This window comes from Aethalodelphis obliquidens, unplaced genomic scaffold (genome assembly GCF_003676395.1).
Source record: "Aethalodelphis obliquidens isolate GAN/ISIS:26980383/991018 unplaced genomic scaffold, ASM367639v1 scaffold19, whole genome shotgun sequence".
Lineage (NCBI taxonomy): Eukaryota > Metazoa > Chordata > Mammalia > Artiodactyla > Delphinidae > Aethalodelphis > Aethalodelphis obliquidens.
The window spans coordinates 3,055,552-3,126,285 of record NW_020837963.1 but is presented as its reverse complement, the minus strand read 5'-3'; the positions used below and the strand labels follow the sequence as shown (position 1 = coordinate 3,126,285).

At 50.8% G+C, this 70,734-nt stretch overlaps 2 protein-coding genes across 4 annotated transcripts in view; one reads left to right on the top strand and one right to left on the bottom strand.

Annotated features, from left to right (window-relative positions):
• The window catches only part of LOXHD1 (lipoxygenase homology PLAT domains 1), a 202,399-nt gene extending 193,031 nt beyond the window's left edge, over positions 1 to 9,368 (top strand). The window contains exons 19-22 of one of the 3 annotated variants that reach the window (XM_027118421.1): positions 1,122 to 1,254; positions 2,603 to 2,761; positions 8,373 to 8,671; positions 9,124 to 9,368. In XM_027118421.1, coding sequence (XP_026974222.1) covers positions 1,122 to 1,254; positions 2,603 to 2,761; positions 8,373 to 8,671; positions 9,124 to 9,188 — 656 coding nt within the window. In that variant the 3' untranslated portion in view covers positions 9,189 to 9,368. Of the gene's footprint in view, positions 1 to 1,121; positions 1,255 to 2,602; positions 2,762 to 8,372; positions 8,990 to 9,123 lie in introns of those variants that run through there. The other 2 variants (XM_027118422.1, XM_027118420.1) reach the window with 2 other exon arrangements.
• Positions 9,369 to 21,702: 12,334 nt separating this feature from the next.
• On the bottom strand, positions 21,703 to 69,469 carry ARK2C (arkadia (RNF111) C-terminal like ring finger ubiquitin ligase 2C). Its single transcript, XM_027118418.1, has 8 exons — positions 69,186 to 69,469; positions 36,903 to 37,218; positions 35,130 to 35,240; positions 30,215 to 30,344; positions 28,457 to 28,561; positions 28,052 to 28,147; positions 22,956 to 23,062; positions 21,703 to 22,447 (listed from the first exon to the last, which is right to left on the bottom strand). The coding sequence occupies exons 2-8, from the start codon at positions 37,076 to 37,078 to the stop codon at positions 22,330 to 22,332; spliced, it is 843 nt and encodes a 280-aa protein (XP_026974219.1). The 5' UTR covers positions 37,079 to 37,218; positions 69,186 to 69,469; the 3' UTR covers positions 21,703 to 22,329.
• Positions 69,470 to 70,734: the final 1,265 nt, after the last annotated feature.

Here is a 70,734-nt window from a genome sequence, read left to right as displayed (position 1 = left end):
TGGGCTCTTGGGATCTATAAGTGAGCAAAACGAAGACCCCTGCCCTCATGGAGCTTACATTCAAGTGGGAGGGGGGAATACAATAAATGGTAAAATAATCAGTAAACTCCTTAGCATGTTAGAAGGTACTAGGTGATAAGGGAAGATAATAGAGCTCAGTAGGGCAGGCGCTGGGGAAATCAGGCAGGAAGTGTGGTTTGGGTGGTCTGACAGACTCTGTGAGAAGGTGACATCTGAGTAGGGAGGAAGGAGGGGTGGGAGTGAGTCAAGCCAACATGGGTGGGGGTGGGGAGAGAAAGGGGACATGCTCAAGGCAGAGCTCTGAGGCCGGAGTGTGCCTCCTGTTCTGGAACGGCACGGAGGCTGAGCAGAGCGAGCAAGGGAGAAAGTACTGGAAGATGAGGTTTGAGAGGTAATGGGAGCCTGCTTTACCCTCCCTCCCATGCTATTTTGGTCCTTCGTTTAAGGTTATTCTGTCCTGTGGTGCAGTCGGTGTTTCTGTCTGGGGCTAGAGATGAGTTCTAGTGTCGCCCAGAGTCTAGTCCAGTCCTGACACTTGGCAAATGCTGACATGCTTGTGGGAACTGCGGGGGAGGGAGGTCGTGATGCTGAGCACGACACCAGAGTGAGAGCTGAGACAAGACAGGGAATGAGACTGCTTGCTACAGAAAGTTCGAGGCAACTGGATCTTCCCCTCCCCTTTCTGTAGCTGGGCCCCGCCTCTCCTCCCTTCTCTTTACACACCAGCTCCACTTTGCATCTCACAGAATCTTCCATCCCTGAGAACCAGGCCCCAGCGTCTCTCCGAAAACTCATCCTAATCTCATGGATCCTGGAGGCAGAGGCATTTGGCCCTTCACTCCCAGTGGCTCCCATGCTTGCCAGGCAAAGAGATTGCTACTGTAGATAAAATGAGGACACCACTCTAGACCCCAAATTGAGGCAGGTTCTATTTATAGTGCCTCAGTTGTAGCGATTTTAACCTGCGCCCCACCCCAACCCCCTTAAGGCTGTGATCTAAGACCAGATGTAGGACCTGCAAGGAGTGGCCAGTTTGCTCCTGCTCTGATGGTGGATGCTGCTTCCCCTCTGCTGACTCTCTCCCGCCTTTTCCACCACAGCCTATGAGATCATCATAGAAACCGGCAACGGAGGCGAAACCAGGGAGAACGTCTGGCTCATCCTGGAGGGCAGGAAGAACCGATCCAAAGAGTTTCTCGTGGAAAATTCTTCTAGACAGCGGGCGTTTAGGAAGTAGGAAGAGGGGTGCCCACAGGGGAATGCGGATGGGTGGGGTGGGTAAGAGAGGGACCCCAAGAACCAACCCTTTTAGTGGGGGCCATAAATATACAAATGGGCCTAACCAGCAAGAATTTATTGAGTGCCTACTGTGTGCCAACCCCATTCGAGCTCCAAGGGATGAAACAAGGAGATTTAGAAGAGGGAAGAGAGGGGACTGTCATTTAAAGAGAGCCCCCTCTAAGAGACTAGAATCTATATTATTCCAACTACTAGAAAGAAGGGATAATTTTGCAATATGATAGAAGTGCTAATTATGGCTACAATGGCAATCACAGTACAATATATAAATGTTTCCAAGTAACATGTTGTACACCTTAAATTTACACAATAGTATATGTCAAATGTATTTCAATTTTTAAAAAGTTAATGGAAAACTACAACAAAAATCAGTTAATTAATTAAAGCAAGCCCACTCTGCGGCAGGACCGGGAATCACACAGATATCATCCTGTGTCCCTACAGATGAGGAGCTCACAGTCTAGTTGAAAAGGGAGACATTCACCCATAAGAATGTAGAAGGATCATATAAGACAGCGTAGACTTTTAGGAGGGAGGGAGGGGAGAGCCTCTAAGATGCTTTATAGGAAAATCAAAATTGGGTCTCGTGTAACAGGTGCCTCTGCTCAGCACTCCCCGCTGCCTGCCACACGCCGGAGACTCTCACCGCCTCCTGCACGTCTGAGCCACCTCTGAACTGCTCAGAAGCCCCCTTCATCTCCCCGCTCTGTCCAGAATTGCCTACATAAAGTCTCCCCCTGCCATAACCCCACTGTACCTTCTATTCAAACCCCTCTGAGTGGGGATGGTCAGAGCTGACCCCCCCCCCCCCCACTGCCCCCCCCCCTTCTTTTCCACTGCACTTTCCCTCAATGAACCCAGCCAAGTCATCCCTCCCCCGAGAAATGTCTGCACCTCCAATCCCGCTGTTCCCATCCCTTGACTTTGCCAAGTCAGATCGACATCAGAGGACTCTTCCCTTCCCCCGCCTCTGCTCTCTGAATCTCATCACCCTCTTCAACCCAATGTCCAAGGCCCAGGACCTCACCCACCTCCAACACCATTCGGTATTACCAATCATTGATTGGACGAAGTAGCCGGAAGGGCTTTTTAATGGTTATGATTGTCTTGTTCCGAAACTAGACTGAACCCTTAAGCAGTGGAGACCTGACATCAGGTCTTGCTTGCTATTCTATCTCTGTTCTTCAGACCAGTGCTTAGGATACAGTTGGCACTCAGTAAATGCTTACTTCCTTCAGTGGGCATGGGCAGTTCTCACTGGCCATATCTTTGCATCCTGCAGGGGGACCACGGACATATTTGAGTTTGACAGCGTCTATCTGGGAGACATTGCCTCACTCTGCGTGGGCCACCTCGCCAGGGAGGACCGGTTCATCCCCAAGAGAGAGCTGGTCTGGCACGTCAAGACCATCACCATCACCGAGATGGAGTACGGCAACGTGTATGTCCTGGGCCTCTGCCCTCTTCTCCAGGAAGGGCCACGCCCTCAGCGGGGAGGGCCTGTGGCCAGACCAGATGGCAGGGTGTGAGGTGTCCCCTTTGAGGCTGAGGTCACCTCACTCAGGAGGCGTATGAGGCAGGAAGGGAAGAGGCAGCTACACTGGTTCTGGAGCTTTCTGAACCAGAGGCTTACCCCAGAGGCAGGGGACTAGACTGGATGACCTTGGGTGCTCCAGTGATGCTTCTTTGGAAGGAAAGAAGAGCCAGTCAGACAGGGCCAGACGGCTGAGTCTCTCCTTCCCTTCCCCCATGATCACTGTATAATGATAAAGAGATACAGCTTTGAAGCCTGCTGCTCCACAGTCAGAGTGAAAGCCCATCATTCCTGTGGGCAGAGTAGAGACCAGCTGGAGTAATCCCATGGCCCACGGGCCCTGAGGACCCCAGATAAGGAGATTTACATTTCCCCCACCAAGGCCTTCTGGGAAGTCAGGCATTTCTGCAGGATTAAGGGTCTTAGTTACCTGGGTAACAGTTCACAGCCATCAGTTTTTCTAATTAATACCACTTGGTAACCACGTTGGAAGACAGAAAGAGCCCTGAGGCTCTGGGAGGCAGGAAAGACACTAAGAAGGAACCGGGAGATGAGCAAGGGGAGGCCAAGGGCAGTGCATGCCTCGGGGCGGGTAGGCCCAGAGAGCAGCTAAGGCAGCTGGACATCCCCCCAGAACCACTGCCGGCCCCCCCCCACCCGAGCTCCCCTCGTGCCCCTCCCGGCCTGGCCCTGCTCCTGGCAACGCCTTTCACAAGAAGCGCATGGGACAGAAGCAGCAGCCCTGCCTGACCAGGCGGGTCCCAGCTTCAGGCTCCAGTCTTCAGGAGCCCAGCGTCTCAGAGAAATGTCTGTCCACATTAGACCTGCCACCTGCAGGCTCCCTGGACTTGGCTGCCTCTGACCAAGCTTCCAGTTTGGGAATTAAGCAGGAAAGGGTCTCACATTTGAACTTCCGTCTTAGCCATCCCAGGCTGCCATAACTGAATCTACAGACTGGGTGGCGCAAACAACAGGCATTCTTTTCTCACAGTTCTGGAGTCTGGAAGTCAGAAATCAGGGTGCCAGCAGGGTTGGGTTCTTATGAGGCCTCTCTTCCTAGCTCACTGTGTACTCGCATGGCAGAGAAAGGGAGAGGGAGATCTGGCATCTCTTCCTCTTCATATAAGGGCACTAATCCCATCATGAGTCCCCACCCTCAGGACCTCATCAAAACCTGATTACCTCCCAAAGCCCCCATCTCCAAATACCATCACTTTGGGGGTTAGGGGCCTCAACATGTGAATTTGGGAGGAGAGAACTCAGCTCATAGCAGCTTCCCTCTCAGGCTGCAATGTTATTTATTGCAATGTTATTTATTGCTCTTTTTGAGAAAAGAGCAATTAATTTACAACAGTAAATCCTGTAAGAGCAATACTGACAAGGACTTGAGAGGTGGGATACAGGGGTCTGGAAGAGTTCCAGCTCACCCGGCGAGCCAGGGCCCGGTCAAAGCCCCTTCTGCAACTTGAACTGTCTCCCTATGGAAAGGAGCGTGGCTGCTGATACTGCGCCTCTGCAAATGCCCCAAATAAACAAAACAATACAATACAATAGTAAGTCACCACCTGAGTTAGCTTTAAATCCACAGTGTTGGCTGTGAGAGAGAGAGCCAAGGATCTCAGCACCACTCGGCACCTTCTAGCGTCAGGAGGAAGGGGGTGAAGAACTTCCCATCCCACAGTCCTGGGGCCGTTATAGGATTTTTCATCCAGTGGAAAGAATCTGCCACTCCCAGTGAAGCATCTTTTCCTACATTCTCAAGAGTGTGGCCTTTTGTCAGCATGGTGCTTGGGCTGGTAGGGGAGGGAGGGATGTCCATGGGGTGGGGATCTTCCCAAAGGGAAGTGGGTGCAGGGAGTGCAGACACCCAGATGCTAGAGCTGTCACGGATCAGCCGTGTAGCCTCAGGCCATAACCCAGCACCTCTCAGGGAAGAGAGCTGGATGCCCTCTAGAGTCTGGTGGGAGGGGAAGGATGGCAGGGGTTCCAGCCTGGAGGGCTCTCAGAAGTCATACTCCAGCCTACCTACCTGCGCTGGTCTCAAGCCTGTGATTCCTGGTGTATGAGAACCTCCCCCCAACAAAATATCACCTCTATACAGAGAGGGGACAGTACAGGGGTGTTCCATCATTGTGGCTATTTTCGTGTCACCATTCTAGAACACATTTAAATTCTACTGTGTAAAGACCACTTAACTAGCACTGTATATGGATCCACATTTCCTTTCTAACCAGCATGTTGGACCATAATATTTGGATTTCCATGAAATACAAATAATTTAATCTCATAAACACAACAATCTCAAATTTTTATGTTCCAACCGATTCCAGTCCTGACTCTTCTTCTTCAGCGTTTCTGACCAGCTCTGTTTCGTCACTAATATCCTCAGGACCTCGGTGGAAGGACACACAGAGAGGCTTTTGTTCCTTTTTGTAAAACCCAAAGTGGAATCGTTGTTTTATCCCATTATCATATATAATACATAATCATTTTAAAATTCAAATAAGGCAAAAAAAGTGAGTAAAACAAAGTAAAAATTCTCTAAAGCCCCACCCATCAGAGATGGCCATCTTGAGCATTTGGTGACCCTGTTCTCTCTGGCATATTTCTAATGTCTCACACACACACACTGTTCACAGAAGTGTGATCATATTCTACTTGGTTTTTTTAGCATGTTCATGTTTTTGTTTGTTATTTTCTGCCTTGCCTTTATTGTCGCCCATGACCCTACCCCCATTGCCAGTGGGAACAGCCTGGCATGTTCTTCTGCAGCTGGAGTCTTAACTCCACAAAGCCCTGAGGTCCCACATTTTGGTGATCTTATAATTACGTCTATTAGGAAACATTTCCTTATAACTACACCAGTGAATATTTTTCAGCCATTAAAAACAACAAATTAGGTTTCCCTGGTGGTGCAGTGGTTAAGAATCTGCCTGCTGGGCTTCCCTGGTGGCGCAGTGGTTGAGAGTCCGCCTGCCGATGCAGGTGACACGGGTTCGTGCCCCGGTCTGGGAAGATCCCACATGCCGCAGAGCAGCTGGGCCCGTGAGCCATGGCCGCTGAGCCTGCGCGTTCGGAGCCTGTGCTCCGCAATGGGAGAGGCCACAACAGTGAGAGGCCCACATACAGCAAAAAAAAAAAAAAAAAAAAAAGAATCTGCTTGCCAATGCAGGGAACACAGGTTCGAGCCCTGGTCCGGGAAGATCCCACATGCCGTGGAGCAACAAAGCCTGTGCACCACAACTACTGAGCCTGCGCTCTGGAGCCCGTGAGACACAACTGCCAAAGCCCACGTGCCTAGAGCTTGTGCTTCTCAACGAGAAGTCACTGCAGTGAGAAGCCCACGCACTGCGATGAGGCATAGCCCCCACTCGCTGCAACTAGAGAAAGCCCGAGTGCAGCAACGAAGACCCAATGCAGCCAAAAATAAAAAAATAAATTTATTAAAAAAAAAGAGAACGATTTAAATATGTACCAGAAGACTTGGATCAATTCCCAGGAAGTATTGTTGAGTGAGAAAAGTAAGATATGGGAAAGAATGCATTATATGCTGCCATTTTGTAAAGGGAACACTGATGTCCCGAATGTGTCTGTGTCTATGTGGGTCTGTGCAGGGTTGGGTGAAATGGAGGGAAATTTGGCAAGATACATCTACAGCTGGTACATGGGTTATCTGAGGTGAAGACGAGATGCAGGAGGGGTACGGAAAGAGAAAAAGGAGATAGAGCCAAGCAAAAAGGAAAAGAAAAAGAATGCATTTAGAAGAACACCCATATGATCACAGGATTTTTGCATTTATATAGAATTATGTATATTAGTGGGCATTTGCATAAAGAAATACATTTTAAGTGAATGTTTAAGCAAAGAATGCGATTATATCTCCCTCTTAGAAAGTATGGTATGTAACAACAATCTAGATTTATCAAGTGACGAGTTGGGGGCAGAGAGATCTCGAGACAGAGTAATGATTTCTTGTGAAGTGTCTTTAAATGGCTGGCTCGTCAGGTGGCCAGGCAGGCTGTCTCTGGGCCCCAGCTCTGTGTCAACTTGTGCAGTGACTTCTCTTCTCCAAGCCTTCATTTCCTTTCTGTGAAATGGGAAGACGAAGTCTACGTATGACTCAGGGTTGTTGTGGGAGTTGATGAGATGCACGAATGCAAAGTCCAGGCATTTAGTGAGCAAGCAGAAAACCAAGTTCTTTTTGCTGTTATGTATTTTCATCTAAAAATTGATTTTGCACCACTGGGCACGCCCTTTCAGGGCTGTGTTCCTGAAATCATTAGCCAGTGACAGGATTGCTTATTTCCAAAACTGTTACTTCCAAAGCGATTTGGATGGGAAAAAAACCATGGCAGTTGTTCAGTCCAAACCTCTAGCACTGCCGATGGGAAACTCAAAGTCACATAGGTAGTAGGTGGCAGGGCTGGGGCAGACCCCAGGCCCCCTTACACCCTATGCAGTGTTTTCTCACTGTGCCCTCTGACTTCTTTCTTGGTAATTATTGGACTCACTGTCATTACCCAGAGGCTAACATTGTGGCGGGGGGAGGGTGTAAAGAAGGGACTTTTTGGTCCAAGACCATTTCTCTTGGCCCTGGACTTGCTTCTGTTTGTGGTAGCTTCTTCAATACTTTGTACTGAAGTACTGTGCACCCCTTTGTACTATGTTGTCCATGAGCACATGCGTGTATGTGTATGCACATGCAACACACACACACACTCATAGTTCAACTCAGCCAAGTGCGAGGGATTTGGGAGCACACATTTCATAGCTACTTTTCCACTTGGCTTTGCCTGAGATCGTTGTTCTGGATCCCATAGCACCTCTGAAGGTGACAACGCTGGGTAAAATCATTCATCGGTCCCTTTGAAGGGGCAAGGGGATCAGCCTGGTTGGCGTGGAGTGAGCTTAGAGAAAGGCAGACAGCAAGTCAGAAAGGTAAACGCTGGGAGGAGGGTCGGATCATGTAAGGTCTTGCAGGCCTTTGTAAGGTGGTGATTTTTATTTATTCTGGGAAGCCGGTGGAGGGCTCTGAACAGAAGGACGACATTCTTGGGCTTACATCTCCACAGGATCACTTGGAGGCTGTGGAGAGGAGTCACGATAAGTAGCGAGAAGCAGGCAGACCAGTTAGGAAGCCGACACGTTCCAGGTCAAAGGTGGTGGTGACGTGGATGAGGGGGCAGCAGGGCGGAGAGTGAGATAGCGCATACTTTTTCAAGTGGGCTGATTCTGGGCCTATCGTGAAGATGGGGTCAATGGGAATTGCTGGTGGATCGGATGTGGAGTGTGAGGGGAAAAGGAAAAGGAAAATCAAGGAGCAGCTAAAATTATGAAGATGTCACTCCCTGTCAACTTTCAGATAAACGAGACCCATCTTCACATTTTAATGCAGACACTTCCCGCCCTAAGATCCTGTCACCTGGGGAAGGAACCACTTGTGGATGCCCAGGGTCCTGGGGGAGCGCGTGAGCCTTGGCTGGTGTGCACTAACCTCCCCGACTCCCCCCGCTTCCAGGTACTTCTTCAACTGCGACTGCCTCATCCCCCTCAAGAGGAAGAGGAAGTACTTCAAGGTTTTCGAGGTCACCAAGACCACGGAGAGCTTCGCCAGCAAGGTCCAGAGCCTGGTGCTGGTCAAGTACGAGGTCATCGTGACGACGGGCTATGAGCCAGGGGCGGGCACTGATGCCAACGTCTTCGTGACCATCTTTGGGGCCAACGGCGACACGGGCAAGCGGGAGCTGAAGCAGAAGATGCGCAACCTGTTCGAGAGGGGCAGCACCGACCACTTCTTCCTGGAGACGCTGGAGCTGGGCGAGCTGCGCAAGGTGCGGCTGGAGCACGACAGCAGTGGCTACAGCTCCGGCTGGCTGGTGGAGAAGGTGGAGGTCACCAACACCAGCACCGGCGTGGCCACCATCTTCACCTGCGGCAGGTGGCTGGACCAGAAGCGGGGCGACGGGCTCACCTGGAGAGACCTCTTCCCTTCCGTATGAGGGCTAGAGGCCCTCGCTCCCCCTTCCCACCAACTTGTCCCAACCACACCCACTACCCCCCACCTTGGCGTTCAGCAGTCCTTTCCCGAAAGCCTCCTGGAGCTGGGACTGGGGGCCAGAGCTCCATGGTCCTTCAGAGGCCATTGTGGGCAACGGCTTGTGGGGTCCTACACCCTCTCAGGTATCCTGGATCCAGATGAACCCATCAACCTGTGTCATAATCTGTTGCTGCACAAAAATAACTTTTTGCATTTTCTTTTTCAATAATAGCAGTGACCAGGCTGAAGCTGGCTGCCACGTGTGGATGGGAAATTGGGGCTTCACCCAGGGGATAGAAGTGGGGAAGAAGAGGCCATCAAGATGATGTATTTTAAGCAAAAACTAATTAACACTTTTTTCCCAGAAAAGCTGGGCTAATTAAATTATTACCAACCACACCCTGCAAAGGACTCATCTGGGCATCTGCTCACTTAGATATGCATCCTTTTTCCCAGTTTCAATAAATCCAGGGGCAAACAGAGAAAAACATCAGGAGGAAGAATTTTAGCTGGAAGGATTTATGACCCTGTGAACAGGTACATGAGTCTTTCTGTCACTTTACAAAGGACGCATTGCCAAGTGCCGGCTGGCTGCCCCAGCCAGTGATAACACAGTTGAGACCCGGAGACCTGAGCAGGTGATAGGGTGCGGGGAAGAGGGGGAAGAAGGTGCCTGGAACAGTGCCTGGAACTGCCTGGTCCCTGCTGCACCCGGGCTTGGAGGGGAGGAGGGCATCGGTGGTGTTTAGAACTATGGCTCGCTGTGGGCAATGTGGACTGAAAGCTGAGAAGGGATTGGAACAAAATAAAGATGTGGTCTCTGCTCTCAAGGGGGATGTGACCCTGATGGAGAGGCAGCAAGAAAACCATATATTCATGTGCATGCACAGATGTGCACGTACACACACACACACACACACACACACACATCCTGATCAACAATCACAGCTGGGGTGCAGTACAACTCAGCCCCTGACTTCTGATTTTCCTGCGGAGGCAGGGGTGGGACTGAGCAGAAAGGTGCATCAGGCCAGGAAGTCTTCCTGTAGGAGGTACCCAGTACCAGGATTTCTGCTGTGTCACCGTGGACCCTCTAGCCCAGACGGGTGTAAACTTGGTGAGGCTTCATGGCTCTGAGCTCTCGGAGACCCTTGGAGAGAGGCTGTGGCAGTAAGCACAGGCCCAGAGGCAGCAAGAAGCAGTCTTGAGTCCCAGCTCTTCCTTTTCCCTGCTGGGAGAGCTTGAGCACATTGCCTCATCTCTCAGGCCTCAGTTTCCTCATCTGTCAAATAGGAAGAATGATAATACCAACCTTGTAGGCTACTATGAGGACTACGTGAGTTAAAATGCAGATAGTTAATTCAGCGCCTGCACTGAAGGGTTTGTCCATCATGTTAAACAAGCAGGACTTAAGGGGGCTGGGGTGGGGCGGGAGAGAAGTAATCATTAAATAGCTTTATTTGTATCTTTTTCTGGAGCCGGTTCTTCCCTTGTCCCTGGATGAAAATTAAGGCAAGCCTCATAACTCTTCTGGACTCTCATAGGTAATAAAACGTCCAACAACCACTTTAAAGTCACAAAGTCCATCTCAGTTCTGTAATTTAAATGTGTGGCTCCAATACAAAGGCCAAAACATTCCACTCAGAGTTGAGCCTCCTCCCGTCCCCCAGTTCGGTCCTATCACAAGTGGTAACGAGAGTGAGTGAAGAGCGAGCGTGTGGGTGTGTCGATGTGCACACAGGTGTGTATGTGTGTATGAGTGTGGGGTCAGCCTCACCTCTCGTCCCCACCTTGCCCTTTTACCCCTGCTCCCTGCTCTAGCCGACCCCGGTTTCCCACCCCTGGGGGGCAGGGAAGAGAGGTGACGAGGACAGCTTCCTCTTGGGGGCGCTACTGTGGTCAGTGTCCTTTCTGGACTGGCAGCTGTTTGGAGCCTTCCTCCCATGAGCACTTGTGTGGGTTCTATCTCAGGCCCTTCACCACCCCCACCACCCCCACCCTGTCTTGCTTAGGATCTAAGACACCCAATAGGATGTCGTCTGGCATCCTTTGCTCTGACAAACTCTGGGCATTCAGACCACTTGTCTCTGCCGTCAGTGGCCGGTCAGCCCATCCCTCATCCCCACGATTTCTCTGGACACATCCCTTTCTCCAAATAGCCCCACTGAAACCCCAGTCACTAGCCTTGGGCAAAGGGCAGCCAAATGGAAGGAAGGAAGGGAGGAAGGAAGAAAGGAAGGGAGGGAGGGAGGAAGGGAGGGATACTCCCAGCCCACCCTCAGCTCTTTCTGAAAATCCTGCCCTCGTATCCATGGCCCCTTTCTCAGGCTCTCCATCCTCTGTCATACCTGGAGGACGAGGCTCAGCTCAAAGTTAAAATTGCATTCTGCCATGTCCTCTGGCAAGTGCCACTCAGTCTCACTATGGAATGCATCATCTATTGTCTTGTGGAACCAGCCAAGATTGGATGGGAAAAGCCCCTTGTTTCGTCAGTTGCTGATGTGCTCAATAAATGTTGGCTCACTCTTACTGGGATAGGGCGGGTCTAGTTTGGGGACATACCCCATGACCTGAGTCAACTTTCTTTCCATCCCTTACCTTCCCTGTCTCCTCTGCTTCCCCTCAGGGGACTTGTTAAGATCAGATGAAACTACTGCTGTGAAAGCCCCTTCGAAACTGTTATGCCTTCCGTTCATCCAGGTGCACTTCATCTCACACAGGGCACCCCTCCACCTGCCTCGTTCCCCAAGTTCTCGGGACCTGGGCCGGTTGCCCACAGATCTGCATCCAGCATGTTACCCTCCAGCAAGGCCACACCCACCATACCCTCTGCTGTGCCTCCTCTGCGGCTGTTCCTGTGCTCTTAAGTCTCCTCACCACCGTCCACCCCTCCCTCCCACCCTGTTCTGAGGCCCCAGGCTTGGAGGGTATAATGGTCAGGAAAAAAAGGCAGACAGAGCAAACAAATATGGTATATCATCACTTAGGTGTGGACACTGAAGCCAACAAACAAACAACAACGACAAAAAACAGACCAGACCAGTCTAGCCTCCCTGCTTTGTAGGGGCGGGAACTGAGGACCAGAGCAGGCCTCTGACTGACCAAGGGTCCCACAGGGGCAAAGCTGCACTTGCACTCAGCTGTTTGACACCCTTCACACTCTGCGGAGGTGGGGGAGACATGCACATCGGTGGAGCGGGGGGTCTTGCAGAATCCACGTGTGTCAGGTCCCATCCCCACAGCCCTGCGTCTCTGCGCTGGCATTGCCTTCCCTTGGGGCCCTACACTTCTCCTTCCTCCACCCAGGCTGCAGGCAAAGGTCGAGGGAGACCCACTTACCAGGGTGTTGGGGAGAAGGGTAGAGAAAGGAGGAGTCCCTGCTGCCCTCTGCTCCCACCTGTTGCTGCCCCCGAGCCTGCCCTCTGCCCTGAGGAAGGGGTTCCAGACACCCGTGAGAAGCCCCCAGGGGAGGGCTCGCTCAAAATCTCACCCCGTCTGCCTCTGGGCTGGGCTTTACCTCTCAATTCCTGCCTCTTCCTTGCAAGCCGGCACAGGAATCCCCCTTTTGGCAGGGCAGAAAGGAAAGCTGGGATCGGGAGGAACAAGCAGGGCGCCCAGGGTGCAAACTTGAGGGAGGCGCTAGACCTCAGGCTTGTGCAAAGCCAGGGCTGGCACCCGAAGCTGGGGCTTCCTTAAACATTGCACCCAGGGCATCTCTCTTGCCTCACCCTCAGCCCTGGCCCTAGAAGAAAGACAATCTTCTACCCAAAGCCCCCACAAAGCTCTGTACCCCAACAGTCCGAATTTCAAGGCTGAGACCCAGCAACCAGCCATGGGGAAGATGATGACATACCCTTCTCTTGGGAAGGTCCCTCCTGAACCCCTCTCACCCTAAGGCTCCTGCTGCCGACATGGCCCCTGGTCATCACTGGGGTGGTCAACCATGGCAGGTGGCCCTGGATGCCACCTCTCCTCCAGCCAAGACCAACCCCCTCACCAGGGCTCTGGGTGAAGAAAACAAAAGATTTTTTAAAAGGATGGCTTCTTGAGTGCCAAGGTTTTATATCAGTGTGATCTTTCCTCCCTTGATTTAGAGATAAGTCAGCATTAAAGAACATTTGGAGAGAACCTTAAATGTAATGCTACAAATACAAACAAAGTACTTCCAAATAAGTATCCCGGGGGTCCACATTAAAGAAAAGAGACTCATTCGCAGTTAGCACAAGCTACTTACACAGGAGCTGTTGCACCGGTGTCTAAGAAGCACTTGCTCTTACGCAGGTTACACAAAAGCCTTCCACCTTATTTTCTCAGCTCGTTGGCTGAACAACGCTTTTCTTCCAAGATTTTGATATAAGTACACTCAGCCCAGTTCAGATACACCCCTTCTTGAATTCTGATTATGTGGGCTCCAATGGCATGAGGTCAGAAGTCCTATGGGGCCCCACTTCCTGAGGACCCTTGGTGGTGTGTGTCTGTCCTGAACAGGTGCCCCCATTAGTCCCGGCCCCTTGACAGAGCGCAGCACCAAGCATCACTCACCCACAGACACCCAAATGCCCTGAGTGAGGCAAGATAAAGCTTCCAGGGACAGGTGGGGGACCTCAGCCCTGGACAAAGGGAGTAGTGGAGCCTAGAGGAGAGGAGATTTGACGTGATGGGCCTGAGTGAATGACTTTTAAGGGAGGAAAGAACATTTTACCCTAAATTTAAAAGGGGAACTTTGGGCCCTGGGATGGTGGAGGGGGTGGGAGGCAGTGTTGCTAATGAGCTGGAGGGAAGATGCTTCCAGCCTTGAGGACTCAATGTGGCTTTTCTTCTAGAATCTCCAGCTGAACGTGGAAAAGACTTTTAATGAAGCAGCGATTCCTGGTGTCTTGGTGTTGAGGCCTCAGCCACCAGCCCTCCTACTGGATAAACAACTACCAGTGGCTGACCATGGCGTGGAATGGCCAGAGGGGAAGAGCAGACATTGATGGGGCCTGGGAAACTCTCCAGGAAAAGGAGACGGAGAGAAGGACAAGAGGAGAAATACTATGGAAGGCAGGGATTTAACAAAAAACAAAACATCACCATCATCTTCTACATGGCTAATATTTATAGAGTGCTGACTATATTCCAGACAGTGCCTTACACACGTGATCTCAATAAATCCTCAGAAAGACCTATGAGGCAGGTGCTATTGTTATCCCCACTTCATAGATGAAGAAACAGAAGCACAGAGAGTGTAAGTAACTTGCCCAAAGTCACACAGCTAACAGGTGCCACAGGAAGTCCAAGGGCAGGGGTTCTCCTCAAATGAAATGTTAGCTGGAAGCTCGAGGTATGTAAAGGTGGAAGAACTTCAGCTGTGGCTGGTTGGGGGCAGGGAGGGTTCTGGGACAGAAAGTGCTCAAGAAGTGCAGGCCCCGCGGGAAGGAACCCTGCTTGCAGGTGAGGCTACGTGCAGGGCAAAGGGGAGTGCGGAAAGGACAGTGCCTGGCGGGGAAGGCTCTGGTTTTCTGCCTCCAGGTAATGGAGAGTATGGGGGAGAAGAAAGGGCCAGAGGCCAGGTGTCATCTTGGGGCCACTCAGTGTCTGCTGGGGTGCAGCAGCTGGGGAGGCCTGGGAGTGAGGCGAGGACAAGGTGCAGGTTAACTTGCTGGGTCACCTTGACTGGCCACGGGGCGCCCAGATTAAACATGATTTCTGGGTGTGTCTTTGAGGGTGTTTCAGGTGAGATGAGCATTTGAACTGGTGGACTCAGTAAAGTAACCAGCCCTTCCCTGTGTGCGTGGGCCTCGTCCAATACCTGGAGGGTCTGGATAGAGCCAAAAGCAGAGGAATGGAGAATGTATCCCCTTCCTGCCTGTCTGCTTGAGCTGGACATGGGTCTCCTCCTACCAGTGGGACTGGGATTTTCCCCACCGTTCCCTAGCTCTCAGGCCTTCTGGACTCAGACTGAATTACACTGTTTGCTGTACTGGGTCTCCAGCTTACAGAGGGCAGATCATGGGACAGCTCAGCCTCCAGAATCATGTGAGCCCATTCTTCCTCAAAATAAATCTCCACATATATAACATACATATGATATATACTATATATCATATCTATCCCATTGGTTCTGGTTCCCTGGAGAGCCCTGACAATCACAGCTGGACTCTGTCCTCCTCGACCTCCTGAGGGTTATGGAGACTACGAGTCACGGGCAGAGCTTGGGTGATTTCTGAGAAGTCTGTCCTCCTGGGCACTGAGATAGGAGGTGGGAGAGGGGTGGAGACTCGCAAGGCTGCCTGTTGGCCCACGTGTTGGATAGGCAAAAAATCCGAGGAAAGAGAGCCACTCCCCCAGCCCCAGAAGGCCAGGACCCAACAGAGATTAAGTAGACAAGGACAACAGAGGTAGTCCGAGGAGATGTTAGGGGAAGGAGCCTGGTCTGCCATCCTCATGCTTACATTTGGCAAACTGGGGACGGGGAGTGTCCACATGGCTGGCTAGTGGCGGGGCAAGGACTAAGAAGCTATGGTTCCCGAAGGAAGAGACACAGGTGGAACTGGGTGGAAAACAACAGACAGCATTTTGGATCATCTCACTCGAAGGAGAACTGGGGATTCTGAACATTCATTAACCTAACGAAAACCATGGACTTTAGTTAATAATAATGTATCAATATCGGCCCCTCCACTCTAGCAAATGCATCTAACCAAGGCAAGATGTTAATTACAGGGGAAACTGGGTGGCCATGAGAGAACATATGGGAACTCTCTTTATTTTCAATTTTCTGTACACCTAAAACTGTTCTGAAAAATAAAGTCTCTGACTTAAAAAAAAAAAAGTTCATTAATATGGGTTCTGCTTGCAGTTTATGAGAGAAAGCCATCTTCCAGTCCACTGACCCACACTTTTCTGAGAATAGACTCTAGACACCACAAAGAGTGTCTGACTTTGGGCTCTTAGGAAGGAATAAAAAATCCACTCCAACTTTCAAAAGTCAAATCCCTTCTCTCCTATGGAGAAACTGAGGAGCCTCCAGTTCAAAACACGAGCGGTTACATTTGAAACTGATCAAAAATGGGAACTTTCCGCTTTAAGATCCATAAAGTTCAGGAAACAGGTTAATGAGATGATTCTTCACAGAATAGAACAGGTTCTTTGAGAGATAAAGAGGTAAAAGAAAATAATAGATAAGAGAGGAGGAGGAGGGAGAGGAAGGGAGTTGGGAGGGGGAGAAGTGGGGAGGCTGAAGGGGCGGGGAGGGAGAAGGGAAACAGGTGAAGCACAGGGAGAGGATGAGGAGACAACAGACACTGCCCCGTGTCCTGGATGAACACAGGTCTGGGAGCGGCTTTCTCTGGACGTTTCCTGGGTGTGCACAGAAATAAGCACCCTCCACGAGTGAGGTGTAGTTAGCAATGCAGTTCATTTTTATTAGTTATAAATAAAGTACAAAAAATCCACCAAAAGTGAATCTAAGCATTTACACAATTCCTAATGTCTCCGCCTTTTCATTGATGCACTATTGCTTTAATATTCATAATAAATATTCTTCTAGCTTTCTGCTATAAAATAGTCTATGTAGCAAAATGTTGCACAGCACAACAGAACAGAACAGCAGGAGGATTACAAAAAAGGACAATCAACACTGAGGATAATCCTTTCACTTACCAGGGGCAACCAAATTACCCCCTCGAGGGCCTGGTGTCGCTGGCTCCAGAGCTGAGACATGAGCCACTACCAAGGCCAGGGGTGGGGCTGGGGAAGGGGAAGGCTGGGGTGAGGAAGGACGGGGGACAGGCCAGCCAGGGCAAAGGGCACTTCCCACCCCGACCCCACAGAGCAGCATAAGGCATGTCTGTCCAGGAGCCCTGCCAAGGGGCAGCGTCAGCCAGACCCGGCAGTGTGGTGGTTATGCACCAGTGGGCAACTCCACAGGCTGCCTTCACAGAAAGCAGGTAAGCACGGCTCCAGGGTGGAGGCAGAGGGGAAGCTGGGCAGGCAGCAGGCCGGAGGCCCAGGGAAAGGGACCCACAGTCCAGCCAGAGCAAAGTTGGGGCTTAGGCACCCTGCACGGCCCAGCCACTCTTACAAGCCTGGCCTGGCAGCGTGGTGAATCTGGGCCTCCGCTCCCTTCCCAATCAGCACCGTCCCAGGGGCCTCACGTGGAGGGTGGATTTCTCCACCACGCAAAGGCAGTGATGTCAAGAGGCAAGAGGGAAGGATGAGCTGGAAAGAAACGGGAGGCGGCGAGGCGGGACGAGGTTGACATGCAGAGTCAGAGCAGCTCAGAGGCTGCCCCTGGGGACAGGGACCTCCGCTTTCCTTTTGGCTCAAAAACTGCTGGGCTCACCGCTGTGCCAGGCTTTGAAGCTACTGCTTCCTCAAACTCTCCCCTCCCACTCCTCCTGGGGGGCAGTGAGATTGGAGGCCCACACCCGTTCTCCACAGCACTCCCTCCTGCCCACAGGCCCCTTGGAGCAATGGCAGAGGGTGAAGGAGATGCTGGGAGGAGAGACCATGGGTCCAAAATCCGTGCCCCAATCTGCTGTCAAGGGCAATGCCTCAGCAACAAAGCCTCCTGGAGAGGGTAGGATGGGGGTGCCAATCCCAAATGCCATAGTCTGGGGCTTATAGTCTGCCAACCCCGTCCCCGTATCTAACAAGACACGGACTTTGGCTCACTCTCCAAATGACCACTAAACCTGTGAAAGCACATGTCCAGGGATGTGTCCACCCACCTCGCTGCATGTAAAAGGACAGGCATCCTTCCAGGTTTCTCCTTTGAGCAAATCCGCTGGATAAATTCTCAGTCCACTCTCTTCCTCTCCTCACCTCTCCTTCCCTGTACCCTCCCTTTCTTCTCTCCTAAGAGGATGAGGGAGCACAGCGTGGTGGGCTCCCCCCGGCTCTGTGTCATATTCTATCCAAGTCTGAGGGACCCTAGAGAAACCCTCCAGTTCACCTTCCTCACCCCAGCCCAGAAAACTGAGACTCAGGGAGGCCGAGGGACTTGCTCAAGGTCACGGGGAAGTTTGCAGAAGAGCTGCTGAAAACCCAAGCCTCCTGACCCCCGGTTCAGAGCTCGTTCTAATAAATCAGGCTTTTGGCTCTCAGATGCTCCTGCTGGTAATGTCCAAAGGACCCAGTTCTGGAACCAGAGAGATTTGCAGCGCAGGTGGAGAGAGTGCCCCCGGACCTTCCTCAGAGGATGGGGGCAGGGTGGCCTGAGGTGTGGAAACAGGGAGAAGGAGAAAAGAAACAGGCTAATGATGGGGGGTTGAGGAGAACGGGCAAGGATAGCAAGTGAAAGGCTTACCCCAGTCTGCTGACGAGTGCAAATTATATTTATATATGTGCTAAATACAGTCACTATATTGGAGTTTTTCACTAGGATCACAGCATACAGAATCAAAGGTTTGCATTTCGTATGGAATGTATCCAAAGAGGCCAGCACCACAGTAGGACAGCTTGCAATCACACACCCTGATAGTCTGGACGAAATAAAGTTCGCGGAATTTTATTTAAGTTTTTTTTTTTTTTGTATTCGTAGTTGTTTGTCATCGTACCAATGCATGCAAAGCATTCCACTCCCAGAAACAACGCCAAAATGAGGTAATAGGAGTAATAAAAAAAATTAGTATCCTTTCTAAATAAATAAATTATAATTAAAAATGCAAAACAACTATAAAAATAATTAAATAAGAACCCACGATATCTACAAGTTAGTCATAAATTATGATTGTTAAATATAAGGCATTTAAACTCACAAAACCCTGTAAACTAGCAACGTGCCATGTTTTTTGTTTTTTGTGTTTTTTTTTTTTTTCATTTTTGTTTTTCTATCAGCTGAAATCGCTCTAGCATTTGCTCTACGCGCGCGCAGGAGATGAAACACGAGGGGGGGACCTGACAGACGTTGCTACAGCCCCACGCGGGGAGTGTCTGTCCCGCCGGTAGGCGGGGGCTTGGGGGATTTCTTCAGGAAAAAAAAATCTGGTGCTTTTTCTTCACCGTTGAAAAAACTGTGCTTGTTCATTAGGCGTAAAGAGTTAAGAATACTTGCACGGAGGCTGGAAACATTTGCAGAAGAGGAGCTTGAGTCCCGCCACGGGTAGGGGGCGAGGGCTGGGCCCGGGGCCCAGCTGGAGGAGGAGCCCAGGCTCCGCCCCCGCCGCGCCAGGTGGCCTGGGTTTGTGGGTTTCGAAGATTGGCGTCCTTGGCGACCCGCTGCGGCCAGGGCTGCAATGCGGCAGGAGGCCCAACTGGAATCCTGGGGCAGCTCTCGCCCCAGAAGGCACTCATGCGTCTCAGTCAAGAAGGGGCCGAAGGACGACAGCGGGCTGAAGCCAAAGCCTGCCTGTTCTCCAGTCTTCCCAGGCTCCCGGACGTCGAGGGAGGGGAAGCACAGACCCCTCTCCTCTCTTCTCACCCCGCCTGGCTGCCTGCTGAGGAAGCGGGTGGCTGGGAGGTGCCCACCTGCAAGGTAGGAGGGCCCCAGAGAGATGGGCATGGGGGGCTCCAGGATCTACCCGCAAAGTCAGAGCTGACCTCTCCCCTCTGGGTGACCTTCACCCCACTCACTGGCTAACGTTAGCCCGGGGCACTCAGGGAGCCTGCAGAGAACTGGGGGGAGGAGGGGACCCATCCCACTCTCAGCCTATGATACAGGCATTAGTGCCTTCGGGGAAGGTTGTTGTCAACAGCTTGGTGGGCACAGAGCTCTCCCACCTTGAAAAATGTGTTGATGTTAGGATCAGAGAATGTGATTGTTGGAAGGAAATTTAGCAAGCATCCAATCCAACCTCTTTGTGTGCAGCTGAGGAAACTGAGGCCCAGAGAGAAGGAGGCAGGTTCTAGAGCTGCCCACTTTGTCAGTCAAGAGCCAAGACGGAAGCCAGACACCAGCTCCCGTTCCCTCCGGCCTCCCCACCAACCCACCACCTGCTGGCCTTGCAAGCCAGCCTAGGAGAGAAGAACAAAGGACTGAGACTAAGTGGGGAGTGACCTTCCCTGGACCACCCTGCCTACCTCTGGGTCAAAGCAGGGTAAGGAGAGTTCCCAACTTCCTGGGGCTGCTAGTAACTAGCTCTCTCCAAAATCCTGACAAGTACTTAACCACTCACGGGCTCTCCAGCCGTTGGCCCAGGAGACACTGTTCACACACTGCAACCACTGAATGGGACAGTATAATGCTCGTGCCATTAACCTCGGATCAGACTAGCCACCCTTTGCGCACTATTGCCTTAGCTCCTCAACTGGACTGTAAGCTCCTGGAGGCCAGGGATGTCGTCTCCCTGGCTGTTGTCTCCTCCAGAACCTGCACTGGCAGGTACTCGGTACGGATGGTCTTGGGCTGAGTGAGATCCTTGAGTAACCCTCCTTCCAGAAGCCATGACCCCCCACTCTCTGCCTGCAGGTGTCCAGAGCAGCCATCCCTCCACCTGACAGCTCCACATGTACTAGAAGGTTCTACCTCAAGCCAAAATCTGCCTCCCCATCATTTTTACCCATTGGTCCTGGTTTTACCCTTGGTAAGCAACAATGCAGACTCAAATTTTCTTAACCTTATGGAATTTCTTCATATATGTGATAAGTATCCTGTTCCCCTTAGTCTTCTCTTACTGATATAAAGGCATTGAGACTGGGGCAAGGGGTGAGGGGAGGGGGAGGCTTTGAGGGCAGTGCAAATGCGAGAGAGGAGGAGTGAGCAGGAGAGGCAAAGGAAGAGAGCAGAATTCTAGCTGAGCTGGTGTTTTCCACAGATGGACAAAGAAAGTTGGGTTGGGGTTGGAATTTGGTGGACTTTCGCATCTCCATTCTCTTGTCCTCCCATCTCTCTGCTCCCTTTGAGATTCAGAAAAATTATGGAGTGGTTCAGAAAAACACACTGTATGGTGTCACTTGGAACTTCCAGGTCTTGTCTCCCACCACCCCCATCCCTAAACCCCACGGAAGTTCCCAGGAGAGAGCACAGAATGCGTTGGGCAGAGAGTGTTAATCCTCACAACATCTAGGTGAGGTAGAAGAGGTGGAAATGGGGATGCACTGTTGTTTCTCCCCACTGTAAGGAGAAGGAAACTGAGGCACAGAGAAAGAAAGGGACTTGCCCAAGGTTATTAAAGAGAAAGAGCCAGAGGCTAGGAACACAGGGCCTCCCAAACCCAGCCAAGGTGGTCTCCGGGCCAGGGCCATCTCTGAGGGACTTCATCAGGATTTGAGACATTCCAAAGGAAGCTCAAGGTCCTCCTCGAGGTCCACGGTGTTTGACCTCAGCCCTTGCGTGCTAGCTGAGAGCACTTTGGCCAAGACCAGGTGTCCATCACCTATGCTACTTTACCTTTAGCATCTGGTTAATTTTTTGCATTCGAGAGGCAGTGGCCAAATGGCCTCTTTGCGACAGGGCATAAGCACAGCCAAAAGGAAGAAGCTGGCGTGAGCAGGGGTATCCTGGCTCCGAGGAACCTGGGGCAGCTCTGGCTGAAAGCTGACGCCTCCTGGTTCAATGTGGAACTGGGGGGAGGGGGGGATGGTTGGAGCTAAGTAGATGGGCTCTGGAAGTGGGGAGCCTTCCTTCAAGACAGACCTCTCCCCTTCGCCTACTCAAATGCTGCCTTTCCAACCCCGGCTGAGCCCCTCAGAGGCCCATCTAAGTTCCCATCTGCTCCTTTTCCAGTCCTCCTCTTTCCTGGACGCCCCTCCACGCTCCGTGCACTGTAAACATGAGAAAAACAAAAGCCAAGAGAAAACAAAAACAAAACGAGAACCCCCTCCCGCCTCCCAACCTGGGTGAAAAAAAATCATCCTTTTTCACCGTAAACAGGATTTGGCTTTTTTCTTCACCTTTGATTCCTTTTTCCTTTTCTCTCGTAAAGACGGGAAGATTCGGGCTGTCGTTGGTTGGTTCAGTCAGGCACCAAAACAAGAAACTCAATGAGAACTATTTGGTGCAGATTCGGTAACAGCGACATGTCCACCACAGATGACTAGAGCACCACACACAACATTTTTCTTAAGCTAACATGCTCTGGCTGCCATCCACAGAATTAGCTAGAGACCCCTACATGGTTTCTACGTGGTCAAGAGGTATATATACAATCCTTCAAAGGACAGGATTGAGGGGCCGGGCTATCAGCTAGGACCTGCAGGATCACATCTAGATTCTCAGCAGCATGGGCCCCCCCTTCCCACCCCTGCTCCGGGCACTGCCAGCTCCCTCCCTCCCGCAAAGCAGGTGGATGGACATGGACGGACGGACGGGGCAGTCACCACTCTGGACAGGTGGGCCTCCCCCACCCCCTCCTTTCCTCAGACATGGATACCACCAACTCCTCTTTCCACAAAATGTGCTTGCAGGCTTTTCCTCTACATCAAATGGCTCAGAAGGCAAAGTTTGGCTGCAAGGGCTATGGCCGTGGGGGGACCTGGTGAAGGAAAATGGGGTGTCCACTGGCTAATTCCTCCCTCAGCTGTCAGCTCCCAGTTGTGTCTCAATGTCCACTCGGCAGATGGGGCATTTCTTGCTCATGGCGAGCCACTGGTCCACACACAGTTGGTGAAAGAGATGCATACAGGGTAGGCGCCTGGAAGAGAGGAGGGTAAGTCGGAGGAATGGTCAAGGAGAAGGGCCCCGGGCTGTGCCAGGAGCCAAGGGACACTGACTCTACTCGGGGAATGAGGAGACTCACACCCAGGACCACTGGGGGCCTGGCCAAAGAAGGTTCTGGGGGCTCTGCCACGGAGTAAGGCTGTGGCTAGGATGGGAATTCAGGACAGGAAGGAAAGCCCCAAGGCCCTCCTCCTCCTGGCCCTCCAGATCAACCTGAAATGAAGCCAGGACTTTGTGTGAGATCCATTCAGGCCAAATGTCTCTCTGTTCTCCTAGCTTTGTGTCCGGGAGTCCACACCATGGGCACCACACATCTAGAATGTTCCACACCCCACCTTCCTAGGACAACCACAGAGCACACTGTGCACACTTGGCACGTTCACACACGTGCACAGGCAAACAAGCACCCCTGACACACGGTGCAGGACTGATCACCAATCCCCATGAAGGAAGAGGGGGGACTCAAAAGGCGGGGCTCCTACCTCACATCTTCTCCATCTTCCAGCAGAGACAGACAGATCGTGCATTTCTCATCTGTGTCTGACTCCTCCCCCTCTTCCTTCTTGCCCTTGCCATCCTGGGGTCTTCGCTGTGTGAAGCAGAGGAAGAGCACCGACTCACCTGGAGGCCCCTGTCTTTCATCCACAGCTGCCCCCTCCCTTTCAGCCTCCTTTCCCTGTGAGTCAGTCACTTTTTTTTTTTTTTTTTTTTTTTTTTTGCAGTACACGGGCCTCTCACTGTTGCTGCCTCTCCCGTTGCGGAGCACAGGCTCCAGACGTGCAGGCTCAGCAGCCATGGCTCACGGGCCCAGCCGTTCCGCGGCATGTGGGATCTTCCCGGACCGGGGCACGAACCCGCATCCCCTGCATCGGCAGGCGGACTCTCAACCACTGCGCCACCAGGGAAGCCCGAGTCAGTCACTTTTTAAGTTCTGAAGTAACACCCAGACTTCTGTGCGCTTCCCAGACCCTTCTCCCCGCCTCCTCCCCATGCCCCCTCCTTGCTTCAGGATACAGAGTGCAGGAGTGGAGCAGCGGAAGAGGCCAAGCAGTTTTTGTTGTTCCAGGCAACTTATGTCCCAGGTCTAAACTTTACACTGTCCTAGAGGCGTAGAGTTTAGAAAGGAATTGAGTACCTAATGAACCAATCTTTGGAGAACTATGGCTTGTGCATAAACAGCTTCCTCTTTTCTAGTCCCCTCATGCTGTCCACTCCTCCTTACATCCTTTCCAACCTATATCCTTGCCTCCAGACTTCTCCCTCCACTTTCAGGTTCAGCATGCTTCATCTATCCATCCATCCATCCTTCCATCCATTCACTCTTTTTTCCCTCCCTCCCTCCCTCCCTCCCTCCGTCCCTCCCTCCCTCCCTCCCTTCCTTCCTTCCTCTCTTTCTCTGAACTAATGTCTATTCACTTTTTCTTTCATTACTAGACGAAGGCAGATTTCCTCAACTGGGCATTACCTCCTATAATTTGTACCACACTTATTCTATGTTGTTTGATCTCTCTGCCTGTCCAGAAATTTCCGTTAAAATAGGTACTAGTTCCACTGTACACCAGAAACTAACACAACATTGTAAATCAACTATACTTCAATTCTTTTAAAAAGGTATTAAGTTTTTAAAAAGGTAAGCACTAGTTCTAATATCATGTTAGACATCATGCAAGCACTCAGTTTATACTTGTTGACTTTAATTGTCCTGTTTTAAATTCTTTGCTAATTATTTGAAGATAGTTAACTAGTATGTAGAAAGTTCCAAGCTCTTGGATGGTGTGGACCATGGCTCACCCTTCTTTAGATACTGCCCCACACTTGGTCAAGTATAAGGCACATCACTGGTGCTTAAAAAAATATTCTGGGGAGGAAGGAATGTAATCAGTGAATGGAATCAGCCCACTTTCTTGTTCCCATCTCCATGCTATGCAGTGAAACATTCTGATAATACCCATGGGAAGAAAACTAAACCTTTTCCCCCCTCTCCAGGGATAAGCAGACTTAAAGGTCATCTTGCCAAGAGAAATCTGAAGAGTCACAAGATAACGATCACCCAGAGAGTGACTATGACCTTCGGGCCAGGCCTAAATGCCAGGTCTCCCCAGTCTGGTCCCTGGTCCTCAGCTCCGGAGTCTGAAGTAGTCTGGGGAATTGTGTAACCTTATTAGAACATACAAGAAAATCTATACCTTCTGCTCTCAGCCTCCCTGTGCCCTATACACCCTACTGCAATACGTTTACCCTTAACCAGAAAATCAGAATTACATCCATAGTCCCATATAATTGTCATGGGTTTGGAGTATGAATGAAGTCATGATGATCTGTCTGCCCAAGAACCCAGCCGTGTTTGCTGGTGGAGTGACCTTCTTTTAGTTGGCCCTTTGAGAAAAGGGAATTCCATAAAAAATACCATTGAGACTATTTTCTATTGTTTTTTCCCATCATTATTCAGGATTTCCTTTTTATAGTTAACAATTTTAACTTAATAGTCCTACCTTGCTTTACTATATCTATATTTCTTTAAACTATATTGTCTCTTTTCAAATCTTATCCTATTTCTTCCTTTGTATTTTTAATCTTTTAGGTCTTCCAGTTTTTGTCTTCTCTTTTCATTATCTATGTAACTTTTATTTTAACTATAAGTTTCTTCAGCATTTTTAATTTAATATGTATTTTAAAGGTTCCCACACAGAACCTTATGTGGGAACTGTCCCTTTTGCCCATACCTTCTCATTTTCATTAACGTTCTGTTTTCACTTTGATGATATTGACATTAAATTTGTATGTAATTTTCATCTTTTCCTAATTCTTGTTTTTTTATATTTTCTTTTTGACTATATTTTTATTTATTCTTATATCATTGCTATTTTAAAATATCCTTTTTTGTTTTGTATTATTTTACTCTCAGTTTAAATTTTTAAATTTTTTTTTATATTTTGGGGGATCTTAAATGCTATCACTTTGCATTTTTAATTCTTCTTATTCCTGTTTTTAATAATATTTTATTCCCCTAAGTCTCCTTTTATTCCCATAATTTTTTTAGCTCAACTCATTATGTCATTGGTTCAGTCCATTTTCCCTTTTCATTCTTAGCATTAGTTCTTTTCCTTATCTCCTCTCAGCCTGTTGAAGTAATGACAGCTGAAGTGTGCATCTCTGGCAGGAGTGAGCCCACCCTGGTCAGGAAGGTAGAAGTTGTTCCCGGGCTCCTGAACGTACCTCACTCCCTTCCACATCCTTCTCCAGAAGCTTCAAGCTCTCCCTCCAGAGAATGATCCTTTTCTCCATGCAGATGACACACTTAATTACTGAAATACTGTTGTTTCCTCTATTAACATACTATCCATGACTGACACATAATAGATGTGTCAGTAAATGTTGATTGGAATCACTGATGGGTAAATCCAGTGCCTCCATGAGGAGCATAGACCAAGGTTCATGGTCTTTGACACTGACACCATGGGTACCTGGGCAAGCCTAGAATCAAGGTGAGAGCAGCTCCCTACTCCTGAGCAGTCACCAGGTACTGGGCACGGTGCTAAGCTGTGTATATGCACTGTCCCACTGAATCCCCAGAGTCCCCCTATGGCAGCTACTAACATATCTTTCCCATTTTGCATGAAAAAGGGCAAGGGAAGGGTCAGAAAAGCCAAGTAAGCTGTCCAGAGTTACACAGCTATAAGTGGAGGTTAGGGACTGAGTGTTTGTCCCCCTCCCCCCAAATTCATATGTTGAAGCCCTAACCACCCCTCCCAATGTGATGGAGATGGGGTCTCTGGGGGGTAATTAGGTCTAGGTGAGGTCATGAAGGTAGGTCCCCCATGATGGGACTGGTGCCCTTATAAGAAGGGAAAAAGACACCAGAGCTTCCTCTCTGCCATGTGAGGACACAGCAAGAAGTCAGCCGTCTGCCAGCCTGGAAGAGAGCCCTCACCAAGAACCAAATCTGCCAGTGCCTTGGTCTTGGACTTCCCAGCCTCCAAAACTGTCAGAAGTAAATGTTGTTTAAGCCACCAAGTAGAAGGCATTGTTATAGCAGCCCAAAGACAGTAGTAAAACTGAAATTCAAAACTGGCCCCGTCTGTTTCCAACACCTAGTGCTCACAGCCACTGCAGCCTGTGGCCTCCTGAGGGGGTGAAGATGGGCTCTGGCTTGACCACCATGAGCATTTTCCTGCTCCAAGTTTCTCAGTGCTTCTCAAGCTTTTAATTCCTAAATTTTAAAAAGTATTGGGCTTCCCTGGTGGCGCAGTGGTTGAGAGCGTGCCTGCCGATGCGGGGGACACGGGTTTGTGCCCTGGTCCGGGAAGATCCCACATGCCGCGGAGCGGCTGGGCCCGTGAGCCATGGCTGCTGAGCCTGCGCGTCTGGAGCCTGTGCTCCTCAACGGAAGAGGCCACAACAGTGAGAGGCCCGCGTACCGCAAAAAAAAAAAAAAAAAAAAAAAGTATTTATTTACCTGTTTTCACGGCAGACTTTATTTCATAGAGCAGTGTTAGTTTATTCGAAAACTCAGCAGAAAATACAGTGTGTTCCCTCCCTTCCCCTCTCAAAACTCACAGAGTTTGCCCTATTAATATCTTGCACCAGTGTGGTACATTTGTTACAACTGATGCACCAGGAGTGATACATCATTATTAATAAAGTCCGTTAATTTACATTAGGGTTCTAAGGGTTTAACAAATGCATAATGTCATGTCATGTCCACCATTATAGTAGCATAAAAAATAGTTTCACTGCCCCTATCATCCACCTATTCATTTGCCTATCCCTCTCCTAAAGCCCCTGGCAACAATGGATCTTTTTACTGTCTACTCTTACCTTTTCTAGAATGCTGTGTATTTGGAATCATACAGTATGCAGCCTTTTCAAGTCAGCTTCTTTCACTTACTAATATGCATTTAATACATATTTTCTGCATCACATCTATTCATGGCTTAATAGCTTATTTTTTTAAATCATGGAATAATATTCCATTGTATGGATCTACCAAAGTTTACGTACCCATTTACTTATTGAAAGACAGATTGGTTACTTCCAAATTTCTTATTTATTTGAATTTTTTTTTTTAATTTAACTCCAATTCCTGGACTCCAATCCTACTCCAGAGTCTTCCTGGAGAGTCTTCCTCCACAGGCTTAGGGTAGAGCCTGTGAATCTGTGGCTTTAAAAGCAGCCCACGCAAACCTGACGCTCACCGAGGACTGGAAACCTATGCTCTGAAGCCTTAGCCGCCTGTTTGTCCACATGTGAGATTGGACTTGGAATCTTTTCTAAGGTAAATCTTAGCCTGCAGTGCAGGTGCTCCCTTGGCCCTCCTCATTCAGATACAAACATTCATCTCTCTGTACACCCACTCACAAGTCCACATGCACACACACATACCCAGCTCCCTTCCTGGTCACACCTGGCAGAAGCAAGGGAGAAGACCCTGGGAAGGTAGCAGAGCTTCAGAGCATCTAGCCAGAGCAAAAGCTTCTAGAGTTCGGACCGTGCCCCTCGGTGGAAAGCTGGGCCAGGGTCAAGTAGATCGTACCCACCCCAACCCCAACTATGCAGGCTGACCTGCTGGTTGGCTCACCTTCTTGTACTTGTGGGGGAAGGTGAACCTCTCAATGGTGTTCTGTACAGCTCCCCGAGTCACATTTCCCAACCTGTCCTCGAGCTGCAGCAGCTCCTACAAAGAGAGAACATGTGGATGTGTGCATTCTGCACGTGCAAACACACGCATGCACTCATGATAAGGAGGAGGGGCACTGCGAGACCTGCAGAGCATTCACGTCGATGGGAAGAATTGTCAAATGCTCAAAGACTGCGAGATCTCTACTCACTCTCTTCTTCTCTCTCCTACTCTCAACCCTGAGGCTACGCCTACCACCCATGCCCTCCCCACCCGCAGGGGAGGGAGAGGGGACAGTGGCATCTCCACCAAGCCGGCGGGAGCCAGGCTGACGGGAGGGTCCCCAGACAGAGGGGCGGGGCGTACCTCATAGCTGTCCCGCACAGCGGAGGTGTGTCTGCTGGCATTCAGTCCCTGGAGAGCAAGGAAGTGAAGCTGAGGGTAAGGGTAGTTTCGGATTTCATGGACGACCTGTTGGGGAGAAAATGCCTCAGACAGGATTCCAGGCTCCAAGAGCCCAGCTTCTGACTCCCCCTCCCGTAGCCAATCAGCGCACCCCTGAGATGCTGCGGTGTTCAGAAGCACTGTCTTTCCTCCTCCTGTGTCCCCCTGTCCTCATCAAGAACCAAGCCTGGGCCGAACCAGCCCCAGAAAGAATAACAAAATCAGTAAAGTAACAACTAACCTGACTGGGCATTTATTTCATGGCAGGCACTGTTAAGCCCTTCAAACGATTAATTGAATCATCTCACCTGACCTGTAACCTGGGTGCAATTACTATTCCCATTTTGCTGATAGGGTAAGTGAGACACAAGTGGATGAAGTAAGTGACAGAACCATGGTTTCAAACGCAGGCAGTCGGATGGCAAAGTTCACTCCCTTCCCCTCTGCTCTGTACTGCCCAGAACAGGGTGGGGCAAGTGAGGGCACAAAATTTAAGGAGGCACCGAATGACTCAGTAACCAAGATAAATAATACTTTAATGTAGTATTTTAAAATCAAAATTAATGCAAAGAATCCATAATGAACAAACTATCAAAATTTTAAATCAGAACAGGCTCTGATCCTTTCCTTGCACGGCCCTGCCTCACTCACCTCACCCTGACCCTCACCCTGTCTCCAGCTGTGAGTCAGAGCTCCTCAGCTTACTCCTGCACGATCCCGGACTTAATCTTTCTATGCCTCAGTTTGCCAATCTGTAAAACAGGGATAAAACCTTTTGTGTGGTGTTTTTGCGAGGCTAGTGATTAGAACGGTGCCTGGTATGCAGCGAGTGCTCAATAACCACTAGCTGTTATTCTTAGGAGATGGTGCTTCTTAAGGCGAACCTTAGAACTTCCGAGCTGACAAGGATTCTGGGATTATTCATCCAAGCCTCTCATTTTACACATGAGGAGACTGAGGTGCTGAGTGGTTAAAGGGCAAAGGCAAGGGCTGGAAGGGCCGAATTATGCTCTAGGGCAGCAGCATGAAGAAGCTGTCTGGAAATAAGGTTTTCAATCAGCCTTTCGCTGCTTTAGTGGACTATCTTCACCTTCATTCCACACAGCTCGGGATGCCAGGTACGCAAAGGCCCCAAACCCCACCACAGTCGCCACACCCTGCGGCGCTGAAGGCCGGCCCTCTGCACAAGGCAGCACCAGATCAGCAGGCAGCCTCAGGGGCCACTTCTGGGGTCTCCTGTGTTCCCCACACCAGGCATCTTCATCCCATTTCACGGATAAGTAAAACCAAAGCCCCGGGAGAAGCTGACCCAATAAATTAACTAAATGAGGTCACGTGGGGTCCAGGGACTACCGCTGCTTGCTCTTAGCCCTGAGCCTTCCCTCCACCCTGCCTCACTCCACCTCCCACCCCCCCCAGACCGGGGCCTGCCACAGGGCCCCTTGCCCCACCCCCAGTGCCCCACCTCCTTTCAGCAGTGCTGGCTTCTGGTCCAGCAGCTTTGCTTTCTTTCCCCTTCAAGCCCAGTTGGGAATAGGAGCTGGGAGGGGAGGGGAGCGGCTGACCTGCCTGTGCTCAGGACACAGCCGGGCAGGACACAAGGGAGCCACAGGCCTCAGCCCACCATTGGCACCAACAGGCAGCAAGGGAGTCAGCTTCCTGGCAGAGCCTCTCACTCACCATCTGCGTGGAGGAGGAGTTTCGGGGAAAGTGGTGCATTCGAGGAGTCGCTAGGTAATGCTGATAGTGCTGGGGCATGGGCCGCACCTGGAACTGAGCGGGACTCAAGCCGGTGTCCACACTGAGATCCCTGCAGGGACACAGCCACGGTGAAGCACAGGTGATCCGGCCATCGGGTTGCAGAAGGGACCTCAGACATCAAGCCCGTCGAGTAGAATCAGAGTCACAAACTGCCGGAGCTGCAAGGGGTTCAGTCTCGCCCAGCCCCGCCCCTCTCTTTACGGCGAAGGGAGCCGAGACTCGGAGAAGCCCCGCCCCTCTCTTTACGGAGAAGGGAGCCGAGGCTCGGAGAAGGAAGGGCTCTGCTAGATCGAAGGGACCGGTATAGTCTGGGCCTCACACTACTTGAGACTAGTGCACCAAAGCCCGTCCCTGAGAGAAATGCTGAAAGAGGAATCCAAATAAGCCGGTCACGGATACAGAGCAAAGGAAAGACAGCTCCAGATAGAGTGGAGGGGGGCAGAGGCCATACTTTAACCACTTTGAGAAAATAATAGGAGAGGGACCTGCAGCTCTGAGGCAGGAAAGCTCTCCTGGACCACCGCCCCTGCTCCTCACCATACAGGAAACTCATTTCACTTAAAAATCAATCAACTGAAAAGGATCCAGTGTTCCTTGGAAAATGGCTAAGTTCTGGTCTGAGACAGAAAAAAAAAATGTGCAACATGAGATTGAAACATCTTGTCATAACTAAAAGCAAGAAAGTTATCAAGGTCAAGTCAAAAGGATTCGGGAACCATCCTGGAGAGGCTCCCACTGGCAGACTTTGGGCATTTTGTATCAATGAGTGTAACTGCAATAGACTAAAATACATCAAATAGGTTCAAATCCGTGAGAATGAAATGATGCTAAAGAAAACTGGTCCCCTTTGAAGGATGCTAGGGAACCAATGCTTCATTTTGAAAACTAATAAATAAAGGGGAAGGGGCTTCCCTGGTGGTGCAGCGGTTGAGCGTCTGCCTGCCAATGCATGGGACACGGGTTTGTGCCCCGGTCCGGGAGGATGCCGTGGAGCGGCTGGGCCCGTGAGCCATGGCCGCTGAGCCTGCGCGTCCGGAGCCTGTGCTCCGCAACGGGAGAGGCCACAACAGTGAGAGGCCCGCGTACCGCAAAAAGTAAAATAAAATAAAAAATAAAGGGGAAGAACCAAACATTTATCCTGCCTTTCCTCTGTTAACTGTACCGCAGGGTAACCAAATCGTGGATGAAGGAAAATTGCTCTTTATGAAAGTTTTCTAGCTAATAAATGAATAAGGAATGATTGAATTATTTGTCATATTCTTTCATCCCCTAAAGAAATAAAGGATCTGGGCAACGATTATCAATTGCTACTAACATCACACAGGAGAGACAACCAGCCATCTGCTGGAAGAACACAGCACCTCGTATGAAGGGTTTTTTGCCAGAAAATGCAAGTTGAAGCTGTATCTGCTCAAGTCGCAACCTGGGTGCCAGTGTATAGTGAGTTTAGCAACCAAGGGGCGTCTGAGGTGACACCTCCAGAGCATAACCAGCAAAATCCAGATGAGGGGAAACTACAGGAAAAAAAGCCTGATTCAACAAATACTTTTTTTTTTTTTTTTTTTTCGGTACGCGGGCCTCTCACTGTTGCTGCCTCTCCCGTTGCGGAGCACGGGCTCCGGACGTGCAGGCTCAGCAGCCATGGCTCACGGGCCCAGCCACTTCGCGGCATGTGGGATCTTCCCAGACCGGGACACGAACCCGCGTCCCCTGCATCGGCAGGCGGACTCTCAACCACTGCACCACCAGGGAAGCCCTATCTTTTTTTTTAATATGAGGAGCATTAAAGGAATTTCTGCTTCCAGCTGTGATGTCTATACAGTATGACATATATATATATATATTCCTACATTTCTTCTATATATTAGCCCACATCCCTGGAACAACTCCTGATGAGTCTGTCACTTGGGACATGAGGTAACTCTTGGAGCCAGTTGGAAGCAAACTTAGAAATTCTCTTAGTCCAGTCCCTCACTTTTGCAGGCCCAGCGGAGGCCTGAAGAAGGCCAGTGCCTTATCCATGGCCCCAGGCTAGCCAGTTAGGGGCTCCAGGGTTTCCGATCCTCGCCTGGGCTCACCCCATGACCTGCCTCGGGGAAAGGAGTTCCCCGGGGCACCTCACGTGGCAGAAACTCTGACTCTTAGCACCTGCCCAGCAGTCCCAGGGAATCCAACAGATTCAAAGTAGCAGAGAGATGTTCAGGGAATTCTACCAAAAGCAAAGTCCCAAGAAACTGGGAACAGAATCCCTCCAATTCTAGGAATGCTGAGTGGAGAGGCAAAAGACACCTCAGCCCTCAGATGAGAGAGGTGATCTGCCCAGGTTGGGCCTGAGTGGGCTCTGGGATCCCCTTTTATCATCTCATCAAAAATCCCTTCCCAAACCCAGGATCCTCGAACAGGGCTCCTTTGCTGAGGCCGAGCTGCTTGCAGGGGAAGGATAGTAGGAAGCTCTCACCCCTACCCCCTTCTCCGAGGTGCCCAGGCAGGGCTAGGGCTGTGTGGCCATGCAGGCTGCCATCTGCACTGGAGGCAGAGTCAGAACTGTGAACCCAGGACTGAGTCAAAGGAGCACGATGAGGACAGAGACACTGGAGCAGGGCTCAAGGTCAGGGCCAAGTTATCGGGCCCAGGCCAGAAAGGGGAGATTGGGGAGGATTTATCCCCCAAGGCGTGCTGCTCCCACACACTCCCAGGCCAGGATGCTCAGTGCGCACAGCTGCTTGGGTAGGGCTAGAATCTCCTAAAGTAAGGGGGGGAGGGCCAGGCAGCCTCAGGCCTGGGGCTGGACGAGAGCTATTGGGGCATGCCAATTCCTGGAATGACTAGGGCAGAAGTCAGTGGTTTCTGATGATTCTCTAAAGGAAAGGGGGGTGCGCAAACACACTCCCCACCTCCTCCCTCCCAGGGATCCTTGCAGAGGGTGAGCGAAGCCCCTCCTACAATGCATTTCCTGTCATCTAATTTCCAGACCTCACATCTCCTGGCAGAAGAGGCCTCCCTGGAAAAGAGGGGTGGGATGAAAAGCCCCTCGTCACCACTTGGATGGCCCTTGCTGGAGCAGAGCTAATTACTGGGAGGAGAAAGGGCCTCCTACTTGGGAAGTGGGGACAGGACAGGCAGAAATGGCCCCGGGTGGACCCGGGGCGGGACTCAGCCCAGGGCCCTCCCAGCGTCCCCTGCTGGGGCACAGGCCAGCCTCTCAGGGCACCCGCCACTCTGTTTCTCCAGGCAAGCAGGGGTCAGGAATGCAGAGCGACAGAAATGAGCGAGGAGCACAGGAGATTTGGCCAAATAAAGCAAGTCAGCGGCCTAACCCGCACCGCGCCTCCCGCATCTCAGCAGCACCCGCCTCACCGCGTCTCCTATCCCCTCCCACTTGCCAGGCTGGACCTTGTTCAGATCCCTCAGCCGTACACAAGGACCCCAGGTGCTCTGTGTGCTGAAGAGAATTAAACTGGATTGACTTGCCTGCTGAGGGACAGAATTTCATCCAAACAACAATTAAATCTTCCTAATTTGAATCTGCTAATTAGAAAAAGTCTGGGCTGAAGCTGGCCGTGGTGCAATCTATGTTTTAGGAGAGCGTTAAATCTAACAGAGAAAACCTGAGAACTCCCAAGAGCTGGAGACACGGAACCTGTTAAATCAACCATTTCCTGCACCTAGAAGCACCTTTAGCGTCCAGTCAACCAGAGCTACCCTTTTGAACCATTCCTGGGTGTCTGGTCCTAGGCTGCTGCCAAAGCAACCCTTGCCCACACCAGTTTGCCTGACTAAATGGCTGAGTAATGACACTAAGGCACGTCTGTTTTTTAAATAGCCCATCCCTTTCCGATGAGGTTTTTTGTTTGTTTTTACATTCTTTAAAACACACACACACACACACACACACACACACACACACACACACACACTTTTTTACCTCAAAGTTGCAAAAACTTCCTGGATACTCTTCACTCAGATTCCCCAAGTGTTAAAATTTTACTGCCTTACTGCATTTCTATTTCCTTCTCTCTCTCCACGTATACATCCATCCATACAAACACACACACAGAGTTCTCCGTGGATTTTTTTCCCTAAACTATTTAAAAATAAGTTGAAGGCATGATGCTCTTTACCTCTAAATACTTTAGTGAACTACACATCTTTTTCAAGTGTTCAGGTGTTTAGATCCAGCCCTAGTTTAGGTCAGCCCACCCCTGAGCTAGAACCTGTGAGTAGGGTGGGACCAAGTATGCAAAACAAAGCAGTGATGCATCCCAGGGCAGCAAAGCCCTCTGCCCTGAGTGCAGGAGACTGTGGGAAGACGTCACAGGGGCCCGCTGCCTACAAAGACACCACAACCAAGCCCTCAACCTCTCCCCAGCCAATCTCCCCAGTCCTTGCCTCCAACCCAGCTGGCTCTATCTCCATGAGCCTGTTTTGCCTGGCTGGCATGCCCTGGCACTTCTCTCTGGACTCCTCAAGGCCCACCCCCTCCAGGAAGCCTTCCCTGACCATGCTAGCTCCTGAGATTCTCCTTTCCGCCCCCCTCCCAGGGACCACTGGTTCACAGCACTCCCTGAGCTTGGGAAATGCTTTGCATTCCTGTCCCATCCTCCCCTGCAGTACCGCGAACACTGAGCCCAAGGCTGGGCACATGATGGCCCCTAGCCACATCTGAGCTCATTGCTGGAACCAGGACCTTGGGGGGCCATCTGGCCCTGAGGGTGGACAGGGCAAAAGCTGGGGCTTGAAGACAAGGACTCCGGCATCATTGAAGTGAAGGAAACAGGAGCTCCGTGGATCAGACAAGCCCCTCCTCCCTCCCTCCCCCAGGGACCCCACTCACCAGTCAGTGCCCTCAGCCAGATACCTGGGCTGAGGTGTCTGTAGTTGGTGGCCGAAGTCGAAGCTGGGGTGGAGGCGGTGAGGGTGGACAGACACTCGCTCCTGACTCCGCCTGCCCGGAAGGGAAGGAGGAATCCAGGCGTCAGGGCTGCCCAGGGCCAGCCCAGCCCCCAGGAGTGCTCAGCAGCCCCAGCCCACAGCCTGCGTGTGGAGCAGCGGCCTTCAGCCCTCGTCCCCAACTCCAAGGAAGCTTCCTGGGCAGCAGCCAATAACTCAGAAATTCCCGCTGTCTCTGGGCTGCCCACTATACTGAGCCTCTCCCTGGGTGTGACTACTGCAGATCAGCTGTCTCACCCGGTCTCTCCAGCTTCTCTGCTCCTTCTCCTACTGCTCCCCTCTGTCCTTGGTGGGATGTATTCAGGACACACAGACCGGCCTCCTGTAGGCTCTCCCACCTCTGTGCACCCCCTCTGCTCCCACCATGCTCTTCTCCTCTCCTCCACCCTCTCCACACTCTTCCCAGCTTTCATGGCCCAGGGCAAAGCCACCTCCTCCAGGAAGGCCTCCCTGAACACTCCAGATCATGGTGACCTCTCTTTCCTCTGACCTCCTACAGCACTCACCTTCTGTCCCAGGCACCCCAACCTCTACAGACATGGAAGCTTGGGGCCTTAAGGATCATCAGGTCCAGAGGTGCTCAAAGTGTGCTCCAAGCAACCCTGGGAGTCCCTGAGACCCCTTCATGGGGTTTACGAGGTCAAAATGAATTTCATAATAATACTATCATGTTATTTGCTTTTTCACTCTCATTCTCTCACAAGTGAACAGTGGAATTTTCTAGAAACTACATGACATGTGATTCTGCCACATTTGAGAGCAGAAGAAGACTTGAGAACACAGCCATCTTCTATTAAGCCAGGCATGAAAAAGATTTGTAAATATGTATTTTTAAAAAGTCACTCTTTTCACTGATTTAGATGCAAAAAATACGGTTATTTTTTGAAAAACATATTATTGGTGTTAACATATACCTTTGTTATTGTTACTTTTAAATGAATTAATAAGTATTTTTAAATTTCTGTTTTAATTTCTAATAGGGTCAGTATCAATAGTCATAACCCACATAGACAGGAGCTTGCTGTAATCCTCAGTAACTCTTAAGAGTGTAAAAAGGGTCCTGAGACAAAAATGTCTGAGAACCACTTAACTTGTACAGCTCCTTCTCTTAACAATTGAGGCTCAGAGAGGTGAAGTGACTTGCCCAGGATCCCACAGCTACTTCAGCCCCATTTGATTAGTATTGTCTCATTTTACTCTGCACTTGTTTCATAGCTGGTCTCTCCAACCAGACGGTGGGCTCTCTGAGGGCAGGGCTGACCCAGCCCTGTCCTGAGGTATCCCTTAGGGACCTCCAATGTTAGAATCTGGTGACCATGAAGTTTGAGGGGACGTGAGGGGTCCCCTAGTCTAGTCTCCCACAGCATTGAAAAGTCCACTGTGAGCATCCTAGCCCACCACTTACCCAGCTCCTGGCCAGTTACCTGGGCAATATGACAGGGACACACACTAACAACAGAGGGAACCCGTACCAGGTTAAGGCAGCGCTCACTGCCCGAAACAAATGCCTCTAAGTGGAGCAAAAGCTGCCTCCTACGCAGAGACTCATTTGGTGACTGACTGCTGGCCAAGCCTGGCAGGGTAGAAGCCAGGGGTCCAGCGCTGGGCCCGGCCCCCGCCCCGCCCCGCCCAACCCCTGCCCAGGTAGCACACACACCTGGGGTGCGAGAGGAGCCTGCGGTGCTGAGCTTCCAGGAGCTGCTGCTGCAGGAGGTATTGCTGGTGCAGGGCCTGAGGTAGGAAGGAGGGACCTGTGACGTCCTGGAACTGCAGGGTGGGCAGCGGGGTCAGCGACTGATGCAGGGCGCCGCTGTGCTGGTGGGCCGGGGCCATGTGGGCGCTGAGGCCCGGCTGCGACTGCACCGGGTGGGCCAGGGGGAAGTCGGGAGCGAGCTGCTGCGGCTGGGGGGGGCCCAGATGGAAGTGGCGGCAGGAGGTAGCGTGAGGATGCTGAGACCTTTGAAATGGGGCACCTGGAGAAGCAATGACAAAGACTCCATGAGGACCAGCCCTGCTCCCCTCTCCCACAGACTCCATCTCCCCCTACCCCCAACCTGTAGCTGGTGAAACTCAAGACCTTCATTAGAACACAACAGTGTCATCACTTTTGTATGCAAATGGTCATCGGTGCTCCCTAGTAAAGGCTCTGTGCAGTATGTGTTGGAGAGTGGGGGGAGTATTTTGTTTAATAAATAAATAAGCATCCTCTTTTAAATGAACACACTTGTTAAAGGAATTTTAAGGTCCCTGGAGGCAGTTCAGCTTTCTTAAATTTCTCCCATGAACCTTCTTGACCCTACTACCTTTTTAAATAGACGCCCAGAGAACATTGAGTCCAGCCTAGTCAAGCTCTGAACTCTACTGAAGACTTCGCTAGCCAGGACCCAGCCGACAGGGAGCCCAAATTTCCAAAGAGAAAACAACCAGAAGTTGTTCTCCATGCAATTTTAAGAAAAATAAAAAATCTAATCCCACAAAGTTTTTACGTAATAATGAAATAATTTGCTATAATATTATAATTTATTTAAAAGCAGAGATTTCCAGCAATAAGCTGGGCTCAACGCTGCATTTAATCTAGTCTCCACTACCTTCTAAATAACATTGACCTTGATGATGACAAAGCCTTACAAATTTTCCATAAGCAAAGATCCAGCTCTCAGCGTTGGAGTCCTTTAATAAGGAAGGAAGTGAACTTGGCACCTCAGGAAGCTTTACAGAGGCTTCCTGCTAAACACGACAGGTTCAACATATATCTGCTCCTTCCCAAACCCCACTGAAATGAGAGCAAAGGCATAAAGAGAAAATAAACAGACAAGGACAGAGAGAACAGGAGAGGTGACATCAGCAGGCAACAAATGTCAACAGATTTTTGGAAGGTGGAAAGCAGATGGAGCAATTAGCAGAGCTGGGGAATTGGAAACCAAGCACCTAATGAAGGCGCAGTCAACGAGAAGCGGACAGATCTTGCCACACGTGCTGGAAGGGTCAGGACAACTCCTGTGGTGGCAGGAGAGATGGCGGCGCTGAGAACAGGGAGGCTGGTGGCCAGTCTCTATGAGGAGCAGTTCTGCCCAGGGCATCTCCCCTCTCCCATGCAGGGCAGTGACTGCCGCTCCCTCGCCCTGGCATTTTGCAGGGAAACTGAGCCAGAAAGGCTCCAGTAGAGGAGGACAGGGGTGCAGCACCGTGCTCAAACGGGGGGGTTAAGTGAAAGTCTTATACATGGAACTCTGGAAACCCCTGCTCCCTTCTGCCTCTTGGTTCAGAGAGTGCTGCCACTCAGGTGCCCCTCCCCTGCAACCCCACAGCCCCAGGTTGGAAACTGGCCCCAGAAATAGCTCTGCAGTTCCCTCTGGTTGGGAGTACCCCGTAAAATGGTTGAGTCCCCCGCTGGCGACTCCATAATAAAGCCCATAGAAAGGTCCATATCGATACACACACACACAGATTCTGGAAGTTACTAGTGATCTACTCTTCAATATGAACAGACAGCCAAGGACGACCAGTCCCTTGAGGAAGATTACAAAGTGAAAAGAGAGAAAGAATATACTAAATTAAAATAAAATAAAATAAACTCAGAGAAACAGAAGTCATGCAAGGATCTGAAAAAAATAAACTTCAAAACATTTGAATTAATATCCTCAGAAAAATGATGTCGGGTCCATGAGACAACAACAAGCTCCTTTAAAAGGAGCGATGAAAAAACAAGAGAGCTCTTGGAAATTAAAAATATAAGAGGTGAAATCTGAAATTCAGCAGAAGGGTTGGAAGATAACGCTGGGGAGATTTCCCAGGAAGCAGAACAAGAAAACAAGGAGTTGAGGAAAAAGATACCAGCGTTGAAGGATGCAGTCAGAAGATTCCACAGTTTTCTAGTAAGAGAGAAAGAATGGAGAAAATTGTGGAAAAAAATTCTTTAAAGTATTTCCCAGAACTGACGGTCAGCTTCTGGATAGAAAAGGCCCTCTGAGTGCCCAGCAAAATGGGGGGAGGGGGGGAGAAGAACCACACACCAAGGCATCTCCCTGGGAAGTGTCCAAGCAGTGGGGCAGAGAGATGATTCTGACACCTTCCAGAGAGAAAGCAAACTGGTCCCATTCGAAGGGTCTGGGAGCAGGATAGCACCAGATTTTTCAAGGGCAACATTGGAAGCTTGAAAACAGTAGAGCAACTGCTTTCAAGGTGCCGAAGGGGTGTCGGGGGAAGATGTTCAATCTAGAATTCTGTGCCCAGCCAAACTATTAATCAAGCGTGAGAGTAGAATAACACCATTTTCAACCATGGAGGGTCTCAAAATAATTAATCTTCTCACACCCTTTCTCAAAGAACTACTGATGCAAACCAAAAGAAAGGAGCAAAGAAATAGGGGGTGACACCTGGAAGGGGGGGCTTTCCCAAGCACATGGCTGTACAGGGCCTCCAGCAATCATTTCAAGGCAGGGAGGAGGGAGGGCGCTCTGAGGGGTAGCTGGGGGTGGATCAAAAATATAACATTACCGTCAGATTTGGTCACATGAAAATAGTATTTGAAGGAATTTTCCAATTTTGTAGAGCATTTGGTAAGAATTTGTAAAAATGTCCCAGAAAGCAGACAATTATTACCTCTAGGAAGAGAAAAAATTGTTCAGAAAGTGTAATTATTACATACTACTTGGTTCAGCAGTGAACAGTATTTATATATTAATAACACAAGCATTAATAAACTATTTTAGAATAGAAAAGGACATTTCTTCCATAAGAAGAAGAAAATAGACAATGTCAAAATTGAAAAATCAACAAAGAGCAGTAAAAGAATTTATTTAGAAATTTACTTAGTAATTTATATATTTCAGGAAGTAAATACTCGAAGAAGAGTTGGAAATGTTGAGCTTCTAGTGGTGGGACTAGGGTGGGGAGGGCAAGGGGCAGACAATTGCTGTTTTACTAAATGTGTCTTATATTGGAGCTATCTGACTTTGTAAATGACATGCAGGCCATTGATAGATTTTTTTTAATCTTTTAAAAATAAATATTTGCAAAACAAAATGGAAATAAAATGCATTTCTGGCTCACTGCAAGTGAGCCAGAAAAGAATGATCTAGAACCTTAATTCCCACCAGCATTCCAGATCAGTAGGGCCTCCTCTGCCTGGTGAATTCTGGCTTCCATGAGTCCAGGGGCTGTAGCCTGAGCAAGCAGGCTCTGGATTCCCTCTTCTCCCTCACCACCATCTATCATACCGTAAAAAAAGGAGGAGAAGGTCCACGTGACCAAACGAAGGAGGGCAAGAAGGGAAAGGAGAGCTGTCGAAAGCTAACAAAGTGAAAGACAGGCATGACTGCAGAAGAAGGGAATGGGGTTTAACTGAAAGACAGGCATGACTGCAGAAGAAGGGAATGGGGTTTAACTGAAAGACAGGCATGACTGCAGAAGAAGGGAATGGGGTTTATAAAAAAAGGATACTGTAAAGACTCCTATCCAACACTGTCTATTAAATTACAATGTGAGCCACATATGTAATTGTAAATTTTCTAGTAGCCACCTTTAAAGAAGTAAAAAGAGACAGGTGAATTTAATTTTAATAGTGTGTGTTATATAACTCAGTATATCCAAAATATTGTTTCAACATGTACTCAATATAAAAAAATGATTGAGATATTTTACATTGGGCTTTTTTTCATATTAAGTCTTCAAAATCCAGTGTACATCTGGCACTTACAACACACCTTAGTTCGATGGCCACTTGTGGTTAGCGGCTTCCGTGTTGGACAATGCAGCCCAAAAGAAAAAGACCAACTCCGTACGTAGAGCAAAGAATCTTAGCCAAGTTTGCTAACTGGTCTGCCTTCAGAGGGGGCGTCCCCACTGCTTACTGGTGAGATGCACACCCCTTAGCCTGATCCTCAAGCTCCATGCCCCTGATCCCCACCGCCCAAGCCCTCCCGACATCGGATCTCCAGACACTCCAGCACATTCCCACCCCGGGGCCATTGCTCATGCTGGTTGCTGCCTTCCCTGTCTTTAAAGGTTATCTCTCAGCAACTCAAAAAACGCCTCCCCTGCCTGCCAGCCCCCAGGGACGCCTTCCTCCTCTGCATTCCTGTAGAAGGCCCTGTCACTACCACTCATTTGGCACCTGGCAGTAGCTACCTTGAGCTGCTTCTTCACACTCACCGCCCCCAGCTGGCTGAGCTTCCTGTCTTGCTGTTTCTGGATCCCCACGCACCTCCCTGGAGCTGGCACTCAGTAAATACCTGGTTGGCTGACTGCTGGAGGGACTGAGGGAAAAGCAGTGGCTCCAGGCGACTGACGCACTGGGGCTGGTTGAAGGCCAGCTGATTTGAAATCGAGAGGGAAAGAGAGTGGCAAGTAGGCCCGGGTGAGCTCAAGGTTTTAAAGCTGCAGTGCACAGGGACTGAGCAGGCAGAGCAGGCCAGCGTCCTCCCCCTCGGGGGCTGGTGGAGCCTCTCCGACCACCAGGAGCAGCAACTGCCTCCCTCCCACAAGCCCCTCCTGCCAGGAGGGCGCCCACCCTGTGAGGGAGGCCCTTCCGGTTTCTATGGAGGCCCATTAGGGAGAGGACCGTCCACCACCCTGGAGAGGTTTCCACTCTCCTGGAACCTGTGCCCTCCAACTGATGCACTGGGCAGTGAGAGCAGCTGCCCTCTCTCCTGGATGGGCAGCAAGAGAAAAGTGAACAAAAGTGTCTATATGTCTCATAATATTTCAGGCAATTTCTACCTGCAAAAGTCCTTTGACTTCTGTTCTGGGACTTTGTGCCCCCTCTGCCCTGTCATCTCCATCCCCAGAGGGTTCTCAGTCTCATCAGCTCTGCTCAGAAGGACATTAAAGGCAGGAGACATCCATTCTGGGGCCCCTGACTCACCCCAACCCTGTGTGCTGTAGGGTCTGTGAAAGTAGCAGCTGCTGTATTCGGTCTCTAAGACCAGAGGAGTGAAGTTCTTAGGGTAGACTAGTCGGGCCCATGACAAGCCAGTGACCAGTGACAGCTGAGTAACACAGCCCAAAATGCCCTCATCGACGAACAACCTACAATTTTTCCCATTAGAGTTACTCCTTTGGGTTAAAAAAATAATCTCCAGGTGTCCTTGAATATATTATCCATTTGTCTTATTTCCCCAGGACTGAAATGCCATCAATTGGAGGATTCATCATGAACTAAATAACATTCTTAGGGAGTGAGGAGAAAGAGGGGTTACATTTTTTTTAAAAAAAACACCACATTAAAGAAACACAGCGAGTGTAAGACACAAATTAGTTTCAGAAATGTGTAGAAAAACATGTGCACCTTAGAATTCTGGAGATTGATGCTATAGGACCCCCCTGAGAGCTAGCTGGGAGGACCCCCTGAGAGCTAGCTGGCAGCACCTTCAAGCAGGAGTGCTCCCCTGGGGCCTAAGCAAGGCAGGGCTGGGGCAGGGGGCGGCCACTGTGCTGGGGCTTGCCTGATGGCCACCTGGCACACGCAGGTGCTCCACAAGAGCTGGTGGCTGATTCGTGCCTCATGGGCAGGGAGCCAAAGCGGCTGGCAGCTGGAGAGGGGGCGGAACAGCAGAAACCACACAGCCCCACGAGGAAGGGAAGGTAAAAGAGAAGCGGAGGACGTGGGGGCCAAAGGCTGTGGGCAAGGTGGGTGGAGAGGACAGTGACAGAGGTCTCGAGTCTCTGGAAGGTTCATGGACACTCATCTGGTAAATGACAGAGCAGAGATTTGAACTGAGGTCTTTCCTGAAAGCCAATTGTCAATGAGAGGGAGGGGCAGGGCCAGGGAACTAGAAGGCTTGATAAAGTGAGGGGCCCTGCTGAGGAGGAGAGCAGGGCAGAAACGGGGCCTGGACACCCAGAGGACACGCTGGGCTGGTCCAGGTTTCCTGGGGACAATGGGGATGGAGACAAGGGGGCCAGAGGAGCCTCAGAGCTGGGCCTGGGTGGGAGCTGAGAAGAGCCAGGCCAACAAGTCAGAAAGCCAGAAATGTCGGTGGAGACAGCAGATCCATGTGGCCTGATAGGCTTCTCAGGAGCAGGCAGCATCCTGAGCTGGAGGAATATTCTAGCTGTATTCTAATCTGCACCAACTTGGTCACCTCAGGGTAACGTGGCTTTCATCCTTCAGACTCCAGGGCTGAGAGGCACTGCCTTCAAACCCTCAGGTGAAGAGGGAAGGAGAAGAGTAGGCAGTGCTGGGGGCAGGGACCAGGGGAGGCCTGCCTCCCACCCCAGTGCCCCAGGATAACTGCCTCCTGCCAGCAGGGGCCTCAGGGACAAGGTTGCACACCCACGGGCCAACCAGGCCGAACGTCCCCCATTCCTCCCAGGGATGCAGGACCCTGGGAGAATAGGATGGGAACCAAACCTTCCCGCATTTCCAGGGAAGCTGGCAGGTCCCGTCCTCCCCAGGCCAGTTCCCAGGTGTCAGATTCCCACTGTCCTCAGGTCACTGACCCGCATCACTCTCCCTTAGAGGTGGGGGCAGAACAGGAGGGCGGGGCCCACAGCAGTGTCACAAAGGAGGGGAGGGCCAAAGACAGTCCCTCCCAAAGGCCCCCCGGGATGGAGGGCAGCCAGCCAGCAGGGACAGAAGGCTGATACCTGTCTCTGCTGAGCACTTCCTTGAAGCTGGGCTGGAGTCAGAGTCTACTCCTCTCTGAAAAGCCAGCTCTCAAGCAGCAAAGAAAACCAGTTTTTTGAAAGCAGATTTCTGCCCACAAGAGGCCAGGGAGGAAGGCCTCTGCTACCAAAGAGGCTTTCAGAGCCAGGCAGAGTCACCCGGCGTAAGGGCTCCGTCTTAGAGGCCTGCGTGCTTCCCCTCGCTGTCAGACCAGGTGGGACGCTGGACTTCTCTGGGCCTCAGTTTCCGAGACCGTGACCCACAATGATGCACCTGATGCTACACACCTGCTAACATCTCTCCGCTGACGCGGCCACAGGCATCTCCTGGCCTGGCCTCTCCTCTTGCTCGCGGGGAAGCCAAGTAAGAAGCACAGGAAGACCTTGCGCACTGAGTGTCGTGACTGCCCCCGGAGTCCCCCAGCAGGCCAGGCCAGACCCAGGTCTCCTGCCCCACCTCCTGTTGGGACAAGCCTGTGTGTTCTGTCCCATGTCCAGCACCGGAACTGAGCCCAAAGCAGGGAGAGGCAGAGTAGACCAGTGCTGAACTTCTAAATCCATCTTCCAATGGCTGCCACATCATCCTAAAGCCAGTTCTGAGTGTTCCATCCCTTGCAAACACCCCTTCTGGCCTCTCTCTCTCTCACTGCTCCCTGTGACCTTCCCTCTCACCTCTCCCGGACCCCCAGGGGTCTTACCTGCCCCCTGGCCCCATACCCTACCTCCCAGGGCTGTTGCATTCTGTCCATCCTCGACCACCCAGGGCAGGTGTTAACTCTGGGATGGAATCTCCCAGTGGATGAAACTCTTCTCTCCATCAGATTTGTGGCATTTGCCTATTATACTTGGCATTTTATTTCTGGACAAATTTTATCGCCAATAATCAGCTGTAAAGTGAGTGATTTCAGGACAAATACCATGCAGTAAATGTCCTTTGTTCTTAGAAGGATTAAGGAAACTTCCAAGAATGGAGGGAGAGAGAATGCAAGAAAGTGAGAGAATGGAAGAGAGAAGGAAAGAGAAAGAGGCGGGGAGGCACGAAGAAGAGAGGGAGGAAAGGAAGAAGGAAGGAAAAAAGACCTTCGTTATCTTAGAAAAGTTAAGTATTAGATTATTAGCTAGCAAGGAAATGCAGTTCTTCATGGAATCATTGAATATTCAAGCTAAATGAGGCTAAGAGATCATACAGCCTTTGATCTACAGGATGAGAACCCCGAGGAGGCTGGAAAATGGGGGGTGGCTTGTCTGAGGTCTTCCAGGTCGTTACGGCCGAGTTGGGACTGGAGTCCAGGCCTCCTGAGTTCCAGTGCAGTGTGCTCCACCCTGTGCTGCATTTCAGAGTCCCCCGGCCCAACGCCCAGCTCCTCATATGCCCACACCCATCCACACATGCTACCCCAGAGAGGAACCTGCCTGCCCAGGCCCTGGTGGCCCCACCTCCCCTCCCCATGCCCATCCCCATCCCAAGCTCCCCCAGGAGGAAGCCTTTCCTTCCTAGTAACCATGAGATAACGAGGGACCAGCTGCTGGTGCCCATGGGGAAGCAGTCTGAATCTCTGCTGCGAGAGATGCTGGGAAATGGCCGTGGTGGCTGACATCACGTAGGTTCAGCCCAGTCCACATTGACCAGCAGCCCCAGGCCTCTTCCCTGGCCCAAGAAAATGCCAAGTACAAGCCCCAACTTTAATGGAGTAGACCAAGGTCTTTCCAGCACAATTGGGTGCTCCTGTCACAGGCAACTCCGGCAGGGTCCCTGGAAGTCCTGTGAAAAGCTTTAGGTCCTACAATTCATAGGGTTTAACTGATAAAGAGGGATGGAGGAAAATTCTGGGGTCTTGGCACAAATTCTGGGCACCTTGTGTTAACATGGACAGGGATGAAGTGGAGTCTGGTGAGGAGACCAGGGTTGGGAGGGGACTTGAGTTGTCTAAGAGGAGGAACAGCTGAAGAATCTGGGTGTTGAGTAGCAAAGAGGAGACTCGGGTCAGGTAATAGCTGCAGGCAAAGGGATTAGCTCTTTCTAGTAGATCTGGGTCAACATAAGGAAGACATTTCTTAGAATTCACTTTGGCCTCCAAAGTTCCTCATCACTGGTCGTGTCCATGCAGAGGTTGGCTAGCTGCCAGCAGAGAAGTGTGAACACTGGAGGGGAAATGGCCTGGAGCACCTCCAGGGTCCCTTCTGTGCCCACCATGAGATGATGCAAATTCACTGCAACATCTACCCCCTGCCTGAGCATAGTTAGGCCAAACTGGTCTTTGAAAGCACAGAAAAGCTCGTCTGGGTGATGGAGAAAGGAGGAAGGAACGTGGCGGCAAGCAGAGAGCACACCCGAGTACTCAGGGCCCAAGCCTGCAGATGCAAGGAGGAGAAGCAACCCACAGGCAGGTGTCCAAAGAGAGACTCCTTCTTCTACTCCACATGGCCCCAGGAGCCTCTGTCTGCACTGATACAGCTCAGAACTTTGTTTCCTGCATATTCTGAGCCTCCCAGTAGCCCCCACCAACTTCTCCAGCGTTCAAGTTTCATGTTGCAAGTTTCATGGGACACGTTCAAGTTTCATGTTGCTAGGTAATGCATCCTTTGTGAACCACTCAGATGCAGGACGGTTGGAGAGGTGATACAGGAGAGAAGGAGGAGGGGGCAAATTGTGGGATGTCTGAATGGCAGGACCAGGGCTGGGGTGTACCTCGTGAGGTAACTACTTGAGTGCGACCCAGAGGAATCAGAGACGAAGAATGTGGAAAGTGGGTCATCCGCCCAGAACCCCGCTTCCTAGACTGCTCTTTCTGGCTCTTTTCCTCACTCCAGGTAAATCGAATTAACCTCTTTTGCTCCAGTTGACCACCCCAAAGAAGCCTATTCCCTGGCTCAGTTTCTTGGCTGCCAGAGGTCTGCTTTCCTCCCTCTGCATAGTTTGGTTCCCTGACCAATGGGAACAAACGGCCTAGAAAGGAAGTGATATGACCAGAGGGATTCTTTACAGCCACTTTGTGAATGCTTCCCCAGGGCCAGCCTTTGATCTCTAATGAAAAGCTCAGCTTCTTCCGAGGAACTGAATTCCTGGCTCTCAAAGCACTGTTGGGAGGGAACTTGCCATCCTAAGGAAGCCTACTTGCTCATGGGCATGAGACAATTAAACAGCAAACTTCCAGCAAGCAGCAAAGGACCAGTTCTCCAGTTGTGGTTGCAAACCAGGGTTAAGAGAAGGGAGCCCAGGTGCGGGAGGTCAGCTAGAGGCAGGATGCAATTACAGAAGAGGAAAGAGCCTGTAGGTAATGGGACCGTCTTCTGTGCATCTTCCATCCCAGAAAATCCTTTTTTCTATCTAATGCCAAGGAGCTCAATGAAAACATTTCCACTATGGTCATAAAAGGGCATTTTGTAGAAGGTATCTATGGTCAGAAGACCTCACCCCATGAGGGCAGGACCTGGCTCTATCTCATGCACCTGTATTCCTAGTGCTTGGCACAGATCTTAATACGTAGTAAGAACTCATGGAAGGAAGGAAGGAAGGAAGGATGGGGGGAGGGAGGGAGGGAGGGAGAGAAGGAGGGAAATGAACTGTTGAACATGTAGGAAGTAGCATCTGGCTAAAAGCCTTGGGAGTGTGCAAAACAGCTGGCTCCCAGCATTTCAGCACTGGGGGGTTTCATGGTAGCAGAGGAACAAATGTGACTCAAGGAAGTAAAGTGTAACGTAGAGAGACTGATATGGGAGACGCTGCAGACAGAAAGACTGGGAATTCCTTCAACGAGTCTAGGGATCCAGTTGCAAATCCAATGTGGACTGGGGTGGCCCAGCATACCAGGTGGTCAGTGTGAATTACAACCAACGAACCCAGAAGAAGAAGTGCTTTCAAACCCAGAACAGAAAGCCTCCTGCCATTCCTGGCCAAGGAAGGAGGGGTCTGCACTGTTGACGGCACTGGTTAGCTTTCTTGTAAACCATATGTACTTCATCCTAGGTCATGAGTTTAGATAATCTTCTAATATTCTTGATAACGACTCAAGTAAATTTAAAAAAAAAACAACTTTCAAGAAGTGTCAGGGCGGGTACCTGTGCCCATCTCACATTAGCATTGCCTGGTGTCCAAAACAGGCAGACCAAGTTCAGAAAGCCACTTCGACTAGGACTCTGTTTAGATTTGCAGCACACAGGTTACACCCACACGAAGGCCCAGCCCTAGGAATACTGTGGGCAGGACTGAGGGTAACATCATTCCTCGGCCTCCCGCTTCCCCAAGGAGGGTTCTGTTCCTCTGACTCCGTGTTCTCCCATGCCTCGTCCGCCCTGCTGCCAGCCTGGCTCTCAGGGCCCGCTCACTGTGATGGGCAATGACAGACGTGCAACGATGGCTTCCCCAGGAGCAGTTGTGTTTTAGCAAGGTCACATCATGAAGTCCTGATGGTGGGATTTCAGATGGCAGCCAGTGAGTCTAGGCACAGGGTGTGGGGAGCTCCTGGCCTCCCCATGCCCTGAAATTAAATTCCACCAGCGGGTGGGGTGTACCTGCTTTCAGAGGGAGTCAGAGGCAATTAAATTAGATTCCCAACTGTTACTGCCCATGGGCACCTCGGTCTGGCACCCTGGGATGCGGGGTGTGTGTGTGTGTGTGTGTGTGTGTGTGTGACAGGGGCGGGGGGGAGGAGGAAGTGAGGGAGGATGTTGGTTGAAATATATGAGAGAGGAGAAAGGAAGGCAGGAGGGTGGCTGTAGGAGAGAACAGGAAGGGGGACGTCTAAAGGGAGAGAAGGCAGAGAGAGGAGTGCGGGAGGGAGACGATGCCTGGAAAAGACCACGCTGTCACCATCTCAGAACTAGCAGGCCCCAGATGCCTAAAACAGCAAAGGCCCTTCTTGGGTCACCTCAGGGCACTCTGTTGGCCCTGGCATGGCCTGTGATGGCATCTGCTTCCACCAGCATGACCGTCCCCCACCCCAGGCAGGCCATGTCTGGCTGTGCCCATGTCCACTCGGCTCATCGCCTGGTGTCCTGCGTAGGTATCATCCCAGGCCAATGTCCCTTTGGCCAGGTCCCCCCAGTTGGACCAAGAGTCCCCACAGGCCAAGACGGTGCCTCAGGAGAGCAGCTGAGGCGCTTCACTTCCTAGCTCTTCACTGAGCTTGCTGATATGCAGAATGAGTGCATAGTGGCTCACCTGGCCACCTGACAGGGCGACTATAAGATGCCAGCTGTGAAAGTGTCTTACAGAGGACAAGCGCTTCTCACCCTGCACTGGGCTGGCTGCAGAGAACAGGCTCAGGGAAGACCTACTTCTTCCAAGTCCCCCCTCTCCCCCTCAAGCCCCAGACACAGTCTACCGTGAAATGGTAGGCAGAGGACAGTGGCCAGGGCACCCAGCAACCAACCACCACCCAAGACCTCCCTGTCAACGGAAGCACCCTGGCTGGCCTCCTGCTCCTGGGGTGAACTTAGGACACAAGAGATAGTCATGGGCCAGTAATAACATTCCCACTGGAGGCAAAAATTCTCCAGGAGGGAGTCATTGCTTTGGATTAAGCGTTACTCTCTCTCACTCCTGCTTTTAAGATACAAACGTCCCCAAGAGGGTAGCACATCAAGTCCTTAATGTTGGGTGTGGATGAACTTGCAAGGCTTTCTCTCTGTCCAGAAAGAATGGAAAAATCATGGAGATGCTGAGTAAGGTGGCATGGCTGGGAGAGAAAGACTGACTTTATCTCCTTCACAGCTCTGCCCCTGCAGCCCTAAGGATGAAGACAGCCAGATAACAGGCCTTTTCTGGGTCTCATGCTGTCTGGCCACATGCATTTGATGGGCCAATTGCATCTGACTTTAAACTTGACTTATCCACTCACCAAATATTTACTGCATGCCTATTACTTGCCAGGCACTGTTCTAATGCTGGGATTAGCCGTGAATAACAGTCAAAAACGTGTGCCCTCATGGGACTGTGATCTAGTCCTGCACTGCCCTGTGTGGTCACCATGTGAAATGTGGCTAGTCCAAATTCATAAAGGCTGTCAGTGTAAAATAAGCACTAGACTTCAAAGGTTTAGTACCAACAAAAACATGTAAAAAATACTAAAAACTTTGCAAATTACTTATATGTTGAAATGATAAGTTTGGGATATATTGAATTAAATAATGTATATTATTAAAATAAATTCCATACTTTTAAAAATGTAACTGTTAGAAAATTTTAAATTTTATATTTCTTACATTGTATTTCCATTGGACAGTGCTGGTCTAGACAGTAAGTAGCTATATAAGTAAATATGTCATTTATTGATGATGATAAGAGCTAAGGAGAAAACCAACAGGGAAGGAGGATGAGTAGGCGGGGGGTTAATTTTTAGATAGGATGGCCAGATGAGCCTTCACTGAGAAGGTGACTTTTCCATAAAGAGCTGAAGGAGCATGAAGATATCAGGAGAAGAGTTTTCCAGGCAGACAGAACTGCAAGTGCAAAGGTCCTGTGGTGACAGTGTGCCTGGCATTTTGAGGAACATCAGGAGGCCAGTGTGGTTGAAGCAGAGTGAGATAGGGGAGAGTGGTAGGAGTTTAGGTGAGATAAACATTGGGGGCTCAATAAATATTGAGATCATGCAGGACCTCACTGGCCATTATAGGATGTTGGCTTTTACTCTGAGTGAGATTAGAAGCCAAAGGAGGGTGTCTGAGCAGAGAAGTGAAAAAATTTGACTCCCTCTGGCCACCATATTGAGAACAGGCTACAGGGACAAAAGGGCAGAAGCAGAGACCAAGAAAGAAATGATTGTTCCTTGGACAAGGGTGGGAATGGGGCAGAGAGAAAAAGAGGCAGTCAGATGCAAAACATATGTCAAGGGTAGAGGTGACCAGATTTGGATGGATTGGACATGGAACATGAGAGACAGAGGACAAGGTCTCCAGATCTTTTGTCCTGAGCAACTAGAAGGATGGTGTGTTAACAGTTTGCAAAAGTGGCCCCAATCCTTCCCTCCTGGTATGCACATCCCTTGCAAGGTGACTTTGTAGCCCCTCCCACCAAGAGGCGGAATCTATTTCCCCACCTCTTGAATCTGGGCTTCACCGTATGACTGGACTGATTTTGACCAACGTTGTGGAAGTGGCATCATGCCAGTTCTGAGCCTGGTCCTCAAAAGACCTTGCCGTTTCCACTCTCATTCAGACTCCATATGACCAAGCCCAGGCTAACCCACTGGAGGATGAGTGACCATGTGAAGCTGAGATAAGTTCCCAGCTGAGGCCATCTCAGATCAGTCTGTCCCAGCTGATCGTAAAAATATAAGTGAACCCTGTAAGACCAAAAGAACTCCCAGCTGAGCCCAACCCAAATTATCAACCCACTAAACTGTGAGCTGAATAGATGGTTGTTGTCTTAAAGCCAAGCTTTGGAATGGTTATCATGCAGAAAAAATGCAAACTGATACAGATGCTGTTGCCATTTATTGAGGTGGAGACTCAATTTTTTATTATCCTGTGATTGTTTTGAATGTGAGTCTGGATACTTACAGGGCAAAAGCCTTGTCTTCTCTCCCTGCAACACTTAGAGCACCCTCAGGAAAGGGCTAGATGGAATCTGGGTGCTCAGTGCACACTTGGTGAATGAATGGATGAATGGATGGATGGATGGGTTCATTCGATAGATGACTTATTAATCGGCTCCCTCAGCACCAGCCAGGTCCCCGATTCACCCTTCTCCTGACAAAGCCAGAAGAGCTTTAAATGCCTCTCCTCCTCCCCACCACCCGCCTTCTACTCTGTCCAGAGTTTGCAGTTGAACCTCGATTTCCTAGAGCTTTCATCAGCGCTAGCAACAGAGAATTGAAACCCACAGAGCCGTGCGTTTCCTTGAGAACATGAAGCACTGATTTTTAGCCTGTTTTGACCTCCCACACCCAGCCTTTTCCCAGATGCGCTAGCAAATAACAAATCAATTGCTTTGAGTTCTTCTTTCTCTCCACCCCCATGACATGTTAATTAGCAGGGGAAATGCCAACAGCAAAGTCAAAAGGGCTGAGGACAATCCCCAGCCCTGAGTAGCCAGCTGGTACAGCACTGGGCGTCCTGACTTTCCACCCAGGGCTAGTGCCCTTTTCCAGGGCTTCAGGCACTGTTTTCTGCTTCCCCGCTTGTCTTTCCTCCACCCCAGGTGCTCCAGGTCCCTCAGGAACCCCACACGGGTGCCTCTGTGATGCTCCGTGTAATGTCAGTGCAGCATGTCACCTCTTACAAAGCATTTCCCAAATGCAGCCAGCCCCACATTTTAGAGATGAAGGAATTGAGGCTCAGAGGGTTAGGCAGACTCACCCCACATCATTTGGCCCAGCGCTGGGAGTTTGGAGCCTGGTTTTCTGATTCCAAACCTGTCTTTCTTTCACTGTCAGCACCATCAAAGTATGTTCTCAATAAAGGGCCAAATACACTGAGGAGCGGGGGAGGGGGGCTCCTTAGGCAAATTGCTGGTAATTTTAGGTTAGGTCTCCCATGGGCATTTAACCGATGTCAATCTCTGGCCGAGGTCATCCAGGCCTGGGGTGGGGGCACTTTGAAGAGACGCGGGGACTCTCCCAGGCCCTGAAACGGCACCAGCCTGCATCTCTGGGGCTCCAGTCCTCTGAAGCTGTCCTCCGAAGCTAGCGGGGTATCTAAGAGCCGAGAATAAAGGCCAGTCGCCAGGTTCTTCAGAGGCCTCGTGGGACTTGTAGCTCCGGTCAAGCCCTGATCCCATCCACAGTCCCCGTTTGTAAGGCTGTGGTGGATGAAATGAAGATGTTTATTGGAGGCAAGCTGGCCCCCACCAAACCTAACATGACCTCTCAAGAGACCCTCCCCAGCTACCAATGCACCTCTCCCTCTCCACCAGGGCAAGGGACTCCACGTGCTGGGTGCCCTTCCCGAGTCTGGCGGTGTGGGGTGGGGGCCGTGTGGGTGTTGAGTGTATGTGAGTGTACACATGTATCCACAACCTGCCCCATGGCCTGCTGGGATTACTCAGGCCTGCCTGTTGGCTGTGCCTACACACAGTCCAGGTTTACCAGGTCAATTATTTTTTGTTAAATACCTGCTCTATACCCAACACAATATGGAGGAGTGAAGTATTTTCCCTCAAGGGAAAGGCAAGTTGCATTTAAATGGGTCTTAATCACTCACTCGCTGTGTGGCCTTAGGCAAGTAGCCTAGCCTCTCTGAATCTCCACTTCCCAACCTGCAAAATGGGCATAAGGATATTGCCATCTCTACCTCCAGGATTGTCCTGGATTCATTTGAGATACGCTGGGGTAAAACACCTTGAAAATTGTATAAAGTGACTTACACACAATGAGACCTAGTATCAAAGATGTTACAACAAGCACGTAGATGAGAAGAACCTGAGGATGCTGCAACAGTTTGGATTACATTGTGTGGCTTAGATTTCAGCACATGTGCAGCAAAAGCAAATACTCAGATGGTTTCTGGAAGGATCCATGAGGCCTGGCAACGGTGGTTCCGCACGAGGAGAAACCTTGGGTGGCTGGGGGCAGAAGAGGTAGGGGAATGGGGTTTTATATGTTTGTATACATCATTTTGTGCCATTTGACCTTTGTACCACGTGCATATGTTTTGTGGTTGTTAAAATACAGAGTAGTTTTAAAAATAAAATAATAAAAAATGTCCATATAGCAAAATAGGAAAGGTGGTCAATCTTCAAGGTTGTTCTGCCCCCCTTTCTCATCCTCCCCCCTCCTTCATCCCAGGTTCCGAGGACCTCCCACAACTGTCTCCCACTCCTCTCCCCAAATTTCAACTCTTTGTCTCTCCCCACTTAAAAGACAAGCAGGCTGAAGTGCAAAGAAAGTAAACACCTTGCTGTCACACCTCCCAGGTGGCAGGGCTAACTCAAGGTGGATTTGGGCTCAGTTCTGTAGAGCTTCTCTGCTCCACAGAGCGTCCACCACCCCCAATCTGAAACTATAACTCAGATCTGCTGAGAAAGCATGGGGAGGCCCTATAGCGGTGAGTTCAGGCCTGTCTGACACCCACAGCAGGTGTACTCTGCGGTGGAAAGGGTCTTTCTAGGACCCCTCGGATGTCATCACATATCTACTTCAGGATAAGCTGGGTTCCTGTGAAGCTGCTTTACAAAAGGTGCTTGCGGTGTGAACTTGGGAATCAGGGCCGTTGGACAGGGTCAGGCAGCTGCCTTATTCTAATTCCGCTCGGGAGAGAAGAGGCCTTGGCAGTCTTCCCAGTTTGCAACGTTTTAACCAAACAATTTTGAAAACTGAGTTCAAGACCTGTCACCCGAAGCCGCAAGCTTTAGCAGAGTGCCAAGGAGCCTAGCTCCCCCTGGCTAAGGTGGGAAGGCCAGGAACACCTTCAGCTTCTGAAAGAGAGGGAGGTGTTGAACATGAGGCATCCCTCATTTGAAGCAGCCCAAGGCCTCAGGAATTCTGTGGGGAGTGGGGGAGTTGAGAATACTTGTCAGAGACACAGGGAGGACCTGCCAGTGACCTTGGCCAGGGGCTACACTTTGGGCTTCTGTGGCTTCATCTGTAACAGGGCACAGTGACACCTAGCCCGCAGGTGTGACGTCTGGAGCATGGAAGGCGTGCACTCCATGTTGGTTGCTGGCAGTGTCTCCACTTCCATGACAGCTCCTGCAGAGGTGGCCTGTCCTTCTCCGAGAGTGCAGGGTGGTCAGGCCCTCTGGCAATTGCCATTCCTGTCTGCCCTGCATGCCCTGGAGGGGGAACATTTCACAGCCAACATGTGTCTCAGAGACCCCGCAGCTGGGGGAGCTGGGGAGAGGAGCGCGGCGAACGAGAAGCTGCAGACAAACGAGGCAGCCTCCCGGGCAGCATGACTGAGCGCCGGCCTCCCGGGAGCCCTCTCCACACCCTGAGCTGCATGCAGGACAGGGCTCAGCTCCCAGAGGGAGGTTTGGCAGGAGGGTGCCTGCTCTCTGCTCTGACTCCCGCTGTCTTCAGAGCCTGACAGGCAGCTATGAGCTGCTCTGAGAGTCAAAGACAGTGGCAGACAGGCAGGGACATGTTTGCCAGCAAGCTTAGTGGTGAGTCTCTGAGGCTACCAGGCAACCAAGAGACCAGGGCTGCTGGCTTGTCTCCTGCCAGCTGAACAGTCAGCCCAGACCAGGATGTGTCTCCACAGCCCTGAGGCCCCTGGAGTCCACACTTTCCCCACCCAGGACACACGGGCGTGGCAGGGTTCATGGACAGCTGCCCAGTGTGAGATCTGATTTTGAAGAATGGGGGTGGGCAGACTCAAGCTTGGGGGCAGGGACTGCGCTTTGATTCCCAAGGCTCTGAGATGAGATGAGCCGTTCTCTCCTGCTGAGCTTGAGATCTGCACTTGGGGAAGAGAGGGCGTTTAAAAATAGCATAACTGACTTGAATACCTCTGCTTCCTGCCTGCTGCAAGTCAGATCCAATTACTCTGCTGACAAGAGGCTTTTAGCCCAGGGAGCCTGGCATCCTGGATGCCACTCCAGGGTGCTGGACACCGTGGTGCCCTAGACCCTCCCCTCCCAAAGGGCATCCAAGGGTCCAGGAGAAAGGGACCAAGGAGAGGCAAGGGTCACATACACACATGGCCCAGCCCAAGGTCATCATAAGGGCACATCCAGTTACTTGATTGAATCTGGTTTCCTTGAACACCCTCCAACTTTTCTTCATATTGGGTGAACAGTCCTAAATATCTGACCCATGCCTGAGATTCCACCAGTAGAGCTCCACCCCTTCGGAATCCCTCACGAAGATACAAGTGACCCTCCCCGGGATAGGTACTTGCTCAGAGTTGAAGACACACATAGAATGTCAACTCCATGAGGCAAGACTTCCGTGGTCTAGTTCATTTCTGGCACACAGTCGGTACTTAACAAAGGTGTGTTGAAATGAAAGTAGTAGCAAAGGGGATTTGGTAGGAAAATGCAAATGACTCCATGCAACCCCTCTTACTGCAAGGGTGAGAAATAATCAACTGACCCAGAAATACATGTCCTATTAATCATGGCCGCATGGCATCACCTCATCAGCAAAGGCCTAATACAGGGGCCTCTAGGAAATGTGTCTCTTTCCTTTCTCCAGCCAATGTCACTACACCTTTCAAACTCACCCAGCCCAAAGCAACTTGCCAGTGACCGTGTTAAACCAGCAAATGCTAGAGCGGCGGCTCTCTCCTGCCAGGCCTCACCCCACCTTCTCCGTGGAGCGGTCCTCTCCTTTCTACTCTGGTTCTCTCCCTTCCTTAAACTCTCAAAATTATTGGATGCTTGGGGAAGGCAAAGTAAGAAAGCTGCCACTAAGTAGGAGAGGAGGGTGCCTGAAACCATCAGGCATGTGTTGCATGTCTTGTCTATGACACTTGTCGCTTTCCACCCCATGTTTGTCACAAGGAGCCTTGTCTTAGCAACTTCCCCAGGGTAGAGGCAGGGTCTTGGTCAGCTGCCACCTACACACAGCCAGCACCTGGCACACCGTGGTGCCCAGGAGATGTTTAATTAATGAGTGTGTACAGAGGGGACCCCGGGGGGGCGGTCCTGTAAACATTACAAAGGCACATGTAGAAAATCAAGGGATTACTTGCTGACCACTTTTATCAGCCTGGACAATTGAAGAAAGGATGCAGAAAGCGAGTTCACCATGTGCCACGTCAATGATGAAAACTGGGGGACAGTGGCACTTCCACTCTCTGGGTCTGTTTACACTTCCTCTGTGATGGATTTCCTCTTGTTTGTCTGTCAGGGAGGCCCTCCCTCGAGCTAAGCCCATGGACGGCTATTAGTGACAGCTTTGAGTGTTTCCAGGCAGGGCTCCAGGTCACAAGCAAGATCTAGGCCCCAGCACCTCCCTAGGGTAAAATTCCACCAAGAATCAGGAGTCTCGTGAAGCTAATGAACAATGATGTCGATCCTGAAGGCGGGATGCAGAACACTGGACTGTGAGTTTGCCCTTCAGTCTCACAGCCTAAGGGGCTCTGACCTTCACCATAACACACACAGCTGGCTGGCTGCCTCCTCGCCAACCTCCACCCTGGCTGTGGGGAGCCAGGTGTGTGGACACAGAAGTTAGCATGATGACAGTTGCTGGCATGTCACAGGTGAGACATTGAGCACCTAGAACTCTCTCTCATTCAATCATTCTCATTCTCTCTCTTTCACTGGGACCAGCTGGAGAGCAGAAAAGCATGGTGCAAGGAGAGGAGCATGAAGCCAAGCCCAGCTAAGCATCTGGGGCCTTAAGAAGTGGAGCAGGAGCAGAGCAGGACCCTGACGTGTAATCTTAGAGGTGGAAGGTGTATTGGAGAGATCATCAAGACCTCCCCACCCCCACCCTCACCGAATCAGTGGTGGCAGGGCCCACACTTGGCAGTAGGGTTCTAATTCGGTGCAACCTCTGTGGAGAGTTCTCTGGCACTGGCCATGAAAATCACAAATGCACACCCCTTGTCAGCAGGCAACTCCACCTGATATCCTACAGGTAAACACATACATATAAAGATATGTGCACCGTTTCTCATAAGAAGTGCAGAAGACTGAAACAACCAAATGTCCATCAATAGTGAACTGTGTGTTCAGGGAACATTGTACAGTCATGAGAAAGAATGACCATGATCTCCAGGATGCCTTGAAGTGAAGAAAGCAAAGACTCCGAAAGGCCCTCCAAATCCTTCATTTATAATTGGGAAGGCTAAGACGCAGGGTGAGGGATGAGTTGCAGAAAGCCACCCCTGGGCTACTAGAAGCAGTTCTGTGCTGGGACCCAGGCCACCTGATGCCCAGTACAGAAGTCCCACCACTGCACCACAATTTGCACCCTACTCAGATGTGGCCAGGAGTCCACAGCCTCTTAGCGCCCCCACCCCGATACTTAACGACCCAGAGTCAAACTAGTCTTTCTCTATGAAATCCAAACTTGTAGTGTCAGTGCTTGAGTACCTTCCCTCCTGTTCTGTCCTTGACTAAAGCAAGGAAGAGTGTGTCACCACTTTTCCCTGTAGATATGCCCCAAACCTCAAAGCATCCTTTGATCCCCTGCCTTCCCGCCTTCTCAGAAGATGACACCAGTCAAAGAAGCTTGTTTATTCTAGATTGTGGTGGCTGCTTCCTAGAACACCATCCTGTTCGGTCAAAGTATCTCATATCAATGTGTCCTTTTTTCCCCCCTTAAGTGGAAGAAAACCTTGCAGGCTATCTTTTCTTTGGGGGCAGTGGAGCCGTCAACATTCTTTTTCTCAATCTCAAAGGCTTGTGGTTATAATGACAGCTCACATTTATATTGGACCCACTGTGTGCCAGGCACTATCAGATGCTTTACACATATTGACTCCTGTAATCCTCAGGACTCCATGGTGTAGCTACTGTTATTATCCCCTCTTACTCAGGGAGGAAACCTAGGTAGAGCAAGGACACATAGCATGCCCACAGACAAACCTGAAGTAGGAAATGGCTCTGAGGGCATCTAGGCAGTAAGTAGAGAACTGAGACTTGAAACAGAAACCACAATTTGCAAAAAGGCCTGTGCAGTGACTCATAAAACAGTTAAATGGCACAGCACAGACTATCTAAGCTCAAATTCTTTTGACAGCAGCTCATTCACACCCATATGTTCCAAGATAAGACCACAGACAAACTGATCTGACAGCAGTTCCAAATAGGCTTGTGTGTTCTAAAGATATGACTTCTGACTGTTCCGGCAAGGCCCTAGTTTAGCAGCTCTGACCAAGACCGTGCTATAATTAGCCCCCAAACTCCATAAGCGCCCCTTCTTTAATGCCCCCTGTTGAGGTGCCCCGCAGTTTCCCACGGCGTGTGCCCGCCCTTGCTGCATCAGGCTGATACGCCTGACTTTGTGTGGCCACGGGTATATTCTTGGTGGTCTTGGTTGGTGGGCTTTAATGGGATAGACCTGGAATTTGAAGCTAGGAAGTCGGTCTGTGTGCTGAGTGTTCCACTTCTATATGCGTTCTACGCTCCAGGCTGTCATTATAGATGCCAGTCACATTGGCCCAAGATCAGCTCTGGCTCTGGGTGGAAGGGAGGTTGGGCCAGGGATGGCAAGGCAAGGCTGCTCCTTGGCAGATCCCCCCTCCATCTCCTGCGGCCTCTTCACTGCTCCTTAAAGCAGACCTGAGATTCCTCCTGCCCACCTTCCCCTGAATCAGCAGCCTCTGTGGTAGCATCTTTGTCAGGCACCTCCATGGTTCCCTACTCCTTCCGGGGCAGATGCTACCCTTCACATCTGCCTCCAGCCTACTACCTCTGCCTGTCCAGCTACTTCCAGGCCTCCAGACATGCTGGAGATTTCTCACCTCCAAACATCTCCCCAGGCTGTTTCCCCAATCTGAAATACAGCCCCTCCCCGAACAGCCATCTGCAAAAACTTCAAACCTCAGCCACAACCCCACCTCTTCCGGAAGGGCTTCTCTGTCCACCCCACTGGGCCTTCACCACCCTGGATTCCTGAAGACACCATCAATCTCTGTGCTTCTCAGTAGGCAGGGCTCTCTCAAGCAGCCTGTGACATTTGTGATGACACAATACCTGTGATGTCACCCAACTTTCCCCCCGTCCGCCCCCACCGCGTGGATCTTATCACTTCAAGCGGAATGTATGCTCCTTCTAGGCAGAAATTACCTGACATGCCTCAAGGCATCAAGCCCAGTGCCAGCTCCCAGCAAGTGCTTCCCTGCTCTTAATTTTAAAAATCCAACTGTGAATAGCAGCTGTGATTCATTTTTTTTCCCCATGTAAGCCACGGCTAGAGCCGCAGGTCTGGAAATGGCATCTGCAATATAAGGGATTAACCTTCAACTTAAAAAACAAAACTAAACTAAACGAGACCTCATCTGCCCAGAGAGAATATCTAGAGGGAAGTGCCAACAGGTTAGGCATGTCCTGTTGAATAATGGGATTAGGAATGGTATTTCCCAAATTTATCGTTACATGATTTTATAACGAAGAAGGTCCTGTTGAATAATGGGATTAGGAATGGTATTTTCCAAATTTATCATTACACGATTTTATAACGAAGAAATAAAGCCATATAATAATAATAAAGACAAATATGTACTAAAGAGGAAGCACAGGTGAGCAAGAAAGAAAGAGCTAATCCCCACGCCAGCTGTCGGCCGCAGAGCTTGAGGGGGATGTCCGGAGACTGGCTTGGGCGGGGGGGCTTGTACCTCCAAAGGGCTGGGTGGGTCTGCCACTGATGCCTGGGCCAGAGCTGGTCTCCCACCCTGTGGGGTGAAGGTCGCATGTGCCCTGGAAAGGGAGGCAGCAGCCCTTGTCACCGATCCCCGTACTTCAAACAGATCTCAAACACAGGGGAATTCGAGCAAATCAAAGGAAGCCCAATTGTATGCGGCAGGATGCGGTTTATAGTCCTCATGTCCCCCCAAGAGGTGGTAGAGGCAGGGGCAAAAGAAAAGTGCTAGAAGGTTTTAGATAACTCTTAAATAAGAGCTCCATAAATAGTCATTTTTAAAGGGAAACTAGGCTGTTCGGGGACAGAACGAGGATGATGTCAGGAAAGACAGCCCCGCTCTGCCTACCGTACCCTTGGGTGTCCCCATCAGCATCAGGATTCCGGGCTGGGCAAGCCAGCGCCTGGAGCTGTCCAGGCCCGGGTGCCAGCCACGCCCTGCGCCAGGGAGGCAACTCCCGTGGGACAGGACGGGAGCATAAGGGCCCTGACATGTGACCTCATTGCCGAGCGGGGCCCTGTGGCCAACCTCAGAACTTGGGCGCACCTCTGATCCTTCTCGGTCACCCTTGTCAGCCAGGGTGCACTGAGAGCCCCCTGCCCCAGATCTTGGTGCTCTAGTCCCTAACCTGCCACCAAGGGCAGGGTGACCCAGGCAAGTCAGGCATCTCATGCTCACGACGAACTCTCATTCCGACCCTTCATTCCACTCCAACGTCACCCTGTCTCGTGTTTCCTGGAAGCCTGGAATTAGGAAGGACAGAAGGGCTGCAAGTCCCCCAGGGGATCGGCCTCAGTCAGCCAGCCCCAGCCAGCACCCTAGCCAAGAGCCCGCGGGGTTGGTGGCAGTTAGGGGTTGGGAGCCACCCCACGTGGGGCCCCCTGACTGTGGAGCGCGGCGCTGGGGGTGGACGAGGAGGGGCCGGCTTAATGCAGCAGGAGCAGCTCGTGGGTGGGGGTGGGACGAGTAAGGGCAGCCGTGTGCGAGTGAGTGTACGAATGTGGGCAAGTGAATGAGTGAGGGTGAGTGTGTCAAGATGATGGGTGTGTAAATGGATTGCAGGAGTGCGTGAGTGGGAGAGGGTGTACACGATATGTGTGTGTGCTTGTGTGTGAGCGTGTGTACAATGGGAGCGTGTAAGTGTGTCTGAGAGGAAAGTGGGTGTGGATGTGCGCGAGGGTGTACACTGTGTGTGTGAATGCGTGAGGAAAGTGTGGGCTGAGTGTGTAAAGAGGCACAAATGTGTGGGTGTGTACGTGAGTGTGTGGGTGAGTGTGTAAGGGTGTATGGCTATGTACACATATGTGAGTGCATGTGTTCTGAGTGTGGATGCGTGTACAAGGGTGCACACATGTGCACAGCCCCAGGGAGCAGCTCACCTGGGACGGGGGAAGGGAACATCGGTTCTGCAGGGAAGCTTATTGCAGGGGAGGTCGTGCACACAAATAACTGTATGACACATCCGCCCTCACAACAGTAAACCCAGAATCTCTCCCGCCAGCCCAGACCGTAAGAAGCTCTTTGTCTGGGTGTCCCATGTACACTTCAGACTCAATTCATCCAAATCGTTTTCCCTTCCTTCCCACCTGTTCCTCCACCCTGGGGGCGTACAGAACTCACCGGGACCCATGGCTGGGTCCTGGGAACCTTCCAATGGTTTCTCCCTGACTCTCTCTCCTCCACCCTTTCTGTCCACTCCCTCACCCACTTCTGTGGTTCCCATCACCTCTACAACTACTGGCCCCCTCCCACCGCCTCAGCTGTGTCTGCTGCTCTCGTTGTCCCCATTGTCCCCGCCTGGACCACTATTCTGGCCCTCGCTGGCCCCTCTGCCTGTCGGGCCTCCACTGTCATGCACACTCCAGCCAGGCCGCCTTCCAGGAGTCAGCGCATCGGCTCGCAGAGCTCCGTGCCTCCCAGCAGCTGCTCCGACTACGTCCCTGGCCACAGGCACTCCTACTGCTGGGGAGCCTCAGAGCTGAAGGCTAGCTCACGTCTCAGCTAAAAATTCCGTCACGGGACACTCAATAAGTCTCTCAATTTCTGTGTCCCAGAGAGCAGCAACCCAGTCCACCATACTATACACAGTAGATGGGTTCCAAAACAACAAACTCACTTGCTGAATCAGCTCTTACATCAGAAGGAATTCTATGATGAACCTCATCCCCCCACACAAAAAAATGGGTTTTGCTATATTAGACTTAAAGTAAAGCTTAGCTCTGCAGGACAGTAGAAAGAACACAGACTTCGAAGCTAAACAAAGCCAGATGTGAATTCTGCATGTATCACATAGCCATTCCAGCTGTGTGACCTTGAGCACCTCCCTTAACGTCTCTGAACTTCTCAGCCTCAGCTTCTCCAACTCAAAAATGGGGCTCTACTTCATCAGGTTTGGTGAGAGTGAAATGATGTAATGAATACTGAATGCACTGCATGTCTGACACAAAATAAGTGTTTAATATCTGTTACTCTCCTTCCACCACCCTTTCTCCTGTCCTTGACCTATGTCCATCAAATTAGTGAGAATTCATTGGATTAAGTTCAAAAGAGTCAGGGAGCCACTCAGCCCATTCACTGAACTACATCTTCCAACTACATTAAATTACAGTGCAGCACAAACAAGGAACTACTGTGGGACCCCACAATTTACAGATGTTTCAGACTGTAAATTGTGTTTAAATTTTCCCACAGGGAAAAAAGATGAAATCCAGAAATTTTAAATTAGAATATAAAACATCTTGACAAATTTTTAATGGATTTTAAAATGGTTTGTGATGACTTAAAAAGGGAAGGGGGAACAAGAGGGGACTGATAATCACCAGGGACCAGCAAGTTCCCTAAAGAATGAGCTTTTGTGATGGGGTCACCTGGGCTGGGAGATGAAGAACCCCAGAGTGTAATGGATCTGATTTTCACCAGGCACCTTACAGGTTGCCCAAGGAAGCATGCAGTAAGTATCCACTGAAATGAATGAGTGAGAAAATTGAATTAGACTGTTATAAAATGTTTGTAGATAAAAATAGGAACTGTCATGTGGGTAATAGATACTATACTCAGATGAGCTGGTCCAATGAGCGTTATTGTCAACCTACAGGAAGGGAAGATGGGAGGAGGAGGGGGCGGGGGGGGCTCTCTCCAGGGCACTCTTTGGGCATCTGTGCTTAGGCATGGCCTGTCCACATTTCCACCAGTTACTTGACTGAAGATCTACTGTCAGATTTATCAGGTTTGAATACATTCTAACATGGGAGGGATGGACCTTTTGCTAGGTGACAGACTCTGGCTTCCACGAGATTCCAATGGCCTAGAAGCATGAATAAACCAACAAGATGAAATCTCATCGGCATAGATGGAGAAGCCAAGGCTTTGTTCAAAACCTCTGCCTGAGGGTTGGAGGGGAGGCCTGCCTGATGGCACCAAAGTGAACATGAGCCATGAGTTTTTGAGTGTGATGAGCTCAACAGGAGTCATGGGACTTGACTGGAAAAGGGTCACATAATCTTAATATCAATAATTAGACTCATGGCACTGAGACCAGGGCAAGCGCTCTCCAGCGCTCTGAACACCAGGAAGGTTCAAAGCACATGGGAGCACTGGGACCCATCTTCAAACACCAGAAGCGCCGTCTCAGGACAGAGAACACACGTGAATTCTCTACAGCTCAAGTGGGTAGAGCTTAGGGCTGCCAGTTAGCAAACAAAAATACAGGCTACTCAGTTAAATCAGAATTTCAGATAAACAATGAATGATTTTTTAGTATAAGAATGCAATATTGGGGACATATTTATTTAAAAATCCATTCATTGTTTGTCTGTGATTCTAATTTAACTGAACATCCTGTATTTTATCTGGCAACCCTAGTGAAGCTGGGGTTGGAGAGTAGAATTTAGAGGAAGGCAGGTCCTAACTGAATGTAAAATTGTTTAACAGCCCATAGCATACAGTACATGCTCAATAAGCACCTGATCTAATACATGAATTAATAAGTGATCAAGAAGAGCTAACCAACAGGGAAGAGATGATTTCACAGTATATACATATGTCCAAACCCATCAGATTGTACAGTTTAAATATGTTCAGTGTATTGGTTTTTTAATGGAAGAGGGAAGACTGGATTGCCTCACACATGATGTGGGAGACATTTCTGAGACCAAGTTCAGCCCAAAGCCTCTTGTTGGGTAGCAAGAGGTTTTCTGAGTTTGCATCAGATTTATGGTTTCCGATTTCTTTTCTGTGTAAATAGATCTTACTGAGAGCCTCCCCCACCCCCGCCCAGCATAGAGTAAATAAAAGCAGATGGCTGTTCCCACAGTGTAAAGCCCCCCACTTTGGCAGGAGATGCTTGTCATCAGCTGGACTCCTGGACCCTGCATGGGTCTTCCTGCCCTATCTGAGGACTGCAGGAGGCAACACCTCCACGGCCTCCTCAACTCTAAGGTCCCAGGTGCCAGGAAGCTCCACTAGGCTGATGCCATGATTTGTCACTTAAAGGGCAGCCCTGCTGGTGGCTGACATTTGTTAAAGAGGGTTTAGTGGGAAGATCAGGGGATGGGGTGAGACCCAGCTCCCTTCACGTGCGCCTTCACTGTCGTCTGACCCAGGTGTGGGCCAGGCCCTGGTGCACTGAGTAACACGGTGACCCCAGGCCAGTCACTTTCCCATTCGGAAGTGGATGAGGCACTTGCTTAGGTCCTTTTTGCTCTCGTGCTCCTGGATCCATTATAGAATTTAAATACAAAGAATCTTCATTCCTAATTAAGTGACACTGAGATCTGGAAAATTCCACAATAAGGAAAAAATGTCCTTGAGTGACCCCCGGTGGTTGGAGAAGTGGCAGCGGGGGAGGAACGCTGCTTCGTGGTGACCTTGGACCACCTCAGCTGGAATCTGCTGATCTGCTGAGTTTTGTGTGGCCTATAGAGCAACTGGGAGGCCCCAGGCCAGGCCTGGGCCACTGTGGCAGCTGAAGTGGCTCCCTGGGAAATGGACCCACTTCCCGGGTCCTCGCTCTCAGACAGGGCCTGGTAGCAGGCTTTGCCCTCGCCTCTGAGCAGGACCGAGCAGGCCCCTGGGGGCCTAGGCCCAGTCTTCCTGCGCCCTTGTCTTCCCCTGGGTTCTAGGCTCATGTCCCTGGGACATGGTACTGGGACTCTCAGCCTACACAATGCGCCCCTCCTTGCCTTGTGGGGATGTCTGACCTCCCAGCATTTCCAGTACAAGGCTTAGCTTTGATGGTGACCATCTTTGCCTCTAACGGCTTCAGTCTCCCTGTCGCCCATCCCCACACACACACACCTTCCACCTGCCCACCCAAAACCTGCTCTCCCCAACAATCCCGGGGTGGGGTGGGGATCGTAAATGCCTCCAAGCCTAATCCTGAGCCCCTAACCAGCATATTTTATTCAACAGAAGACCAAGGAGGGAAAAATGCAAATGGTGGAGGGGCAGGATTTCGCCTCGCAAGCATAGCGTCAGGGCTGCTGACAAGCTGGCACAATCTAGACTGTGTTCAGACCTAGGGAGCTGACAGAGCAGCCCTGGCAGACGCAGGCCACCACACTAACAGACACAGGGATGTTCCGTACAGCTGGGGACCACACGTATAGGGGCGGTGTTCCAACTGCCTAGAAACAACACTATACAGGCCGTGTTTTTCCCTATTTCTGTGGGTCACACAATCTAACAAATTGCCCATGAAGAGACGGAAGGTCCCCATTTCATCTGAGTCAGAGAGAGATGGAGGCCATATAAGCACTCCTCTAGCAGGCCAGGAAGAAGCTGGCAGAGTCCTTAATAAAGTCAGAGCCAGGAACCTGCTGGGGGGCCCATCCCTCTTCTGAGGGACCCAGAGAAGTGAGCAATCACATCTCTGCCCTCCATGCAGACACTGGCCAAGTCCAAGTACAAAGACGTGGTCAGAGTAAAAGGCTCAGAGGAGAGAAGTTGATGAGAGGGGAGAAATACCCGGCCCATTCTCAAAAGTCAGGGCTGGAGCGAAAGAGCAAGGCCAGGACATGCAACCACAAGAAATGAAGCCCGCTGAGGGTAGGCAGTGGGATGAGGGTCCCACCTGAGCTTGGGGGTGCCCTGTCTAAGAGCCATAGTACCCAGCATTCCAGGGGCCTGAAGACCAGAACACTGAGTCTGGGCCTATATCTGCTCCTCACTAACCCAAAAGCTTCAGTTTCTTTATATGTAAAATGGAGTGAGGTCTCTTGTCCCAATAACCTTCCAAGAAGGTGTACCCAACAGTGCTTTGGAAAAGCCAAACACAGTGTAGAATGTGAGGGGTCAGTATCAGGGAATTCGAGAGAAAATGAGAGTAACGGTCAGAGACCGGTAAGAAGAATAAGAGTGGGGCCTGGACAGGAAGGATGAAAGCACCCCGACGCTGGATGAGCCGCTCTTGAGTCTGAAACACAGAATCTGAGCATGTGTCCTGAGATGTCGTTAACCAGGGCGTGGCCTCGGGTGAGTTAACTGCTCTGCATCTCCACATCCTCACCTATAAAATGAGATGCCTTCCTTTTGAACAGTCTACGACTCCAGGGACTCTGGTGGCCTTCCTGGAAGTAAGAGAGGAAGAAGCCAATACCTGCCTCCAGGACAGGCCGCAGGCCACATTGGACACTGTCATCGTCGACTGACCCTGCCTTTCATTGCTGCCCCCTTCTCTTCCTTCCTATCAACGCCTACCCATCCACATTAGTTAATCAGATAAAATAGGTCTCCCCAGGGAGTCACATGCCTTCCCTTCCCTGCCCACCGCCCCCCCGACCCCCATTCAAGTATACACATTCCCAGGAGGCCTCACTGCCTGATCCAGTCTAGTGGGGGGTGTTTGATGGAAAAGTGCACCCAAGTTCCACTACCTACTTACTGCCTGTGTGACACTGGGCAGTGCTTCTCCTCTCGGGCTCCATTGTTCCCATCCAGAAAATGGGCACAGGTATCCCTACTCAACCAACCCCATAGGGCAGAAGAGAATTCTAGGAAAACCCTGTAGTTGAAGGTATTGCACAATCATAAAACACCGAAGCAGTTTCTCAGGTCCTCCTGGGGACTTTGTTAAATGCAGGTTCCCAGGCCCTGTGGTAGGTTTGCTGAGCCAGCATCTCTGGAGCCATTCCCAGGAGCCCACACCTCAACAAGAACTCCCTGGAGCTGCTTAAGCACGTGCCATTTCAGGACCACTGCCCTACACGTGTGTCCTGTGCAGCTACTAGATGTTGGTGACATGTCTGTCTCGTGTGAGATGGGGATCCAAGGAGGAAGGACAGAAGCCAGAGAGAGAAAGGACAGCAAGCAGCCACACGCCCAGGAGCGCGGAGTGGAGGAGGGAGGAGTCACAGCATTCGGGATATTCGGCCTCTCCTGTCTCAGGCAGCAGACCCCTTGATGGCAGCAGCCTTAAGGCCACTAGTCTCCAGAGACCCTGGGGGCTGGACTGTGGGCTCTCAGTTCAACAGCAAGCGGACCCCCTGCAATTCAAGGCCCACCAAGCGCACAGTGCCATTCCAGCCCAAACCATCCTCTTCCTCGAACTTTCCCTGACATCCCTCCTCTGTGTCCCTGCTACCCTGAAGTCCCGGCCATACCATCTGACACTTCACAGGACACTGTCCATCATGGCTGGCCAGTGGTCTCCCCTGTGCCAGATTCACGGCCTCAACAGTGATGGGCACCTTGGGGGCAGGCGGCTGGGTTTATTCTGCTGGACCATCCACAGCTTCTAGCAAAGGCTCAGGCCACCAGATAGGCACTTAACAAATGATACCGGCTCTCCTGCTGTTTGTTCTTCCCTCTACCTGCCTCCTTCCTCCCCGCCCGCCCTCCTCCCTATGACACACACACACACACACACACACACACACACACACACTGCTTCCACCCCATCACACACACACACACACACTCCACACACACTTCCTCCTCCCCATTACCACACACACAAACACACTCCTCCCCATGACCCACACAAACACACACACACTGCCTCATCCCCGTGACAACACACACACACACACTCCACACATATCGCATCCTCCCCAGGACTAGACACACACACACACGTACCCTACTCCCCATGACCACACACACTGCCTCCACCGCATGACCACACACACACAGACACACACACTGCCTCCTCCCATGACCAGACACACAAACACTCCACACACACTTCCTCCTCCCCGTGACTACACAAACACACGCACACACTGCATCCTCCCCATGACCACACAGACACACACACTCACACATCGTACTCCCCATGACCACACACACATACACACACTGCCCCCCCATGATGACACACACACACACTCCACACACACTGCCTCCTCCCCATAACCACACAAACCCACACCACACCCAGGGCCTCCTCCCCATGACACACACACACATACAAACAATGCCACTGCCCTGTAACCATACATACACACAATGCTTCCACCCATGACCAAACACACACACACACACACACACACACTCCAAACACACTGTCTCCAACCCATGTCCACACACACAGACACACACACACAAACACTGCCTCATCCCCATGGCGACATACACACACACTCACACACTGACTCCTCCCCATGACCACAGACACACATGCATACATACACACACACCCTCCTCCCGTTGACACACACACACACACACACACTCCACACACACTGCCTCCTCCCCATGACCACACAAACACACACACACTGCCTGCTCACCATGACCACACACACACACACACACACACACACACTGCCTCCACTCCATGACCATACACAGACACACACATACACTGCCACCTTCCCATGACCACACAAACACACACACACACACAACTGCCTCGTCACCATGACCCCCCCACACACACAAACACTCCCTCCTCCTCATGACCACACACACACACTCACACACACACACACCCTCCTCCCCATGACCACACACACACACACTGCACACACTGCCTCCTCCCCATGACACACACACACACACACACACACACCCCTCCCTAAGTCTGTCATGGTGATCTCTGCTCTTGGTCACCACTGAGAAACCACACACACTGGTCTGACTATTCTCTGATCTGGAAGAAGTCCCACTTGACCTCCCACCCACAGGCCCCACTCCTGACCTTGGGAAAGGCTGCAGGTAGAGATGAGGGAGAGGTGTGACCTCTAATTAATGTCCGTTCCTTCCTCTTCCAAGCTGGAGGGCAGGAAAGAAGGACACCTCTGAGGCGAACCTCCGTGACTCCTGGCAGAAGGCAGCTTCCTGTTTCTAATAACCTGGTGTTTTGAAAGGCTTCTCCTCTCCCAGCCAGCCTTACACAGACAGCATTGCAGGGAATCTCAATTACAGTCTCAGATTTCCCTCCCAGAGCTCTCAGGCTTTGAAAGGAAAAGGGAAGCCAGCAGGCTGCTGAGACACCTGTTGGATTTGACTAAACTGAGCCTTTTGGAAAAGCAGCAGAAAATCCACCCAATCCACATGGTGCCAAGGCTGGGAAGAGCTTCCAGAGCCCCTGGCAGCCACCACGCCCTTCCTTGGATGGCCCAGGCCGTCACAAGGGTGCGGTTTGCAAAGGCAGCACTTCTAAGGCTGTCTGGATCCTTTCTCTGGATCCCCCATCAATCATGCCGACCTTTGGTCATGGTCCTAACGGCCAGGCTGAGAACTGGACAGCCTTCTGACTCTCTTGGATTAAGTAGGGTTGAGCTCAACAGGTAGTAGGTACTTAATAAAGACCAGTGAAATCAAGTTATGTTGAATTGAGTTGAGGAAAAGTCACTGAATTAATTTCATATGTAACAACTATTAGCTGAGAACCTACTGTGTGCCAGGTACATGCTAGATTCTTAGAACTCAGGGGTGAACAAAGTCCATATCCCCAAGGAGCTCACCATCCTGAGAAGTGCATGCAGGCAGCTAGAATCTCTGCAGAAGCCTGAACCTGCTAGCATTCCCCTCCCTCTCTCACTAATGGGCCTGGGGCTGCAGACACTGAGCCGGATGCCAGCCGGAAGCCAGCCAGATACCAGCTGAGCACCAGGAGAGGAGGAAGACAAAGACGGCCTCAGCTGCCCCTCCCCATCTCCACTCCCACACAGTGTGACATTGCGGCCACTCCCAGTAAGAGGAAATTCTAGATTTCCTCATTCTAGAATCTGGGCTGGCTTTGTGACTTGTTTTGGCCAACAGAAGGCGGCAAAATTGGCTGTTCCAGTTCCAAGCTTGGGCCTCAGAGAACCTTGCACATTTCCTCTGTCTGTCTCTCTCTCTCAGATGCTTGCAAGCCTGAGCTAACCTGCTGGATGATGAGACAGCATAGAACAAAGCCGAGACAACCCAACCCAAGAGCAGGAAACCACACATGCATGAGACCTGCTGAGCTGCCATGAGGCCAGGCAAACTATTCAGGTGTCCCGGAGAATCGTGAGCTACAATAAATGATTATGTTCTCAGACACTGGGTGTCGGGTGACAGTATGCAACAGACCGTGACTATAGATATCAGTACAAACCCCTCCAGCCAACCTGTTGCAGACGGAAAGCAGGTTTACCTCCCAGCTACTTCCCATCCCCACCTGGCCCCGGACAGCCTCTGACGTCAGAGAATTCAGGGCTGGGACCCTTGCGTTGAGTGCTGCCTACTAGCTCACTTCTGTGAAAACCCCAGCTTGG

Excerpts from the sequence above, each read along its gene's own strand:
- ARK2C (XM_027118418.1), bottom strand. The coding sequence starts at position 37,078 with ATGGCCCCGGCCCACCAGCACAGCGGCGCCCTGCATCAGTCGCTGACC. Across the intron at positions 23,063-28,051 it reads TCCCCCACAAGTACAAGAAG|CGAAGACCCCAGGATGGCAA; the intron begins GTGAGCCAACCA and ends TGCTTCACACAG. Across the intron at positions 22,448-22,955 it reads GAAGATGGAGAAGATGTGAG|GCGCCTACCCTGTATGCATC; the intron begins GTAGGAGCCCCG and ends CCTCTCTTCCAG.